Below are 72089 nucleotides of genomic sequence, written 5' to 3'. Positions count from 1 at the left end.
GGTGTAAAGTTCTTTAAAAAGCAACTGTCTCCATATTTGCATACACATTTAGATAAAAAAAGAATCATGAAAACCATTTGGAATTCATCATTCAAAAAGGCGTCATTTGGAGAAACCACAGAAAGCCCTTTCCTCACAATAATGTGGTGGCGTTTTAATAGACACATCAATTGTTTTTGCACTTGGGAAATAGGTGCAAGACTATATCATCAATTTTATTTCTTTGTTTCTTTGTTTGTTTGTTTAGTCAAGTGTATATATGATCACAGACAAAATATAAACATAATTGTGAATGCATAAAATGTATAAACATGGTAATGAGTGCAGGAGATAGTTATGAATATTTCAGGACATTATGACAGGGATGGTAGGCAAGCTAAGTACACTTATGCATGCCCCTTAGAGACCTCTTAGGAATAGGGAGAGCTCAACAAAAGACAGTCTAAGGCAGTAATGGAGAACCTTTTTTGGTTGTGTGCCAAAAGGGTGTGCATCTGTGCATTGTGCCCACTCCCATTCCCTCCCCATAATGCACGTGTACCCCCCAATGCTGTTCGGGTTCAGCGGGTTCGGGCAAACTTGGCAGTGGATTTGGGTAAGTTCGTGGAACCCGAACACTTCTGGTCCTACCCTCCCGTCTTCTGCCAAAGCAGCCCGCGGCTCCCTCGCCAAGTCTTCCTGTCTTTGCAACCAGCAGGAGAGCAAGTGAGCGAGCGGCTCTTCCACACCCACCCACTGCCGCGGAGGACCGGGCAAAAGCGGCAGTGAGGAGCTTTGCTGCTTTAAAGCCCCCCTCGCTCACTGGCTCAGAAGATGACAGCCGGGCAGCGGCGCGGAGGCTGGGGGAGTGGGGTTGGGGGATTCCCCTCTGCCTGCCGCCTCCCCCTCCCCTTTGACATCAGAAGGCAGCTTTGAAGGCTAATCCCAAATCCAGGAGCTCCCCGCAGATTTCAGACACTTACATTTTTGTCCAGCTTCCTCTTTTGTCCAGCCTTCCTGTCTTTGCAGCCAGCAGCAGAGCAAGTGAGTGAGTGGGTCTTCCACCCCCACCCCCCACTGCTGCAGAGGACAGGGCAAAAGTGGCAGTGGGGAGCTTTGCTGCTTTAAGGCCCCCCTGGCTCACTTGCTCTGCAAAGACAGGAAGGCTGGACAAAACACCGAGATGGACAAAAATGTAAGTGTCTGAAATCTGCAGGGAGTTCCTGGATTTGGGATTAGTGCTCAAAGCCACCACCGGCAGCCCCAGATAACCTCAGCGGTTGTGGCTACAGTAAAAGAAGACAAAATCAAACTGATCATGGGGAATGAATGGGGCGCCAGATACCACACTGTGGGCACCTTCCCCCGGAGACAAAGAGAGCTCTCCACAATCCTCACCTGGAGAAGCACGGATCCAAATCCCTGTGTGATTCGGCGCAATGCCCTACGGTTGCAAGAAGGCTCCTTCCTCAGCCCTCCGAGACTGGCATTTTCCCTCCGGGCATTGACGTAGAAAGGGTGTGCGGCAGATAAACAGGTCCCCAGGATTGCATGTGTGCATGTCTATGAGGAAAGAGATGGGGCTGGCAGTTGGGGTGGGTGGTGTTGGTGTTCCCCTGTTTGCTGTAGGAGCAGTGCTGGGCTGAGGGAACCCCACCAACCATTTGGATTCTGTGGACTTGAGGAGGGGAAGGGGGGGAAGCCTCACTTCCCTGCCCCGCCTCCTTCAATCGCGGCATGCGTGGAGCAAGCGAGATAGAGCACGCACCACTTTTGATTAGCTCTCTGAGTGGCAAGCGCTTCACACCCGGCTGGCGCGTGGGTCACCACAGTGCTTAAAGCAAAGAAATACATACAAGTCAGAGGAGAGAGAGAACGAGAGACAGAGAGAGACCAATCCGCCACCGAAGCCTAATATGAGCCCCCGGCCTGGTGAGCCGAGTAGGTGCGCACTCTCTCTCTCTCTCTCTCTCTCTCTCTGGAAGATGAAGCTGGACAAAAATGTAAGGGTCTGAAATTTGTGGGGACTCCTGGATTTGGGATTAGCCCTCAAAGCTGCCTTCCGACGTCAAAGGGGAGGAGGGCGGTGGCAGGCAGAGGGAAATCCCCCCACCCCCACTGCCCCAGCCTCTGGATTTCCCCCCTGCCCCTTGACATCCCAGAGACTCATTCCCAGCCAGGGCCAAAACAGGGGAGTTGAGGAGGAAATAAAGCCACGGGCCAGGAAGCAGTCTCTGTAACACCAAAGGGGAGTGGAGCGGTGACGGGCAGAGGGGAATTCCCCGCCCCACTCTCCCAGCCTCCACACCAAAATCCCACTATGGGACTCCAGGGGCGGGGCTTTGACCTCACGGAGATGTCACTTCCTGGCCAGCCAAAATGGGAGGAAGGAGTCTCCGTGATGTCAAAGCCCCGCCCCCGGAATCCCACTCTGCTCCCGGGCAGGGGTGGTTTGCAGTGTGTGACCGAATGCCGAATGCAACCCCAAACTTTGCCCGAAGATTTCAAAAAAATCACTGCAAAGTTCGCACGGATCTGAACTTTGCAAGTTTGCTTCACCCAACACTAGTTATGAATGAACTAAGAGGGAAGTAATGAGTCAAGAAAGAGGAACTGTTTCAAACATATCAAGCTTGTTTGAAAATGAAAAAAGGAAGAAACCCTGTGCCGCAGGGTTTATAGACAATGTTATAGAAAGTCTCTTGGGGAAGGAAAGTCTTCGGAGACTGTCAGAAGCAACAGAGGAAACCATCAAGCTAACAGATGAAACCACACTTTCCTTTTTTGTAAAATGGAGAATGTCAATTTGTTAGACACTGCTGCCATCTTCTGCAAATTAGGTAGAAGAGAACCATAAGGCTAATGGTCTGAAGAGACTTTTATTAGATGGGAAAGAAAATAAGGCTTGGGACAATGTTTCTGATCTCTAGGGGTTGCCCAGAATTTGTAGACTAAATAAAATGAATTCAATAGCCCCCCACACTCATTGTCACAATTATAATGTGTAGTACAGTCCTGATAAGTGGGATCTCTATGAAGAAGAAGATTTGACTGATTAAATTACTCCCATTCCTACAATCTCATGTCCATACTGTCCTGGTTGGAAAACCAACACATATTTGATCATCCCAAGGAAAAGGGGAACAGTAACAGAGTTGGAAGGAACCTTTGGCGGTCATCCAAAGAGCCCTGGGTGGAACAGTGGTTAGAGTGCTGCACTGAAGGCTACTTCATCTAATTGCTACCTGTAGCTCACAGCAGTTCATATCTCATTACCGGATCAAAGTTGACTCAGCCTTCCATCCTTCTGAGATGGGTAAAATGAGAAGCAGATTGTTAGGGGAAATATACTGATTCTGTAAACTGCTTAGAGGAGGCTATAAAAGCACTATGAAGCAGTATATAAGTCCAAATTCTATTGCTATCCAATCCAACCTTCTGCTCTTGCATTGGAGCTATAGGTCTATGGAGATTCTCAGTCATCCAAACCTATGATTGTCCCAAAAGTGTTTTTCGTGAGGCAACTAGACATTTCTTGTTTCTTTTTTTCTTTTGAAGATGCTTAGCTTCTTCTTGGATGAGAAGTCAAATGTTTTCAATGTAAAAAAAAAAGAAATAGAATGGAATGGAATGGAACGGAATGGAATGGAATGGAGTAGAGTAGAGTAGAGTAGAGTAGAGTAGAGTAGAATAGAATAGAATAGAATAGAATACAATAGAATACAATAGAATACAATAGAACAGAATAGAATAGAATTTTATTGGCCAAGTGTGATTGGATACACAAGGGATTTCTCTTGGTGAAATGCTCTCAGGGTACATAAAAGAAAAGTTAATTGGAGAAGGCAAACTCTATGGGACCTAATGGAACCTTATACATAAATAAAGAGGGCAGGCAGTGAGCAAAGAGAGAGGAACTGTTTCAAAAATATCAGGCTTGGTTTCTAAATGAAAAAGGAAGAAAGGGAAACAGTTTTATTTCAGAGCTATAAAAAGAATTATGAGAAAGCCTCTTGGGGAAGGAGGGTCTCCAGAGACCTCTTGAATGATAATTGGGAAGCATCTGAAGAAACCACCAGGCTAACGGATGAAACCACACATTCCTTTTTTTGTAAAATAGAGAATGTCAGTTTGTTAGATAACTGCTACCATCTTGTGCAAAGCAGATAGAAGAGAACCATCAGACTAATGGTCTGAAGAGACTTTCATCGGATAGGAAAGTAAATAGAGCTTTTGGGGCAAAGTTTCTAAACTCCAGGGGTTGCCCAGAATTTCCGGACCTACCAATAGTCCTACACAACAGCTTCATCTAAAGAAGCTTCTTAAGCTCAGACTGAATGGTGGAGAATTTAAGCATTTGTTTCTGTCGTAGAGAGCTGGTCATTTGCATCCATTTAGAGGGTTGTTGAAGGACTTGGAGGTTTATCTGCATTCTCGGTATCACCTGAGTAGTCATCTCAATCCCTTAGGGCAAAAACATAAAGTTTATTCAAGCAAAGACCGAGAAGCAACTATGTTTTTCGCACTATCTCACTGTGGATTTTGGGCACAGTAATATGTGGCTGAGTCTGCAGCTGTCAGAAACTTCATTGTCAAATAATACTCATTGCGGGAGGCCCAGATTCCACAAGTTGGATGGTGGTGTGAACATCTAAATGAATGATAAAGCAGGAATTACTACAGCTTTTCTTTTATCTCATTCTTCAGGTCTATCTGGAAGATACTCACACACAGGAGTGGCTACTAAGCATAGAAGAATGACAAGATCCATTGGGCAGAGAGAAATGCATCCTTTCTTTCCAGCAATGATACCTTTGGTTCTGGTATGATCCTTGTTGTGATTGTGATTATTTAAAAGAGAAACAGCTCTGTGATCTCATTTTCACATGAGTTATATGTGGAAACTAAAACCAGTTTATAATAATGTACACTACACCCTCATTCCTACCCTCAAAAGTGGAACTTTGATTGTGTTTTCATATCCTCAAAGTAATATAGATGATGAAATGATGAATGGTGCTTTGGGAATGAGTAGAGCGGCTTAAATCTAGAATAGAGTAGAGTAGAGTTTTCTATGACAATTTTAACACATTATGTTGATGGGCTTAGAATTAATCATCTAAATATCATTTATGTAATGGAGGTTCAAAGAATAGAACAGAATAGAATAGAGTTTCCGAAGTCTAATTAATAATAATAATAATAATAATAATAATAATAATAATAATAATAATAGCAGTTTGGTAGCCTAGGTTTGTCTTCTGTAGCATTTTATTGGCAACTGCATTACAACCGTTGCTAGAATTGTATATGAGCAGAATTAGAAAACTGACTCAATCCCGACTAAATGTGCAGAAATGAGTACGTTATCAATAGAATTCCAGGACAAAGATGAATTGGATTTTTATTTCCTTTAAAAGCTGTAAAGAAAAAGAATTATTCATGTTCTTTTCAATCTTGTTTTAGATGTATCTTATGTGTACATTGTATGTTGTAAGTCTATTGTTTGTTTTGTATAAATATGTTTGTTTTTTAAAGGGAAATTAACTCCAACAGTTAGACCTAGCCCAGAAATGGGACATGGTGATTTTATATGTTCAATAAACAATTGATCAGTGGAACAGTTCACCTCCAGAAGTTCTGAATGCTCCAACATTGGAAGATGTTGGATAACCATTTGTCTGAAGTAGTGTAGGGTCTCATTCCCAAGCAGGGGGTTGGATGACAAGACCTCCAGGTCCCTTCCAACTCTGTTATTATTATATATGTAACTCTATTTTTTCCTGATTTGTTTTAGATAAAATGTAATGAATCATTGTTAAATTTAGGAGTAAGTAATATGGATGCCCATTTAACAGTTTGAAAGAATCCAAATGCGAGTAGATAAATAGGTATCAGAATAGAACATTGACTGCGGCCTCACATCTAAAACACCAACTATTTGTCCTGATTTAATTTAGATTAAATTTAGGACTATTGAATCTGGACTAGAAGAAGGCAATATAATTAATCTTCTTTTTCTCTTTGCTACCACCTTGTAGCTCTGAAAACAAATTAACAATAATGTATTACATTTTATCTAAATTAAATCAGGAAAAAATAGAGTTGCGTATATAATAATAACAGAGTTGGAAGGGACCTTGGAGGTCTTCTAGTCCAACCCCCTGCTTGGGCATGAGACCCTACACTACTTCACTACTCGAAGCCTTTTGTTGTGCACTTTTTCTTGATTTTCCTGATTCAGTTTAGATAACATTGACCACCACATCACCAAATTTGGGGCTAAGAAATGTGAGCGATTAAATGAGAGGGAGAAGTTCAGAAAGGAATGGATTGAGGCAATATCAGCCTCAGTGGTATTTTTATGTCAAGAAATTTGCAGAGCTGTTTTTTCTTGGCTTCAGATTAACTTCCTCTCATTGTGCCTCCTGCACAGTAATAGACTGCTGTGTCCTCCGGTTTGAGGCGGTTCATTTGCAGATACATCCGATTGTTCACATTGTTCCTGGAGAGGATGAAACGCTCCCTCACTTTGTCTGAGTAGTATATTTCCTTCTCATTATAATGTATCCATGAAACCCATTCCAATCCTTCTCCTGGGGCCTGTCTCACCCAGTGCATCCAGAATTGTCCAAAGTTGAATCCAGACGCTTGGCAGGAGAGATGGAGGGATTCCCCAGGTCTTATCATTTGTCCTCCGGATTCAACCAAGCTAGACTCTGATTGGACATCTAGGAAGAAAGGCTGTTTAGTTAGACAAAACCACAAAGACAATAAAGAAAAGAATGATCCATCTCCTTGGAGTTGAAAATAATACCTCTGAGGGCTACCAGCAACCACACGAAGATTAGATAGGCTCCCATTTTTGCTCCCTCAAGAAGTCAGAGGATTCCTGTAAACATTCTGATCTGGACTCAAGATTTGTATCTTTGGATGTAGCAGGAAGGTCTGGTCCCCTTAAACAGGAAACTGTCACTGAATTTACATAGCCCTCGGGATATATATTTTAAAAAAATAACCTCACATTACGTTAGATGTTGTAGAGTTCCTTCAATTTCCAATTCAGATAGAGATTGTTGGCAGCAATTATGGGAGAGAAATTATAAAATGGCAATGTCAACTGCATTCAAGGAAAATATGTATAAGATGTTTTATAGATGGCATATATCACCACAAATGCTAGCAAAGGTGTTTCATAATTTGTCGATGAACTTCTGGAAATATAGCGAGTTACCTGGTCATTCTATCACATGTGGTGGACTTGTCCGGAAGCATGGAAATTTTGAACATTTCTGCACGCAATGAAATCAAAATTGAAATTAAAAAATAGTACTTACTGGTTTATTTTGTTCATAAATGCCTGCCCGCCCCCTGTTTTGTGAATTTGTTTTCAATTTGTAGATAGTTTAGCCTGCAAAATGTGTACAATTTTACTAAATTTGATGTGGGGTTACTAGTTTGAACATTCCTGATCATAAGAAAAATATAAATGAACTGAAACAAATGATGCTTATTGGTTTTTTAAAATCAGAAATAAGGCCTCCCCTCCCAGCTGCTTGCAACCATTTTCACTTAAAAAAAAATTTAGGCTCCAAATCCGAAATATTTTTAATATCTTAGGCATTCATTTACTCAATTTAACATTGCCGATCATCATAAAAATATTTTGGGGTGGGGGGTGGGGCTAACTTTTTTCTGGGCAAAAAAATCCTCACGTTGAGTCTGTTTCTGGTCGTATACAACCCGGACCCAAAAGATTTTTTAGGTACTTAAATTTGGTCTTTTTGAAAACCTTTTTCACTGGGAAACTAGTTTGAACATTTCGGAACATAATGATATGAAAATTGAACTGAAAAAATGATGCTTATATTTTTATTTTGATCAAAATGTCCCTCCCTCCCATTTTTTGAGCATTTCGTGTCAGTTTATATTTTTTAGGCTACAAATCTCTAAAGAATTTCCCCCCAAAAGTTTTGATATACTAAATTCCTGATCATAAGAAAAATATAAATGAACTGAAAAAAATGATGCTTATTTGTTTATTTTGCTCACAAAAGGGCCATCCCCGTCAGCCTTCACTTTTTACTTTTTATATAGATTTGGCTAGAAATATTGGGAATACCATTTTGAAAAGCAAACACATGATAGCCAGACAACTAATTTTATGAAAGAAATCCATTTTACTAAAAACAAGTATGTAATTTTGAAATTAACAGCATAATTTTTATATAAATTGAAATAATTGAACACAGCAGGGGGGACTTTGATGTGCAAAATAAACAAATGAGCATAAATGTTTTCAGTTCAATTTTCATTTCATTATGTTCAGAAATGTTCAAACTGGTAATTCAATGCCAAAGGTATTGAAAATATTTGGAATTAGGGGCCTAGAAAAATTTATAAAGTGACATGCTTGAAAAAACGGGGTGGTGGTGGCCCTTTTATGAGCAAAATTAACAAATAAGCATCATTTTTCAGTTCAAGTTTCATATCATTATGTTCAGAAATGTTCAAACTAGTAATTCCACACCAAATTTAGTAAAGTTGTATGTTCTTTGCAGGCAAAACATTCACAAAAAAGGGGGGACAGGCTTTTATGAGCAAAATAAGCATTATTTTTTATTTCAATTTTCATTTCATTGTGTGCAGAAATGTTCAACCTAGTTTCCAAGGGAAATAAGTTTTCAAATTGGCCAAATATAAGCACTTACAATAAAGAATTTTTGGTGCGAGTCTCACAGACTTGTAAACAGTACAAATGTATAGTGTTTTTGAACAGGACAGCAGGATTAAATTATTTGGCTGTTTTTGTTTTTACGCCAGAGAGATCTTTTTTTTTTTTTGTAGTTTCCTTATTGAGACAGGTAAGCTATTTTTCCTTTTACCTTCAGTTGATGTTAGTGGTACATGTAGTTGATAAGTCTTTTAATTTGGAGTAAGAATGTGTTGTTGAGATCATCAATAGTGTTGCAGTTCAAAAACAAAGTTTGCCAGCTAAGAATTGAGAGATTGGAATCTATGAGTTCATAGTTGACTTTCCTGAAATTGTACTTAGGTGTCTCATTATTCAGATGGGTATTAGGTTGGTATAGATTGAGATTGAAGTTAATCATACTATGATCACTGTTGGAAAAGGGTTCCTTTACATGCAGTCCATAGATAGTGGTTTTGCTATTACAGAATATGAGGTCAAGACAGCTGTTGAGTCTACTATTGTTTGATACTAATTGGTCAAGCCCCAGGCTGGTGACGGCATTGAATAAGATAGCATGGATTGGTTCCATGCTGCATTCGTTTCAGGTCCAGTTGATGTATGGTAGGTTGAGGTCACCAAGGAAGATAGTGGGGCAGGGGCAGGAGGTTGCCCACATGAGTAGTGAGGCTAATTTGGTTGCATGCGTAATATCGTAGTCATGAGCTCGGTAGCATAGTAGGAAGTAGAGTGTGGTATTGAATGTGGTATTAATTTGAATACCTTGTGGTCTTGAAAAAAAGTCTGTTTGCCTTATGTTCAAGGAAGAAGGACTATAATTAACTCTTTTTTTGTGGTTGTGGGATGACCTCGACGAATTTTCAAGCCAACAACCAAGGGAATAATTAGCTTCCAAACTGAAATCTCACCACAAAATCCTGGTGTGGTTTGCCTTCCCCTCCCCCAGGATCAATCCAATTCTATGGGACAATAGTGACCCCTGGTGTAAATGATAAACAGAAGCAAAGTTGATTCTCTAGGAACATGCTCTATTGAAAGTGTCTCCGAAAGCATGTTTGAGCTCCTGACGATGAAAACAGCTGCAATGAGAAAGAAAAACTGTTCACTGATTTCCTCATTGGAAATAACTTTGAGAAGGTTACTTGTCAGGAGAAAGGGCAAAGAGAGGGCAAAGTTCTCATTTTCGTCCTTCTAATAGAGCAAGGGTGTCAAACTCACATCAACATGGTGACATCATGTGACATATCTGGATTTTTTCCCCCTTCACTAAACTTGATGGGGGCATGGACAGCATAGGATGCATCTGGTCCATGGGCCACAAGTTTGACGGTTCTGTAATAGAATAATAATAATACTAATAATAATAATAATAATAACAATAATAATAATAATAATAGCAGTTTGGTAGCCTAGGTTTGTTTTCTGTAGAATGAGTGACAGCAGGATTATAGCAATGGTGAATAGCAATGGGGACAAAGAGTCCCCCTGGAAGATGCCCCTTCTGATGTTGATCAGTCCATAGCTTTCATTCCCAACAAAAAGCTCAGTCTTCCAATATTTCATCGCCTTTTCTATGAATTTCCTGATGTTTTCATTGACTCCAAGGACTTCCAGGCATTTTATGATCCAGCTATATGGCAATGCGTGAAAGGCTTTCTTGTAGTCAATCCAGGTCATATATGGGTTTGTTTTCCTGTTCTTACAGTTCTACAAAATCATTTTATCAATTAGGAGCTGGTCTTTCGTACCTCTGCTTCGTCTTTTATTGCCTTTTTGCTCCATTGGCATGACAACATCTCTGTGGCGGCCCCAGCCCTCTGGAATCAACTCCCCACGGAGATTTGAACTTCTCCCACCCTCCTCGCCTTTTACAAGAGCTTGAAGACCTATCTATGTTGCTAGGCATGGGGTAACTAATGTATCTACTTTTCTGACCATTAAAGTTATGAGTGGGTATGATTGTGTATGATTGTTTTTAAGATAATGGGTTTTAGTTACAGTTTTATTTCTTAGATTTGTTCTAAAACAATTTGGTTTTATTGTTGTTGTGAGCCACACTGAGTTTTTGGAGAAGGGTGGCATGCAAGACTAATAAATTATTATTATTAATTATTATCTGAAAGTTTATGTCATTCCCAACCACACTTATGAATGAAAAAAAAAGGGCAGGCAGTGAACCAAGAGTTAAAAATCATTTCAAAACATATCAAACTTGGCCTGCAACTGGAAGACGAAGAAAGAGGGTTTTTTATCAGATAGGGAGGGAGGGGGGAAGGGAGAGAGAGGGGGAGAGCAATTTTTAGAGAGACAGAGAGACAGAGAGACAAAGAGAGTGAGAGAAAGAGCGAGCGAGAAAGAGAGGGGTATTCCAGAGACAAAGACAGGGAGGGAAAGAGGGTGAGGCACACAGAGAGAGTGGGATGTATTCTAGAAAATCCCTTGTGGAAGGGTGGTCTCCAGGGACCTATTGAATGATAATTTGGAACCAGCAGAGAAAACCTTCTGTCTAACAGCTGAATCCACCCTTTTATTTGTGTTAAGTGGAGAATGTAATTGTGTTGGATGCTGCTGTCCCTTGTGCTAAAGCAGACAGAAGAGAATCATCAGACACAGGGTCAGAAAAGACCTTCATTACATAGGTGTGAGAATGTGAATTGGGAGAATGTCTCTAGTCTCAAGGAGTTCTCCAGAGTGTGAGGATGAATAAAACGAACTCAATAGAATGGAATGAGCTAAATAGCTCACTTCAAGATATACAGTTAATACACTTAACGTAATAAATACACAAACATACACAAAGAAACACACACTTTTTTATTAAGAACCAGGAGTTAATCAAATTCTTGGATGTAATGTGCAGTTCAGCCATAATCAAATTGCTCTTTATGAAACAGAATTATGTCCATAAACTGATCACATTCTTCCATTGCTGCACCATATTCCTTTATGATCCTCATTTGAAAACCAAAATACACAGAGACATACCAAGGAGGAATACGAAGAGAAAAAGTAACTCCTAGGACTTACAGTCAATGCAACTTACAAAAGACTGCATCTCTTACTTTTTGTCCATGACAATGATGTTGCAGCCAGACCTTGAAAATACTGTGCAAATACAGCAAAGAAAACAAGAAAAAAAGGAAGAAACAAATAACAAGCTATGCATCTTCTGAATATGAGTAACTACTCTACATTCTAGTGGTATTTCTTGTTGACTTGGAAGAGCAACTTGTTCCTCTCTGCAGAGAAGAGAGCAGCCTGGAGAAAGAATTAAGTCATCTCAATCCATCCATGTGAATGAATAAAGTTTCATCAGACAAACCCCAGAGGTTTTTCACACTTCCTCCTTTGCTTTCTCTCACTGTGATCTTCGTGCACAGTAATATGTGGCTGAGTCTGCAGCTGTCAGGGACCTCATGTTCAAATAAAATTCACTGCGGGAGACATCGGCTGTCAAGGTGGTTCGGCTTTGGAGGGATGAGGCATAGATTATCCTCCAGTTATTATTAGTCCAGTCTATTCGGGCCACCCATTCCAATCCTTTTCCTGGAGCCTGGCGGATCCAATGATAGAATGGACCCTCGATGGATTCCCCCGTCACTTTGCATGTTAATTTGAAGGATCCTTCAGGTCTCACTGTTCCTGGTCCAGATTCCTGAAGAGTGATGGAGGAGTGGACATCTAAACGAATGACAAAGGAGGAATTAGAACACAACCTTCCTTTTGTTTTATATCATTATTTAGATCTATCTGGAAGATACTCACACACAGGAGTGGATACTAAGCAAAGTAGAAGGAGGGCAAGATCTATTGGGGAGTAAGGAAAGCTCATTTTCTTTAGAGCAATGATAGCTTTAGCTCTGTGATGCCCTTTGCTGTGTTTGTGATTATTTAAAGGAGAAACAGCTCAGTGGCTTCATTTGCATATGAGTTTCATGTGGAGCTTAAAACCAGTTTATAAGAAAGTTAGGTTACTTTAGTCGATTCATCCTATGCCCAAATTTTAGTTGGACTGTGGTATTCACATGTGCAATCCCAATGATTTGTCCTGGTTTAATTTAAATAAATTTATCATAGAAACTACTAATTTAAGGGCTAAGAAATATGGGTGGTGAAATGAGACAGGAACGAATACGTTAAGTAAACATCCACCTGTGATGAGCATGAATTTGGAGCATGGAGCTGCTTACATGAAAATAGAAAGGGAAGCTCATTCCTATAGACTGGGTGGATGTAGATTGCAGTGCTGAAGGATGACATCAGGGGTGGGTTCCTTACCTTTTTCTAACTATGCTCTATGCATTCCCAGCACAATTTTCCTTCCATGCATGTGCAGAGGAGCAATTTTCCTTCTGTGCATGCTCAGAATGACTCAATTCACCAAATATTAGGAAAAAAGTGGGGACTGTCAGGTGTTGTGCCAGGTGGGTAGCAACATTGAAATGCTTCTTATCTAGGGGGCTTGGTAAGTGTTCGGTTGCTGGAGCTTCCCATTGCTTCAGGATGGCCTCTTTCAACAGACTGGGACCAGGACCACCTGTGTCTGAGGGGCAGCGGCCTCCAACAGGGCATTCAAGGGTGCACTGACATTGGTAGGATAAGCTAGTGGTGAGGGCAGATTGGCCATGGCAGTGGCCTTATGGAGTAGGGACCTGAATAACCACGGTTGAGACATTCTAAACAGCCCCATGAACTCCCCAGCCTATTTACCTCAATATGATGGTTGATATCCAGTTTTGCATTTGCGGTTCTTCCATTGCATTTATTACATTTCTTCCTTTGTTCCAATTCCTTTCTGATTCCTTTCCCTTTCCCATCACTTCCTGATTCTTCCTGCCCACCCCATCCTCAGCACGATGTAAGAATATAGTCTTGGTTTGGGCCGGGAGTGGGCTACTGCCCGGATTGGGGGGGGGGGGCATATTGAAGTAATAAAAATGGAGCTCCATCCCAATTTGCGCTGTAACATGTTGAAAGAAAATGCAGGCTGTCCTGCATAAGCCACATCCATAGTGTGGAATTAAAATTTTTGGTATCCCTTCACTGGTTTGGTCCATGCAAATATCTAGAAACATAGAAACATAGAAGATTGACGGCAGAAAAAGACCTCATAGTCCATCTAATCTGCCCTTATACTATTTCATGTATTTTATCTTACGATGAATATGTTTATTACAGCTATGTTTAAATTCAGTTACTATGGATTTACCAACCACGTCTGCTGGAAGTTTGTTCCAAGGATCTACTACTCTTTCATTAAAATAATATTTTCTCATGTTGTTTTTTATCTTTCCCCCAACTAACCTCAGATTGTGTCCCATTGTTCTTGTATTCACTTTCCCATTAAAACACTTCACTCCTGAACCTTATTTAACCCTTTAACATATTTAAATGTTTCAATCATGTCCCCTATTTCCCTTCTGTCCTCCAGACTATACAGATTGAGTCCATTAAGTCTTTCCTGATAAGTTTTATGCTTAAGACCTTCCACCATTTTTGTAGCCCATCTTTGGACCCGTTCAATTTTGTCAATGTCTTTTTGTAGGTGAGATCTCCAGAACTGAACACTGTATTCCAAATGTGGTCTCACCAGAGGTCTATATAGTGGGATCACAATCTCCCCCTTCCTGCTTGTTATACCTCTAGCTATGCAGCCAAGCATTCTACTTGCTTTTCCTACCACCTGACTGCACTGTTCACCCATTTTGAGATTGTCAGAAATCACTACCCCAAATCCTTCTCTTCTGAAGTTTTTGCTAACACAGAACGGCCAATACAATACTCAGATTAAGGATTCCTTTTCCCCAAGTGTATTATTTTACATTTGGAAACATTAAACTGCAGTTTCCATTGCTGTAACCATTTATCTAGTAAAGCTAAATCATTTGCCATAATACAGACGCTTCCAGGAATATCAACCCTATTGCACACTTTAGAATCATCGGCAAATAGGCAAACCTTGCCTATCCAGGGAATAAGTCCAATCCTCACTAACTTATCTATCAGCTCTTTATGTGGAACCATATCTAAGGCTTTGCTGAAGTCCAGATAGACAATATTCATGGTACCACCTTCATCCAACATCTTTGCGGCATAGTCAAAGAAATCAGTTAGATTAGTCTGACATGACTTGCCTTCAGTAAAGCCATGCTGGTTTGGGTCCAATAAATAATTGGTTTTTATCCTCTTTTTGAGTAGAGTCTCCATCATTTTAACTACAACTAATGTCAAGCTAACTGGCCTGTAGTTACCAGCTTCTTTCTACTGTCCTTCTTGTGGATAGACACAACACTGGCCATTCTCCAATCCTCAGGAACTTCTCCTGTTAACAGGTATTGGTTAAACAAAGCAGTCAGGGGGGAGCAAGAACTCTGGGGTGGATGCCATCTGGACCCATTGCCTTATTTATCTTTAATCGTTCAAGTTCATCTAAGACATCGGCCTCTAAGATCAATGGAGCTGAATCCCTACACCTGGAAGTAATGCTATATCCATCTATAGTATTATATCGTAAGATGTATTTTGAGTAAACTGAACAGAAGTAGCTATTGAAATGGTCAGCAACCTCCTTATTCCCATCAATTTATATATTATTCCCAGTACTAAGCTTCATGATGCTGGAGTTTTTCTTCTTCCTATCACTAATATATCTGAGAAAGGTTTTATCCCCCTTCTTCACAGATTTGGCAATTTCTTCCTTTGTTGAGGCTTTAGCAGCATATATTATCTTTTTCGCCTCCTTCTGTCTCATTTTATATATCTCTCTGTCAGCTATACTTCTAGACTCTTTATACTTCCTTAACGATAGCCCTTACATCATTGCTAAACCATAGCGGTTTCTTTTTCCTTTTACCTTTAGTTATTTACCTTACATACAGTCCAGTGGCTTTTAAGATGGCCTTTTTTATTACAGTCCACTGGGTGCTGGCCCCTGCCATTTTATCCCTCCCCTTTAATTCATTATTTAAATATTCCCCCATTGCATTAAAATTTGTTTTTCTGAAATCCAATACTTTGGTTGCAGTATAGGATTGCTCACAATCAGTTTTTACATCAAACAAAAAACATAGGTGGTCACTGCAACCTAAATTATCTCCCACCTTAATCTCTGAAATCCAATTCCCATTCATAAAAACTAAATCTAGAATATTCTCCCCTCTAGTCAGTGTCTTAAACAGCTGTGCCAGAGCTGCTCCTGTAAAGGCCTCTACTATATTCTTACTTTTGCATGTAAGGGCACTGGGAATATTCCAGTCAACATCAGGCATGTTGAAATCACCCATAACCACAATATCTCCATTTACTGCCATTTGGGTACTTTCATCCACCATGTTGTTTTCATATTCCTCAGATTGCCCTGGAGGCCTATAGATCATCCCACTTTTAAGTAAGAGGACAGGAGATTTTCGTTGGGGCGATGGTTGCGATGGCCGGGAGGGGCGAGAACACCGCCTCCCAGCTGGGCATGCCTATGTGGAGCACAGGCACGGCCACACGCTGCTTTTCAGCATTTTTAGTTCCTGTCGGGTCGGGAGGAAGAACGCCGCCGGCCCGATGTCCCTTACGGCTGGAGGGGAGGGGCCCCGCCTCCCAACTGATTGGCAAGGTGCCAAAGCACGGGAGCCCCTCTCAAGCCGTAGTTGGCTCGAAGGGCTGCCGGGAGCGAGGGGAGGGGTTCATAGGCCTATTTCAGGGCCTGCACCCCTCGCCCCTTCGGTCCCTGCTCTCCTCCTCGAATGGTCACCCACCTGCCCTCCGCTCTACCCAGGGTGTCTGGCAGAGGTCGCTCTTTGGGGCCGAGAAGGAATTTTTGGCAGTCTGGAAGCTTTATTTCAGATTGTTTTTTCGCCTTCTCCATCCTGGTCAGGTGGGAGGTTTTAAAGGGTTAGGGGTTGTATCAATTGTAAATAGGTTGATTAGAATTTATTTTATTTTGGTCACTAATTGCAGAAACAGGGCGGAAAGGGTGGCAGTAGCAACTGTGTGTTCTCCCTTAGGTATCTTTTAAAAGGTGATGGGCTCCTTCATCTCACAACTCATGCTTCCTCCACGGATGGAGCGGTGGGAAGCAGGAGCGCTTGGGGCTAATCTACTTCACTTCCGGTTCCGGGTCATGGAGGTGAGCCCTCCCACACGCTGTGCATGGCTGTCCCGTTTGGGTGAAGGCGGGGCACTCTTCACCCTTACCAAGCAAGGAGTTCACCCATTGGTTGCCCTGGTATGTTCTGTTCAGGTATTCTGCTCCATTTAGCTCCCTCTGCAGGTCTATTACTGTAATCAATAAAATGACCCATTTTCATCCAGCTCTTGTGTTCGAGTTTTCATTCCATGTCCAGCGCAATGACAAAACCCTCTTTATTTTGAATGCAAACCCATGCAAATGTTTCTGTCATTCCCAACCACAGTAATGAATGAAAAAAAGAGGGCTGGCTGTGAACCAAGAGAGGAAAACCATTTCAAAATATATCAAGTTTGGCCTTCAACTGGAAGAGGAAGAAAGAGGGTGTCTTTATCTCTTTCTGTGTGTGTGTATGAGAGAGAGAAAGAGAGAGGGGGGTATTCTAGAGACAGAGACAGGGAGGGAGAGAGGGGGAGGCACACTCAGAGAGTGGGGTGTATTCTAGAAAATCTCTTGTGGAAGGAAGGTCTCCAGGGACCTGTTGAAACGGAAGCAGCAAAGGAAACTTTCTATCTAACAGCTGAAACCGCACTTTTATTTGTGTTAAATGAAGAATGCCATTGTGTTGGGTGCTGCTGCCCCCTTGTGCTAAAGCAGATAGAAGGGAATCATCAGGCGCAGTGTCAGAAAAGACCTTTGATAGGTTTGAAAATGTGGATTAGGAGAATGTCTCTGGTCTCAAGGAGTTCTTCAGAGTGTGCAGAATGAATAAAATGAGCTCAATAGAATAGAATGAACCAAAGAGCCCAACTCACCGTATGCAGTTAATAAATTTAAATTAATACATACACAAACCAAACATACACAGACAAACATGCACCTTTTCATTATTAAGAAGCAGGAGATAATCATATTATCGGATACAATGTGTAGTTCAGCCACTATCAAATTGCTATTTATGAAATAGAGTCCTGTACGTTGACTGCATCACATTCTTCCATTTCTGCCATCATATTCCTTTATGGTCCTCATTTGAAAACCAAAACACACACGGATATACCAAGGAGGAATACTAAGAGGAAAAGGTCATAAGACTTCTTGGACTTACAGTCAATGCAACTTACAAAGGATTGCATCTTTTACTCTTTGCCCATGACAATGATGTTGCAGCCAGACCTTGAAAATACTGTCCAAATTCAACAAAGAAAACCAAAGAAAAGAAAATGAAGAAACAAATAACAAACTATGCATCTTCTGAATATGAGTAACTACTCTACATTCTAGTGGTATTTCTTGTTGACTTGGAAGAGCCACTTGTTCCTCTCTGCAGAGAAGATCAGCCTGGAGAAAAAATTAAGTCATCCCAATACATCCATGTGAATGAATAAAGTTTCATCAGATAAAAACCCAGAGGTTTTTCACACTTCCTCCTTTGCTTTCTCTCACTGTGATCCATATGCACAGTAATATGTGGCTGAGTCTGCAGCTGTCAGGGACCTCATGGCCAAATAAAATTCACTGCGGGAGACATCGGCTGTCAAGGTTGTTCGGCTTTGGAGGGATGAGGCATAGATGATCCTCCAGTTATTATTATCCCAGTCTATTCGGGCCACCCATTCCAATCCTTTTCCTGGAGCCTGGCGGATCCAATGATAGTATGGACCCTGGATGGAAGAACCAGTCACTTTGCATGTTAATTTGAAGGATCCTCCAGGCCTCACCAATCCTGGCCCAGTTTCCTGAAGAGTGATGGAGGAGTGGACATCTAAACGAATGACAAAGGAGGAATTAGAACACAACCTTCCTTTTGTTTTATCTCATTATTTAGATCTATCTGGAAGATACTCACACACAGGAGCGGCTACTAAGCAAAGTAGAAGGAGGGCAAGATCCATTGGGGAGCAAGGAAAGCTCATTTTCTTTAGAGCAATGATAGCTTTGGCTCTGTGGTGCCTTTTTGTGTGCTTCTTGATTATTTAAAGGAGAAACAGCTCAGTGGCTTCATTTGCATATGAGTTTCATGTGGAACTTAAAGCCAGTTTATAAGAAAGTTCGGTTACCTCAGTCGATTCATCCTATGCCAGAATTTTAGTTGGACTGTGGTATTCACATGCGCAATCCCAATGATTTGCTCTGGTTTAAGCTGTTCTGTTCGGGTCGTATGTGACCCGAAGCCAAGTTTGAGTCCCTGTAAAAAATTTTCCCTGCATATCTGAAACTTGAAATTTCATGTAGTTTCATCATTTCAGGGGTTCTCTCTATGAGAATTTTTTTTGGGGGGTGGGGGGCTTAGTTTTTGCTGGGCAAAAAAAGTTACAAATCTTATGTTCCTGGGTCACCCTGACCCGGACCGAAAACTCTTCATTTGCAGTGCTTATGTTTGGTCTTTTTGAAAGCTTTTTTTCACTTGGAAAGTAGTCTGAACATTTCTGCACACAATGATATGAAAATTGAAATGAAAAAAGTAAATCTTATTGGTTTATTTTGCGGATATAATGCAAGCCCCCCCTGTTTTTGTGAATTTTTTTTCAATTTATGGATAGTTTTGCTTGCAAAATGCATTCTATTTTACTAAAGTTGGTGTGGGATTGGTAGCTTGAACATTTCTGAATATAAGAAAAATATAAAGGAACTGAAAAAAATGATTCTTATTGGTTTTTTAACATCAGAAATAAGGCCTCCCCCCCCCCTTGGCTGCTTGCAACCATTTTCACTTTTTATTTTTGTATGCTCCAAATCCGAAATATTCTTTAAAATCTTAGGCATTCATTTACTCAATTTAACAATGCTGATCATCAAAAAATATTTTTGGGGTGGTGGCTAATTGTTTTCTGGGCAAAAAAAAATCATAACTTTGAATCTGTTTCTGTTCGTATGTGACCGGACCAAAAATATTTTTTTTAGGTACTTGAATTTGATCTTTTTGAAAACTTTTTCAACTGGAAAACTAGTTTGAACATTTATGAACATAATGATATGAAAATTGAACTGGAAGAATTGAGACTTATATTTTTATTTTGATCAAAAAGCCCCTCCCCCCATCCTTTTTTAATTTCGTGTCAATTTCTATTTTTTAAGGCTACAAATCCCTAAGGAATTTTCCCCCAAAAGGTTTGATATACTAAATTGAACATTTCTGAATATAAGAAAAATATAAATGAACTGAAAAAAATGGTTCTTATTGGTTTATTTTTGCCACAAAAGGGCCACCCCCCCTCGGCCTTGCTGTGTGCCATTATTGTCACTGTTTATACATATTTGTCTAGAAATATTTGGAATATCCTTTTGAAAATCAACCACATTGTAGCCAGAGAACTAATTTTATGAAACAAATCCATTTTACTAAAAAAAAGTATGTAAGTTTGAAATTAACAGCATAATTTTTATATAAATTGAAATAATTGAGGCATACTTTATGTGCAAAATAAACCAATATGCATCAATTTTTCCAGTTCAATTTTCATATCATTATGTTCAGAAATGTTCAAGCTACCAATCCCACACCAACTTTAGTAAAATAGAATGTATTTTGCTAGCAAAACTATCCATAAAGTGAAGACTATTTTAAAAAAACGGGGGGGGGGGCGTGCATTTCATCAACAAAATCTAAGGCTTTGCTGAAGTCCAGATAGACAATATTCATGGTACCACCTTCATCCAACATCTTTGCGGCATAGTCAAAGAAATCAGTTAGATTAGTCTGACATGACTTGCCTTCAGTAAAGCCATGCTGGTTTGGGTCCAATAAATAATTGGTTTTTATCCTCTTTTTGAGTAGAGTCTCCATCATTTTAACTACAACTAATATCAAGCTAACTGGCCTGTATTTACCAGCTTCTTTCTACTGTCCTTCTTGTGGATAGACACAACACTGGCCATTCTCCAATCCTCAGGAACTTCTCCTGTTAACAGGTATTGGTTAAACAAAGCAGTCAGGGGGGAGCAAGAACTCTGGGGTGGATGCCATCTGCCTTATTTATCTGAGTAAACTGAACAGAAGTAGGTATTGAAATGGTCAGCAACCTCCTTATTCCCATCAATTTATGTGTTATTCCCGGTACTAAGCTTTGTGATGCTGCAGTTTTTCTTCTTCCTATCACTAATATATCTGAAAAAGGGTTTATCCCCCTTCTTCACAGATTTGGCAATTTCTTCCTCTTTTGAGGCTTTAGCAGCATATATTATCTGTTTCGCCTCCTTCTGTCTCATTTTATACACCTCTCTGTCAGCTATACTTCCAGACTCTTTATACTTCCTTATCAATAGCCCTTACATCATTGCTAAACCATAGCGGTTTCTTTTTCCTTTTACCTTTAGTTATTTACCTTAAATATAGTTGAGTGGCGTTTAGGATGCCCTTTTTTATTACATTCCACTGGTGCTGGCCCCTGCCATTTTATCCCTCCCCTTTAATTCATTATTTAAATATTCCCCCATTGCATTAAAATTTGTTTTTCTGAAATTCAAAACTTTGGTTGCAGTATAGGATTGCTCACAATCAGTTTTTACATAAAACAAAAAACATAGGTGGTCACTGCAACCTAAATTATCTCCCACCTTAACCTCTGAAATCCAATTCCCATTCATGAAAACTAAATCTAGAATATTCTCCCCTCTAGTCAGTGTCTTAAACAGCTGTGCCAGAGCTGATCCTGTAAAGGCCTCTACTATATTCTTACATTTGCATGTAAGAGCACTGGTATATTCCAGTCAACATCAGGCATGTTGAAATCACCCATAACCACAATATCTCCCTTTACTGCCATTTGGGTAATTTCATCCACCATGTTGTTTTCATATTCCTCAGATTGCCCTGGAGGCCTATAGATCACCCCAATTTTAGGTAAGAGGATGGGATATTTTCACCGGGGCGATGGTTGCACTGGCTGGGAGGGGCGAGAACACCGCCTCCCGGCTGAGCTTGCCTGCATGGAGCACAGGCACGGCCACACACTCCCTTTCAGCTTTTTTTGTTCCTGTCGGGTTGGGAGGAAGAATGCCACCGGCCCCTTGTCCCTTATGGCTGGAGGGGCGGGGCGCCCCGTCCCAGCTGATTGGCAAGGCGCCAAAGCACGGGAGCCCCTCTCAAGCCGTAGTTGGCTCGAAGGGCCGCTGGGACCGAGGGGAAGGGTTCGTAGGTCTATTTCAGGGCCTGCACCCCTCGCCCCTTCGGTCCCTGCTCTCCTCCCCGAATGGTCACCCACCTGCCCTCCGCTCTACCCAGGGTGTCTGGCAGAGTTCACCCTTTGGGGCTTGGAGGAATTTTTGGCAGTCTGGAAGCTTCATTTCAGATTGTTTTTTCGCCTTCTCCATCCTGGTCAGGTGTGAGGTTTTAGGGGGTTAAGGGGTGTATCGGTTGTAAATAGGTTGATTAGAATTTATTTTATTTTGGTCACTAATTGCAGAAACAGGGCAGAAAGGGTGGCAGTAGCAACTGTGTGTTCTCCCTTAGGCATCTTTTAAATGGTGATGGGCTCCTTCATCTCACAACTCATGCTTCCTCCACGGATGGAGCGGTGGGAAACAGGAGCGCTTGGGGCTCATCTGCTTCACTTCTGGTACCGGGTCATGGAGGCCAGCCCTCCCACACGCTGTGTGTAGCTGTCCCATTTGGGTGAAAGTGGAGCACGCTTCACCCTTACCAAGCAAGGAGTTCGCCCATTGGTTGCCCTGGTATGTTCTGTTCAGGTATTCTGCCCCATGTAGCTCCCTCTGCAGGTCTATTACTGTAATCAATAAAGTGACCCATTTTCATCCAGCTCTTGTGTTCTAGTTTTCATTCCATGTCCAGCGCAATTGCAGAATCCTCTTTATTTTGCATGCAAACCCATGCAAATGTTTCTGCCATTCCCAACCACAGTAATGAATGAAAAAAAGAGGGCTGGCTGTGAACCAAGAGAGGAAAAAGATTTCAAAACATATCAAGTTTGGCCTTCAACTGGAAGAGGAAGAAAGAGGGTGTCTTTATCTCTCTCTCTGTGTGTGTATGAGAGAGAGAAAGAGAGAGGGGAGTATTCTAGAGACAGAGACAGGGAGAGAGAGGGGGAGGCACATACAGAGAGTGGGGTGTATCTAGAAAATCTCTTGTGGAAGGAAGGTCTCCAGGGACCTGTTGAAACGGAAGCAGCAAAGGAAACTTTCTGTCTAACAGCTGAAACCACACTTTTATTTGTGTTAAGTGAAGAATGCCATTGTGTTGGGTGCTGCTGCCCCCTCGTGCTAAAGCAGATAGAAGGGAATCATCAGGCGCAGTGTCAGAAAAGACCTTCATTAAATAGGTTTGAAAATGTGGATTAGGAGAATGTCTCTGGTCTCAAGGCGTTCTTCAGAATGTGCAGAATGAATAAAATGAGCTCAATAGAATAGAATGAACCAAAGAGCCCAACTCACCATATACAGTTAATAAATTTAAATTAATACATACAGAAACCAAACATACACAGACAAACATGCACCTTTTCATTATTAAGAAGCAGGAGATAATCACATTATCGGATACAATGTGTAGTTCAGCCACTATCAAATTGCTATTTATAAAATAGAGTCATGTACGTTGACTGATCACATTCTTCCATTTCTGCCATCATATTCCTTTATGGTCCTCATTTGAAAACCAAAACACACACGGATATACCAAGGAGGAATACTAAGAGGAAAAGGTCATAAGACTTCTTGGACTTACAGTCAATGCAACTTACAAAGGTTTGCATCTTTTACTCTTTGCCCATGACAATGATGTTGCAGCCAGACCTTGAAAATACTGTGCAAATACAGCAAAGAAAACAAAACAAAAGAAAGAAAGAAATAACAAGCTATGCATCTTCTGAATATGAGTAACTACTCTACATTCTAGTGGTATTTCTTGTTGACTTGGAAGAGCCAATTGTTCCTCTCTGCAGAGAAGAGAGCAGCCTGGAGAAAGAATTAAGTCATCTCAATCCATCCATGTGAATGAATAAAGTTTCATCAGATAAAAGCCGAGAGGTTTTTCACACTTCCTCCTTTGCTTTCTCTCACTGTGATCCACGTGCACAGTAATATGAGGCTGAGTCCGCAGATGTCAGGGACCTCATGTTCAAATAAAATTCACTGCGGGAGACATCGGCTGTCAAGGTTGTTCGGCTTTGGAGGGATGAGGCATAGATTATCCTCTAGTTATTATTATCCCAGTCTATTCGGGCCATCCATTCCAATCCTTTTCCTGGAGCCTGGCGGATCCAATGATAGTATGGACCCTGGATGGAAGAACCAGTCACTTTGCATGTTAATTTGAAGGATCCTCCAGGCCTCACCAATCCTGGCCCAGTTTCCTGAAGAGTGATGGAGGAGTGGACATCTAAACGAATGACAAAGGAGGAATTAGAACACAACCTTCCTTTTGTTTTATCTCATTATTTAGATCTTTCTGGAAGATACTCACACAGAGGAGTGGATACTAAGCAAAGTAGAAGGAGGGCAAGATCCATTTGGGAGTAAGGAAAGCTCGTTTTCTTTAGAGCAATGACAGCTTTGGCTCTGTGATGCCCTTTTGTGTGTTTGTGATTATTTAAAGCAGAAACAGCTCAGTGGCTTCATTTGCATATGAGTTTCATGTGGAACTTAAAACCAGTTTATAAGAAGGTTAGGTTAAGTTAGTCGATTCATCCTATCCCAGTATTTTATTTGGACTGCGGTATTCACATGTGCCACCTCAACGATTTGTTCTGGTTTAATTTATATAAATTTATGATAGAAACTACTATGTTAAGGGCTAAGAAATAAGAGTGGTGAAATGAGACAGGGTCAGGAACGATCACGTTTAGTAAACATCAACCTATAATGAGCATGAATTTGAAGCATGGTGTGCAGTACTGCAGGCCACTAAGGTTGACTGCTAGATCTTCAGGTCAGCAGTCCAAATCGCATCACCAACTCAAGGTTGACTCAGACTTCCATCCTTCCGAGGTGGGTAAAGTGAGGGCCTGGATTGTGGGGGAAATATGCTGGCTCTGTTCAAAAGTGCTATTGCTAACATGTTATAAGTTGCCCTGAGTCTAAGGAGAAGGGCAGCATTAAAAACAAAAATAAATGAATGAATGAATGAATGAACAAACAATAAATAAATAAATAACCTATACAGGGTCAGGAGTGAATACATTAAGTAAACATAAACCTGTAATGAGCATGAATTTGAAGCATAGAGCTGCTTACATTAAAATGGAAGGGGAAGCTCATTCCTATAGATTGGGCAGCTGAAGTTTGCAGTGCTGAAGAATGACATCAGAGGTGGTTTCCTTACCTTTTCCTAACTATACTAGGTGCATCCCTAACACAATTTTGCTTTCACACATGCGCAGAGGGGCAATTTTCCTGCTGTGCATTCTTAAAGAGCCCCAAATCACCAAAGTTTAGAAAAAAAAGTCATGCATTGACCAGCAAAGACAGACCAGAGGCATCGTGCCAAAATTGAGCTGAGATAGCCCAGTTGGTAGAGTGCAGTACTGCAGGTCAATAAAGCTGACTGCTAGATCTGCAGGTCTGGTTCAAATTAGAAGATTAAGAAGGAGAAGGTGATGGTGCAGCAAGATGACAGAAATAAATTGAAGATAAAAGAGATTAGAATTTTTTCCCCCTTACACGCAGGGAGTGCCAATATGAAACATCTCAAAATTGTCCATTCCATAATGTTAATATTGTCTAGCCGAGATGAGCAGAAAACCTGATCTCGAGCTCAAAGGAACCCAGTGGTCACGTTAATCCTTCATTAATCTACATGGAATAGCATATTCCCCTTTAAAGAATCCATGCCATAAATTGCATAGTACTCAAAGTGCCCGTCATGTAAGTATATAATAATATATAAAAGTCAGAGGTATCAAACTCACATTATCATGGTGGCATCACAAGATGTTTCGTGACTTTTTCCCCCTTTGCAAAACTGGGAATGGCCAGTATAGGATGCATCCAACCCATGGGCCATGAATCTGACAGTCGGGCTCTAAGCAATGTTCCCTCTAATAAATTGTTTATTTGTTTGTTGGTTTGTTTGTTTGTTTGTTTGTTTGTAGAATTGATAGGCCACTTCCAAAGCAGCGCACCAGACAGCACCAGTAGGAACTCAGCTCTGGATGACATGAAGAGAAAATCCAAATTAATTCAGTTGTATATTGTTCCAAGTTTTTGGTTGGCTTCACATATACTTCCTCTCACTGTGTCTCTCACACAATAGTAGACTGTTGTGTCCTCTGGTTTGAGGTTGTTCATTTGGAGATACAGCTGGCTTTTGGCATCATCTCTGGAGATGGTGAAGCGTCCCTTGACATTGTCTGGATAATAAGTGGAAGGAGATGACCCTACAGTTATGCGGGCCACAAACTCCAGGCCTTCCTTTGGACCCTGTTTCACCCAGCTCATCCAGTAGCTGCTGAATGTGAATCCAGAGGCTTGGCAGGAGAGACGGAGGGACTCTCCAGGTCTTCTCACATCCCCTCCAGATTCTACCAACTGAACCTGAGATTGGACACCTAGAAAAAAAGGTGGTTTAATAAGATTTTCTGCAGGTAAAAACCACAAGAAACTGAGGAATGAGCCCTCTCTTTGATGCAGAAGATAATACCTCGGAGGACAACGAACATGGACATGGACATGAAGTTCAGCCAGAATTCCATTATTGCTCTAAATAAAAAGTTTGGAGGGTTCTAACTGGTAGGAAAACATTTATTCAAAGCTCAACCTCTGAGATGTTGAGGGCTTCAAGAGAACAGGAAGATATGATTCCTTTGAAGAGGAAGCTGTCACTGAATTTACATATCCTCCAGGATAAAAGAGACGAACTCTGTTTTGACCTTCTAAAGTGTCTCCATTCTACTTTGTAGACACAACTGAAAATGTTTCAACATCAGTTACAGTATATTTATTTTAATCCTTAAGAAATATGTAAATCCAAGGTGGATTTGTTGGAAAGAATGTCATATTTGCCAATGACTCTAAAGTGCGCAATAGGGTTGATATTCCTGGAGGCATCTTTAATATGGAAATCCATTTTGCTTTACTGTGACAGGATTCCTGAGATCTGGCTAGCCTGCAAAAATCCTAGGATGAGGACTGAATCGAAAGAGGGGGTATTGAGGCACAGGACCAAATCTATAGATTTCAGACTCAGTCCTGATTGGTTGTAAGGTGGTGTCTTCCAATCTTTGGAGACTAGTTCCACTGACTAGGGAGAACTAAACATTCTAAACAACCCATGAGATGCCCACTCCTCAACCTACCACCTGAATATGATGGTTGATTGCCAATTTTGCATTTGCTGTTTTTCCATTGCATTTATTACTATTTTTTCATTTGTTCCAATTCCCTTCTGATTCCTTTCCCATCCTCCTGTCTAAACCCTCCTCAGCACGATGTAAGAATGGGTCAATAATCCTGCTTGATTTGGTCCATGCAAATATCTGAACGTTTCTGTTATTCCCAACCACAGTTATTAATGGAAAAATAGGGCAGGCAGTGAACCAAGAGAGAAAAACCGTTTCAAAACATATCAAGCTTGGCCTACAAGTGGAAGAGGAAGAAAGATGATGTTTTTATCTGAGAGAGAGACAGAGAGAGAAAGAAAGAGGGAGAGAGAGAGAGGGAGAGAGACACAAAGAGAGGGAGAGAAAGAAAGAGAGAGAAAGAGAGATAGGTATTATAGAGACAGAGACGGAAGGAAAGAGGAAAAGGCACAGAGAGAGAATGGAGTGTATTCTGAAAAACCTCTTGTGGAAGGATGGTCTCCAGGGACCCATTAAATGATAATTTGGAAGCAGCAGAGGAAACCTTCTGTCTAACAGCTGAAACCACCCTTTTATTTGTGTTAACTGGATAATGTCATTGTGTTGGATGCTGCTGCCCCCTTGTGCTAAAGCAGATAGAAGGGAATTATCAGGCACAGGCTCAAAAAAGACTTCCATTATATAGGTGTGAAAATCTGGATTGGGAGAATGTCTCTGGTCTCAAGGGGTTCTCCAGAATGTGCAGAATGAATAAAATGGGATCAATAGAATAGAATGAGCTAAATAGCCCACCTCAAGATATACAGTTAATAAATTTGAAGCAATAAATACACAAACATACACACACACAAACACATTTTTTTTATTAAGAACCAAGAGATAATCATATTCTCGGATACGATGTGTAGTCCAGCCATTATTAAATTACTATTCATGAAATAGAATTTTGTATATTGACTGGTCCCATTCTTCCATTTCTGCCATCACATTCCTATATGGACGCTCCGAGTCTTCAGAGAGAAGCGGCATACAAATCTAAATAATAATAATAATAATAATAATAATAATAATAATAATAACAACAACAACAACAACAACAACAACAACAACAACAATAATGGTCTTCATTTGAAAACCAAAACACATATAGGCATACAAAGGAGGAATACAAAGAGAAAAGGTCATAAGACTCATGGGACTTACAGTCAATGCAACATACAAAGGACTGCATCTCTTACTATTTGTCCGTGATCTTGATGTTGCAGCCAGACCTTGAAAATATTATGCAAATAGAACCAAGGAAACAAAAGAAGAAAGAAGAAACAAATAACAAGCTACGCATCTTCTGAATATGAGTAACTACTGTGTACAGTCTAGTGGTACTTCTTGTTGACTTGGAAGAGCCACTTGTTCCTCTCTGCAGAGAAGAGAGCAGCCTGGAGAAAGAATTAAGTTGTCTCAATCCATCCATGTGAATGAATAAAGTTTCATCAGACAAAAGCCCAGAGGTTTTTCACACTTCCTCCTTTGCTTTCTCTCACTGTGATCTTCGTGCACAGTAATATGTGGCTGAGTCTGCAGCTGTCAAGGACCTCATGTTCAAATAAAATTCACTGCGGGAGGCATCGGCTGTCAAGGTTGTTCGGCTTTGGAGGGATGAGGCATAGTATATCCTCCAGTTATTATTAGTCCAGTCTATTTGGGCCACCCATTCCAATCCTTTTCCTGGAGCCTGGCGGATCCATTGATAGAATGGACCCTGGATGGATTCCCCCGTTACTTTGCATGTTAATTTGAAGGATCCCTCGGGTCTCACTGTTCCTGGTCCAGATTCCTGAAGAACGATGGAGGAGTGGACATCTAAACGAATGACAAAGGAGGAATTAGAACACAACCTTACTTTTGTTTTATCTCATTATTTAGATCTATCTGGAAGATACTCACACACAGGAGTGGATACTAAGCAAAGCAGAAGGAGGGCAATATCCATTGGGGAGTAAAGAAAGCTCATTTTCTTTAAAGCAATGATAGCTTTGGCTCTGTGATGTCCTTTTGTGTGTTTGTGATTATTTAAAGGAGAAACAGCTCAGTGGCTTCATTTGCATATGAGTTTCATGTGGAGCTTAAAACCAGTTTATAAAACAGATGGTTTAAATCCATCAATAATATTAAGTCCACAAGTAAAACATTGTCTCTGTTTCACATCTGCAACATCAATTAGTTGTCCTGATTTGATTTCAATTATATTTTGTACTATTGTACCTGAAATGCATAAATCAAATGACCAAAATTATCTTCTTTTTCTCTTTTCTTCTTTCTTGTGGATTTACATATTTTAGCAAAGCCAAATATAGCTCCCCAACAATTTAAATAGTTTATATACACTACCTCCCTATGAACTTGACATCTTGCCTTGCCTTGCCTTTTTATATTTGGTGGCTATTGTAAAGGAGATGTAGCAATGGGTCCATATTCTAAAGACCTATGATACACAAAGAGCAACTTTAATTTATTATCTCAAGTATCTACCAAGTTTGAAGTATATCCTCCGTTTCTTCATGTAGAAACTTCCATGCAAACCATAGTGCAGAAGAAATGCCTCAAATAATTGTTGGCTGCACCTTGGTCATTTTTTGCTTCTTGGGCGAGGCAGCAAAATAGGACTCCTGTCCTCATGGAAGAATCCACAGTTGGAAGGGACCTTGGAGGTCTTCTAGTCCAGCCCCCTGCTTAGGCAGAAAAACATAACTTTATACAAATGGTTATCCAACGTCTTATTAAAAACTTCCAGTTTAACTACTTCTGGAGGCAAGCTGTTCCACTGATTAATTTTTCTACTTGTCGGGAATTTTCTCCTTTGTTTTAAGTTGCTTCTGTCCTTGATTAGTTTCCACCATTTGCTTCTTATCCCACCCTCAGGTGCTTTGGAGAATAGTTTGACTCCATCTTTTTTCTGGCAGCCCTTGTGATATCGGAACATGTCATCCCTACTTCTTCTTTTCAAGTGACTAGACATACTCAGTTCCAGCAACCATTCATCATATTCTTTAGCCTCTCCTAATAATCTTTGCTGCTCTTTCCTGCTTTCTTCCTAGAGTCTCAACATCTTTTTTATGACCAAAACTGAATGCAATATTCCAAGTGTGGCCTTAAAATTTCATGTGATCTTGATTCAATCCCTTTTTATGCAGCCTAGAATTGTGTTGGTTTGTTAAAAACAGATAATGCCAAAGCAATCTTGTAATAGAGGCCACAGTTAACTCAGAAGTTTATTACAGAACTCATGCCAGGCCTGGCAGGTACAGACTTAAGCAATAATATACACACACAGGCTTATATATAACAAGCTGCCTGAGGCAGCACCCAATCCCGCAGAGAGAAACTTCCCGCTTACATTGTAACTACGGGCTGGCGGCCAATCAGCACCCTGGATAGGGACGCCTATCGCCCGGCTCTAATCTGCGGCTGTAACTGAGCAGATACAACACTCCTATCCCTTTCGTTAGCACATACGTAATCTTTCAAATATTCCGGTCTCTTACAAAGACGTCCCGATCTCCGTGGCTCTATTTCTTGTTCCTCCCTGGTCTCAGGGCTCGCCTCTCTGCTTCCCTCGCTTACAAGCGGCGAGGCTTCTTCCGAGCTGTCAGTTTCCCCATTGCTTCCACCCCGGTTTAGGGTTTCCTCCCTAACGATTCCGGGGTGGCCTTGACCTCTTTCCTCGCCAGTATCCATTCCCTTGTCTAACCGAATTTGGTCCAAATGTCTCCTCCACACTCGGCCATCCCTTAACATGACCTCAAATGACCTGGGACCCAGCTCCCTGCTTATTTCTCCTTCAGCCCAATTCTGCTCTCCAGAATATGAGCGCGCAAACACCCGGTCACCTACTTTCACCTTCCTGGCCGGGGTTTCTGGCCAGGGCACCGACTGTGAATACCACGGATGAAGCCTGTCTAAAACTATTCGAAGTTTGCGACCCATTAATAGTTCTGCAGGGGTCTTGCCGGTGGCCACACAGGGTGTCGTGTGCTGTGCTAATAACAAATCTGCCAACCTTTTCTGCCATGAACCCCCAGACATCTTCTTTAAAGACTCCTTGACTGACCTAACGGCTCGTTCCGCCTGGCCATTACTGGCCGGGTGCCAAGGCGAGGTCAGCGCGTGGCGAATGCCCACTGATGCCAAGAACGACTCGAACAGTACAGATGTGAATTGCGGGCCGTTGTCCGAAACCAGGAGGTCTGGGAACCCCTGTGTGGCAAATACTGTCATCAGTGCCTCTATAATCGTTTGTGACTGTGTGGATTTAAGGTGCACCACCTCCACCCACTTAGAGTGTGCGTCCACTATTACCAGGAAAGACTGCCCCATGAAGGGGCCGGCCAAATCAATATGTATCCGAGCCCAGGGGCCCGCAGGCGGCTCCCAAGCTAATGGCTCCCCCCGGGGAGGGAAAGGCCGGTGCTCTTGGCATGTCCTACAATCTGCCACTCTTTGTTCTACCCCCTTATCCAGCCCCGGCCAACACACGTAATCCCTCGCCAGGCTTTTCATGCGCACAATGCCTGGATGGCCATCATGCAAGAGAGCTAATACCTGGCTGCGCTGCCTACTCGGAATTACCACCCTGCACCCTCTCAGCAGAATTCCTCTTTCCACGGAGAACTCGGTTCGACACCTGAAGAAGGGCACATACTCCTCGGCAGGGGCTGAAACAGGCCACCCCCTTAACACCCATTGCCTCACTTGGGACAAGATGAAATCCCGCCCAGTTTCCCAGGCTACCTCGGCTGCAGATAAAATATGACCTCCTTCAGACAGCGCAAAGACAGAACAAGCAGGTGCGGGGTCCACTAATACTTCGGCCAGGGGGCATCTGCTAAGGGCATCTGCATGAGATATATGGCGCCCAGGTTTGTATGATAAAGTGTAACTATAGTTAGCAAGGAAAACTATCCATCGTGACATCCTGGGGGAGATAACTACTGGGCTTTGACGGGACCCAGACAATAACCCCAATAACGGCTGGTGGTCTGTCACCAGTTCGAAGTGACGGCCATACAGGTACTCGTGGAATCTTCGGACTCCAGCAATCAGGGCCAGCGCCTCCTTGTCGATGTGGCCGTAATTACGTTCCGCTTTAGCCAGCGTGCGGGAGAAGAAAGCCAGGGGAGCTTCTGTACCATTTGGCAGTCTGTGGCTTAAGACTGCGCCCACCCCATATTGAGAAGCGTCGCAGGTGAGTACCAGGGGCAGTCCAGGTGAGTATTGAGCCAGGATGTTATTAGAAGTGAGTAACTCCTTAACCCCTAAGAACGCGGCTTCCTCCCTCTTTCCCCAATGCCAAGGGGACTGTTTGTCCAGAAGTCTGTGCAGAGGCTCAGCCACCGAAGCTTTATGCGGGATGAAGACCGCATAAAAATTTAGTAAACCCAGGAACGCCTGGAGCTCCCCCTTGGATTGTGGCCTGGGGGCATCCCTGATGGCACGAATCTTTTCAGGAGTGGGGTGTATTCCCTGCCCATCCACCGTGAAACCTAGGAACTCGACCCTGGGCACCCCAAACACGCATTTCTTAGCTTTCAGTTTAAGCCCAGCTTCCTTAAATTTAGCCAAAACCCTCCTTACTCGTGCCATTAATTCGTCTGTGGAACCCCCCGACACCAGAACATCGTCGAAATACGGCACAGTTCCTTCCAGTCCATATAACAGGCGCTCCATCAAACCTTGGAAGATGCCTGGGGCGATGGAAACCCCGAATTGCAGTCTGTGGCACTTAAATACCCCCCTATGGGTGATGATCGCCTGGGCCTCGGCTGTCAGGGGGTCTACGGGGAGCTGCTGGTAAGCTTGGGATAAGTCGAGCTTGGCAAACACCCGACCCTCCCCCAGAGTATGTAGCAGCTGTTGCACCACTGGCAAGGGGTATGAATGGTGGGCCAATGCACGATTCACAGAGCACTTATAATCCCCACACAATCTGATTCCTCCATCCCCCTTGAAAGCAATCACCACAGGGGTCTCCCAGGCAGCCTGATCAACCGGCTCTAAAACCCCCTGGGCAATTAATCTGTCTAACTCTGCATCTACCTTAGGACGGAGGGGAATAGGGACACGGCGGGCCTTTAAACGAACTGCTGGAACCTTAGGATCTAAATTGAACGAGATGGGGGTGCCAGTATACCGACCCAAATTGCTGTCAAAAACGGCAGGGAACTCCCGTGCCAGCTGTTCAAATCCTGACTCCCCCACAATAGCATTGACCCCCTCCACTGAGAGTCCCAGAGAAGAGAACCAGTCCAGTCCGAGCAGGCTGGCAAAGGGTCCATCCACCACTACGAGAGGCAGTCTACCAGCAAAAGTCTTGAAGCGGACTGCAAAACGGCCTTCTCCAATGATAGGAATTGCAGCTCCTTGGTAATCCCTCAGGCTCAAAGCGCAGGGCAGCAGGCGACTCTTCCTCCATGCAGGGAAACAGCGCTTGAGGGTGGCCCACGAAATTAAAGAATGAGCAGATCCGGTGTCTACTTGCATGTTACAGCGAGAACCCCCCAATTGAACCACCACAGAAATTTTCTCAGCCGAGCCGGCGGTCTTCCTGACATAAGACGAGACCGGACGAGAGCAGCTGTACACCGCGTTGCAGTCATCTCTTCTAGGGGGGGGGAATCGTCTCTGACCCCGAGAATTGAAGCCAGAAAACTCACGCTGCTCCCGGAACGGGGCAGCCGGGGATCTACGAGACCGGCAAACTCTGGCGATGTGACCTTTGGCACCACACCGCCAACATGCCACATCTCGGGACGGGCAATTTGAACGATAATGACCCCCCCCACAGCCACGGCACGGCGACAAAGGAGGACGAGGACGTCCCGTCGGTGCTTCCCTAGCCCGAGTAGAAGCCAATCTGCAGACCTCTTCATCTTCTTCGCCCCCTAAATCGCCCACCTCCTCCGGGGCCAGCTTGGGTTTATCCGAGACAGTGGCTGCCTTTTGCGTGGCATTAACTGAGCTGTCCATAGAAGCCAAAGATTGTGTAGATAACTCGAAAGCACGAGCCTCCGCCACCGCAGCTTGAAAGGTTAAATCCCGGATTGCCAGGAGACGCCGCTTGAGGCGACCGTCTCTGACTCCGAAAACAAGTCTATCTAAAAGGTAGTCATTAAGGTCCCCAAACTCACAATATAATGCTGCTCTACGGAGAGCAGCCAGAAAGTCATTAATAGACTCCCCTTCGGCTTGATTTCGCTGATAAAAAGTGTAGCGACGAGCACACCTCGAAGGGGCAGGGGCATAATGATCTTGTAATGTTTTCAAGAAATCCTCCCAAGTCACATCATGGATGGAAACAGGGGCAAACAGGGCACGAGCTGTTTCAAACATATCGGGTCCACAAAACCCCAAAAAATAGGACCTCTTTCTATCCCCAGAAATGTCCTGGTATCCATTTGAGATCAGGAAACAATCAAAACGGGCGACATAGGAGTCCCACGTCTCCCCTTGAGGATCAAAGGGGGGGAATGTTAAATGCACAGACATCCTGACTTACTGTCTCCACTGTCAATCTTCAGCATAGGCTCGCTACCTCGTCGCCAATGTAATAGAGGCCACAGTTAACTCAGAAGTTTATTACAGAACTCATGCCAGGCCTGGCAGGTACAGACTTAAGCAATAATATACACACACAGGCTTATATATAACAAGCTGCCTGAGGCAGCACCCAATCCCGCAGAGAGAAACTTCCCGCTTACATTGTAACTACGGGCTGGCGGCCAATCAGCACCCTGGATAGGGACGCCTATCGCCCGGCTCTAATCTGCGGCTGTAACTGAGCAGATACAACAAATCTCATTTCATTCTTCAACACTGTGACTAAATTAGTAGATCAGCAAAATACTGTGGACATAATATATCTAGACTTCAGGAAGGCATTCAACCATGCCCAGAGCTCTTCAATATCTTCATAAATGGTTTAGATGGGGGAATAGAAGGGGAAGTTACCAAATTTGTAGATGATACTAAGCTGGCAGGAATAGTTAACACCCTAGAACAGGGGTCCCAAAACTTTTTGCACAGGGGGCCAGTTCAATGTCCCTCAGACTGTTGGAGGGCCGGACTAAAAAAAAACCTATGAAAAAGTAAAATACCAATAGAAAAATAATGCATTAATTAATATATTTCCATAAATTATATTTTTCTATAATTTCATTCAATATTTCAAAGCTCAATTAATTTTCAGGCACTTAGCATTTACTATTATTAACTTTCATCAATCTTCTACATTTCCAAGTATATTTTAAATTCATAATGCAAACTCATAAAATCATACAGTACATATCATAAACCCGTTTATCATATGTATTTTCCATTAATTTTTACTTATGAAATTCTATAGTTCTAAAATTCTAATCCAATTTTATGAATTAATACATCCGAATATTAAACAATACCTAAATATATCTTTTACCAATATTCCATAGTCAATCCATATTTAATAATCAATCATCCCTCCTCAAATTTCTACCACTGTTCTCATTTCTGGGTCTCTCTCCTGTCTCGCCCCCTTTTCTTTCTCATTTGTTTCTCATTTCTCCCTCTTCCCCCCTTTTTCTCTCGTTCCTTCCCTCTCTCACTTCTCTCTTTTTCCATCCCTGTCCCCTCCCCACTTGTATGTGTGTGTATGTGTGTGAACTCTCGAACCATTTCCAAAAGCAGGTGAGGGCTGGATTTTTTTCTCTCTGTTATTATTTGGGTGCTTTTTACCATATGCTTAAATCAAGAGTCACTTCTCTCTCTCTCTCTTTCTCTTCCTTCCTTCCCTCCCTTCCCTCCCTTTCTCTCTCCCTCTTTCTCCACCCCATCTCTTTCTCTCTCTCTTCCTCTCTCCCTTCCTTTCTCAACACAGCAGAGCTGTTCACTTTCCCTCTCAGCAGGAAGAGGCAAAGGCGCATCTCTCTTGCCTCCAGCTCGCAAGGGGGGCTGCTGTGGCTGTGGCTGACCACCAGGCAGCTCCCTCTGCAGGCGGCACTGCCCTGGCAGCTTGTTAGCTTCCAATGGGAACTGAGCATGCGTGTCCACCTTTTGCCCATCTCCACTTCTCTCGCTCCCCAGCTGAAAAGACACAAAGGGGAGAGGGGAGGAAAGGCTTCCCCAGCATCTGTCCCCTCCCCCACCCTTTACACCAAAAGACCCCTTCCCCCAGTCAAGAGGCTGCAGTGGGGTCTGGCAGGGAGCAAGGGGCCAGGAGGAGCATCCCCAGGAAGGGGGTCCCACCAGAGGGCAGGCAACTGTGGAAGGGAGGGGGGGGTCTTTCACGGAGGGGTGGGAACTTCCTAACTCCTCCAAGCCACAATTGCAGCCAGCATGGAAATTACTTTCCCTTTGGGGCTTCTTTCCCACTTGGTGCCAGAACGTTTGGATACTCTTCGGGAACCCCAGTCTCCCCTCCCCCCAACTCAGGATTTCCCTCCAGGAAAGAAGCTGCTGGCAGCATTGCTGGGGGTTCCCTAAAGGGTGCTGGCGGGGATGGGCATTTTGGGGGCCCTCCTGGGAGGGAGAGAGATATACAAGCCTCCCCCTCCTGGTTTTTTGTGTGTGTGTCTATCTGGGAATCCCATGTTCTTAAGATGAAGGTGTGGGTGGGATATTGTTGGTGTGGTGTTGTGTTTGAATGTTGCATGCGGGTGAAGGAGAGCATTGCCAGGGGAGGAGGAGGAGGAAGGGCATCCCTGAGTGTGCCAACACCACGACTGACCCTCTTCCCTCTTTTTATTTTCTCTTTCTCTCTTTGCTTTTGTCACAGCCTTGGTCTTTTCCATCTTATTCCTCCCTCCTTCCACCCTCATCCCTCCAAGGGTCGGATAAATGGCCTAAGCGGGCTGCGTGCATCCCATGGGCTATAATTTGGGGACCATCGCCCTAGAAGATAGGCTGAAGATCCAGATAGATCTTGATAGACTTGAGCACTTGGTCTTATCTAACAAAATGAAATTGAATGTAGAGAAAAGTCAAGTCATACATTTTTGCAAGGAAAACCAAAAGGACACATATAAAGTGGGTTAAACCAGATTTAACAGCAATGACTGGGAGGGGGATCATGGAGTCCTAGTGGACAACCAGGTAAACATGAGTTAGCAGTGTGCAACAGCAGCCAACAAAGCCATTTCAATCCTAAATTGCATTAACAGAGGAATACAATCTAGATCAAATGAGATACTAATTCCATTCTATAAAGCCTTAGTTAGACTGCACCTGGAGTATTGTATCCAGTTTTGGTCACCACCCTATAAAAGAGATATTAAGACTAGAAAAAGTGTAGAGGAAAGCAACCAGGATGATTAGGCGAATGGAGCCTAAAACATGAAGAGCGGTTGCAGGAACTCGATTGCATCATCATTAACTCAACTTCTTAAGTGTTTTTCTTAGGAAAACAAAAAAAGAGTTACTCCCTTTTTCTGCCACATAGAGACCTAGTTTGCATTAGTAGTAATTATCCTGCTTGCAATTATCTGAGGTCATTCGTTCTCCATATTGACTTTACCCGAAGGACTGCTAGGCAACATTAAAAAAAAAACCCTCAAATGTATAAATGATGCTGCAAGGAACTATAAAACCTTTGTTTTGCATAATCCCAAGCTAGGAAAAGACAAAAAAGAAGGCAGAATTCTGTCCACTGTAGATTTCTCCAATTTATTTAGGTAAAGATTGCCTTATCTCTGCATTGCTTGAAGTCTAAGGAGTGATTTCAGAACTTGGTTGACCTTAGTCCTTTTGCTTTGCTACGGTTGTGCAGCCAGTTATTAGATGATGTAGTTTTCTGATGTTTGCAAATTCTCAACCTACAGATGGCCTGGAAACTGCCTTCATCTAGAGTGAGATGGAATCAGATGTTTGTGTCAATAATAGTAGTACTCCTTCCGTCTTATGGGAGAGCTAAAGCAGACATCAAGAGGTGTTCTAGCAAAGAGTCGTTTTTTGTGCCGCATGAGTGGTATCAACCTGGCAAGCTCCTGATTGGTGGGATAGTTTCTCATATCTTAAATGTATATTTCCAATATACTTTTGAAGAAGCTCCTTCTAAGAAACTGAAAGATGAGCTTCCACTGTGAGTATGTCTCTTTTGTTTCCTTTCCCCCCCCCCTCGGCTATCAGGGCTACACTCCAGTCATTCATTCAATGGCATAACAAAGCAGAGGACCATCCTGTCTTCTTTCTATCATCTGTAGTTCTTTTATACCTTAGAGCTAGTAGCATTTATTTGCTCTTGAAATTCCACATTAAACAAGACACATAAGGAAAATAATTAAGGTAGAATGAATATCCTACGAAAATAGACTAACAATCCTGGGCCTAGAAAGCCTAGAACTACGGCGCCTAAAAGACGATTTGAGTATTGCCCACAAGATCATATGCTGCAACGTCCTACCGGTCAATGACTGCTTCAGCTTCAACCGCAACAACACAAGAGCATGCAGCAGATTCAAACTTAATACGAACCGCTCCAAACATGACTGTAAAAAAAATGATTTCAACAATCGAAGCATGGAACTCATTACCGGACTCAATTGTGTCAACCCCTAACCCCCAACATTTCTCCCTCAGACTCTCCACGATTGACCTCTCCAGGTTCCTAAGAGGCCAGTAAGGGGCGTACATAAGTGCACTGGTGTGCCTTTCGTCCCCTGTCCAATTGTCTTTCCTTTCTTTCACCTATCATATATATTCTCTTCCTTTCATATATCCCCTCCTCTAGGTTCACTTTTACCCTTATATATATTACCACATGTCTATTTTTCTTCCTATGTATTTGTGTATTGGACAAATGAATAAAATAAATAAATAAATAAATAAATAAATAAATAAATAAATAAATAAATAAATAAATAAATAAATAAATAAATAAATAAATAAATAAATAAATAAATAAATAAATAAATAAATAAATAAATAAATAAATAAATAAATAAAGGTAAAGTGGACTGCCTTAATGCATGGGAGAGATTGCAAGGGGCCAATGGTTTTTTATGTTTAAATCAGAATCAAAATAAAGAGCTATGAAAGGAGACAAGGGATAGATCAGCACAGCTGGACAAAAGAGGAAGGCTATGGAGGGAAATTGTCCAGTTTTGTTTTGTTGTTAAACTTGCTCTGCTGAAAGGATTAATATTTTCTTACTTTGGATCAAATGTTATTCTTTCCTCAGTTTAAAATGGGAGGAAAATGACAAGATACGCTTCCTGCAGCACTGTCCATTACAAACTATGGTTACAAGAGAATATAGTAGCTGCCAAAAAAGCCAACACAGTTCTAGGCTGCATTGACAGAGGGCTAGAATCAATATCACATGAAGTGTTAATAACACTTTTTAGATCCTTGGTAAGGCCACACTTGGAATACTGCATTCAGTTTTGGTCACCACGATGTAAAAAAGTTGTCGAGACTCTAAAAAGAGTGCAGAGAAGAGCAACAAAGAGGACTAGGCGACTGGAGGGCTAAAACATATAAAGAATGGTTTCATTATTTTTTTTCTGGTTGCAAGAACTGGTATATCTAGTTAATGAAAAGAAGAACTACCGAAGACATGATAGCGCTGTTCCAATATCTCAGGGGTCGCCACAAAGAAGAGAGAGTCAAACTATTTTCCAGCTGAAGGTAGAACAAGAAACAGTGGATGGAAACTAATCAAGGAGAGAAGCCTCTTAGAACTAAGGAGAAATTTCCTGACAGAACGATTAATCAGTGGAACAGCTTGCCTCCAGAACTTGTGAATGCTTCAACACTGGAAGTTTTTAAGAAAATGTTGGATAACCATTTGTCTGAAGTGATGTAAGGTTTCCTGCTTAAGCAGGGCGTTAGACTAGAAGACTTCCAAGGTTCCTTCCAACTCTGTTAGTATTCTATTATTTTAGTACCACTTAATAGCTAAGGCAGTTCGAAACTTATACCAAGCATTAAAATTTAATCATCACCCTCATAAATCATATCAACCAGAAAAAATGATGTCTTTATTTCACACACACAGTGTTACTTTTGGGCACAGAGTGGGCAGCAACAATATAAGATGAATTGTATGACACCCATGAGAAGGGGGAATTTTCTTAGTCAATACATTATCAAGTTTTTTCAATCCTATTTACTTTTTTGAGGTACACTGCATGAAGGAGAGGAAATATTGAACAAATTGATGGAAGAAGTCAAATAGTTATAAAACCGCATGTGTACGATGAAATATTGTGTGAGTTACATGATGTTTCGTCAATCTTAATTACAAAGAAGACAACAAGAACAATACCGAGCAAAATTCTAAATAAAAGATACCTTTGTTTTATACTGCAAGGATCATTCATGTTACTGGAGTTTTTAAAGAATGCTCTCCTGCTTGAGCAGGGAGGGTTTTTTTTTTAAAAAAAAATCATTTAATTATTTATATATTTATTCATTTATTTATTTATTTTTGTCAAGTATGCATAAGATAATATAATCTATTATAAACTTGATTGTGAATACATGAAATGGATAAATATAAATGGGGATAGTAGGACAGGGATAGTAGACATGTTGCTACATTTATTCATACCCCTTACACATCTCTTAGAAATGGGGTGAGGTCAACGATAGACAGTCTAAGGCTAAAGTTTTTGGGGGTTGGGGAAGAAACTAAGAATCAGGTAGCGTATTCCAGGTATTGACAACTCTGTTGCTGAAGTCAAATTTTCTGCAATCAAATTTGGAGTGGTTTACGTTAAGTTTTATATCTATTGTGTGCATGTGTATTGTTGTGGTTGAAGCTGAAGTAGTCATTGACGGGTAGGATATTGTAGCAGATAATTTTATGTACTATGCTTAGGTCAGACCAAAGGCAGAATAGTTCTAAATTATCTAAGCCCAAATTTTCAAGCATGATGGCATGGTATTTTTTGCGAGCAGAGGAGTGGAGGACTTTGCTCGTGAAATATCTCTGGACTTGTTCAATTGTATTAATGTCTAATATGCAGTGCTGGTTCCAAACAGATGAGCTGTATTCAAGAATTGGTCTAGCAAATGTTTTGTATGCTCTAGTTAGCAGTACAATATTACCAGAGAAGAAGTTACACAAGATTAGGCTAACAACTCTTAATGCCTTTTTGGCAATGTTGTTACAGTGGAGTCTGGCACTTAGATCATTAGAGATAATACTTCAATGTCCTTGAGTTGGATTAAAAGATCTCCAAGGCCCCTTCCAAGTATTTTATCCTGTTAGTTAGCTACAAACCAACCTATTTTTTCAGCTTATAATTCTGGACTAGGAGTGTCTCTAATCACTTTTGTGATTATTATTTCTTTCTAAACCTTTAGAATTTTCTTCTATTCAGCTCCCTGATTTTATTAATGAAGGAGACAATAAGGGTTGGAGGGAAGATTTCCAATTAATTGAGCCCTGTTTAAATCCATACAGTAGGATGTCATGCACTGTAGATTACATTCACCAAAGATGTGTTTATATATATTTTTGTAGTATGTTGCCAAAGTTCTACCAACACCTCTTGGCTCTGGCCTTTGCTGTGAATAAAATCAACCAGGATCCAATGATCTTGTCAAATCTCACCCTTGGGTTCCACATCTATGACAGCCATTTTGATTCAAGGATGACCTATCGGATCACTTTGGACTTGCTTTTCAAGTCACAGACATTTTTCCCCAATTACAAATGTGATCCTTACCGAAGACATATAGCACTCATTGGGGGAATCAGCCCTGACATCTCCTCCTATGTGGCAGACATCTTAAGCCTGTACAAGATTCCACAGGTAAGATCTGTGCACATCAACAGAGCAGCTGCCCTATACTTTTGGTATAGTAACTGGTTTTAATTATTTATTTTATTTTATTTATTTTATTTACTATTACAGTTGAAAGGGACCTTGCAGGTCATCTAGTTCAACTCCCTGCTCAAGCAGGAGACCATATACCGCCACAGTCAGATGGAAATCCAATCTTTTTTTGAATGTGTCTAGTGTTGGGGAGTTCACAACATCTCCTAGTTTTGTTTTTTCTGAAAGTGAGTCTTGCATTCTCAAAGGAATGGAAGTGGAGGAGTGGAAGTGAATACAGAAATGTGGAAAGTTTCCAGAGACTGGAAGAGATGCAAGCATATGGTAGAAACTATACGGTAGAAACTATACTGTCAATAACAAAATAATGTGCTAAATAACAGCTAGGTAGGCAGGTAGGTTGGTAACTATGTATATAGGTATATGATAGATAGACAGACAGACAGACAGACAGACAGACAGACAGACAGACAGATAGATAATAATGATGATGATAATGATGATGATGATGATAGTCAGATAGATTATAGATGATAGACGATAGACGATAGACGATAGACAATAGACGATAGACGATAGACGATAGACGATAGACAATAGACAATAGACAATAGATGGCTGGCTGGCTGGTTGGATGGATAGATGGATAGAGGGACAGACAGACAGACAAATAGACAGATGGATAGATGGATAGATGATAGATAGATAGACAGTCAGACAGACAGACAAATAGATAGACAGATAGACAGATGAACGGACGGACGGATGGACGGACAGACAGACAGACAGACAGACAGACAGATAGATGCATGCACAGAAGCAAAAACCTCACCAGAACATGGGCACACCTGTGTCTCCGTGTGCGATTTTGCTACCTGCACCGGCGCAGAAGCATAATTCTGCTTGAACTCACAATACCTCCAAAGCCATGGAGGCAAACCCAATTAGGCTTTCTGGCTAGCAGCGCACCCCTGGGTAAGGAAGGCATTTTGTGTATACTCTCAGTTCAAGAATTTTATATGGAGGGATCCAGGAAGGAATAGTTATTTGCCATTGTTTCCATCCTAACTTATATCCAGAGGTGAGGTGAGCCCCCCACTCTTCTGGCCTTCAGAAGGAATGTTAAGACCTGGCTCTCCAATTGGCATGGGGGTCAAAGAGTGATATGCAATTCTGGAGTCGTTTGCTATCACATTCTCTCTATTTTGTTATCTTTTTTTCTTCTTCACTTTTAATACCATAACCCTACTTTTTAATTGTTTTTAACTTTGTTCTGATTTATGCTCTTCTACCATGATATCATTTTTATTATGATAAGCTGCCCCGAGTCAGAGGTGAGATGGGCAGTATAGAAATATAATAAGTAAATAAATAATATGTATCTAAATATCTCTGAGCATGTCTTTTCAGCTCACATATGGATCATTTCCTATGCAAAGAAGCAATGCAGTAGAAGGGTCTTCATTTTACCATACAGTTTCCAATGAAGGTCATCAATATTCAGGCATTATCTATTTACTTAAACATTTTGGGTGGATCTGGGTTGGACTTTTGGCTGGAGATGATGAAAGCGGAGAACGTTTCTTGAAAAAGCTGGAGTCGTTATTCCTCCAGAATAAGATTTGTTCAGCCTTTGTTCAAAGAATGCCAGTTGACAGTCGATTCCCCGAACTCGATGAATTGAACACCATTTCTGCAAATACTAATGAGTTCTACTCAGATCCAAAAGTTAATTCCCTTGTTGTCTATGGTGAAACGCTAACGATAATGTGGCTAAGCACTGCATTATTTTTTGCGGGTGTTAACTATACTGAAAAAGTGTGGATTATGACAGGCCAGATTGACTTTGCTTCAACCGTCATTTCAAGGGACTGGAAATACGAGATATTCCAAGGTACCCTTATTTTTGCAATCCACTCCAATGAGCATGAAGAGTTTCAGTCCTACCTTCAGAATATCAAACCAACCAAGGCACACCTTGATGACTTTTTCAAGGAATTCTGGGCACAAGCCTTTGGTTGCTCTGTTCCAGATCCTAAGGGCCTTGAAGAGTCTCGCAAATTTTGTAGTGGGACAGAATCCTTGAGGGACCTTCCAGGGATTTTGTTTGAGATGGTCATGACTGGCCATAGCTATAGCATTTACAATGCAGTCTTTGCTGTGGCCCATGCATTACACATCCTGGATTTATCTAGATCAAAACAGAAAGCAGTCAGGATTGCAAGACATCTTGAAGAGATAAATCCTTGGCAGGTAATGTCTCCAGAATGAGGAAAAGAAAAGGAAGATGAAAAGAAACGCTACATAGCATTGAAAAAACTATGCACATGAAACTAAAATACATACAAGTTAGTTTTTCATTGATACTGTATGACATTCTTGTTTAAAATATTTTTCATTGGGGAGAAGAGTCCTCTTATTGTTCGCTGAAATTCCTAAAAAAGAAATAATCAGACAAAGAAGGCTTTGGAGAAGGGAACAGGGTTTATTTGGGCACAGTAATCTCTCTACTGTCCCAAGTGATTTGCAATGCATGGTGCCATCCCAAAGATGCATATTTACAGAAACAAAATGCAGGTTAGTTATACACAGACCCCTCCCAGGTATGTCAGCTAATCTGATATACTGGGTTACAAACTAAGTTCATCTCCTGATATGTGCATTTCTCCTATCCCCTATCCCTATATAAAAGCTATGTACAGGTTTCCTGTCTCTTAAGATGAAACACAAACAATAGTAGTTTAATCTATTCGTGGTATCTTTTCTAGTATATTACATAGTAGGTTAGTAGTTTAATCTACTTGTGGTATCTTTTCCAAGTTTCTACAATACTTAAATATTTACTTTTCTGCTTTTTGTTACAAAGGTGACTTTTAATCAGTCTCAAAAGGAAAGTTCACACAATGGCTACACATTTTATATACAAAACTTTAATTTTTAAAATCTTCAGCTCTCATTATATTGTCCATTTCTAGGGAGCTCAGTGACTCATTAGCTTAGGATGCTGAGATGACAATCAGCAAGCTTGGGTTCAAGACCCAGTTGCTTCTGCAGGATGACCTGAGTGTCAGAGTTCCAAATAGCATCAAAAATTAAATCAGAGTCTGACGCAAAGGATTCTTCAAAGTTCCATTTTATTAGCAGAGCCATGTTGGCACATCTGGGAGAAACCTGAATCTAAAGTTCCATACCCAGTTGAAAGTTCAAGTCCTTGTCTCCACACCCCCAATTCTACCACATTGACCAATCTTCATCTGCCAACTCAGCAGCAACTCTTTTCTCCTTCCACACAGGTGCAGAAGTGCGAAGATAAAGAATGACCCTGATCATCTAGAACAAATTTGTTATGACTACATGCAGGCATTCAGACAGAAATGTCTACATACATAGTTCTTAAAAGTTTGACACTTTTAAATACATAGTTCTTAAAAATTTGATGCAGCTCCTTACATAACAAGAGTTCATTCTGTTATTCTGTTATTGCCCTGGTTCAGGAGGCCAGCAAGATGAAAAAGGAATCCAAAAGCTGTTCGGGGGGGGGGGGGGAGTGTTAATAGAAATATGTGTTAAATCCAAAGAGGTCAGAGAGCATTACAAAGACACATAATCAACTGGCTCAGGTTAAAATGGGAGAAAGTGGAGGCAGTAGCAATAAGAATAGAGTTGGAAGGGACTTTGGAGATCTAGTCTGCTCAAGCAGGAGACCCTGTTGTTAGTAGCAAAGAACCATCACAACGGCATGGACAATGTTCCTTCAGGCCTTCCTGTCCTCTACCATCCTCTGGAATCCATTTAAGCTGACACTTAACTGCTTCAGTGACTCCATTTAGTCACTTCATTCTCTGCTTCTTCTTTTGCCCTCAGTCATTCCCAGCATTAGGCTCTTCTCCACTGAGTCCTTCCTTCTCATTAGGTGGCCAATGTATTTGACCTTCATCTTCAGGATCTGGCCTTCTAAAGAGCAGTCAGGGTTGATCTCCTCTAGGATGACCGGTTTGATTGCCTTGCGGTCCAAGAGACTCGCATGATTCTTCTCCAGCAACATAGTTCAATTCTTTGGTGCTCAGCCTTTCTTATGGTCCAAATTTCACAACCTTATGTTGCAACTGGGAAAACCATCACCTTGACTATACACACTTTTGTTGGCAGGGTAATATCTCTGCTTTTTAGTATGCTGCCTACATTTGTCATAGCTTTCCTCCCCAGGAAACCCTATACCAGTGATGGCGAACCTTTATTTCCTTGGGTCCCGAAAGAGCTTGTGCGTGCCCTATTGTGCATGCGTGAGTGCCCACAGCCATAGTTCAATGCCTGGAGAGGGCAAAAACACCTTCACCCATCTCCCAAGGGCCCTCTGGAGTTCAGAACTTCTGGTGGGTCCAGTAGGCTCGTGTTTAAAAACATAGAAACATAGAAGATTGATGGCAGAAAAATACCTAATGGTCCATGTAGTCTTCCCTCCCCAGGCTCCAAAGCCTTCCCTAGAGCTGGAGGATGGTAAATAATGCCCTTCCCCATCCCTCTGGAGGCTCTCTGGAAGCCAAAAACACCCTCTGTGTGAGCCAAGAATCAGCTGGCCAGCACACACATGCACGCTGGAGCTGAGCTAGGGCAATGGCTTGCATGCCAGCAGGTATGGTTCCACATGCCACCTGTGGCACCCGTGCCACAGGTTCACCATCTCTGCCCTATACCATTTCAAATAGATGACTGTACAGTCTTTTCTTTAAAATTTCCAGTGATGAAGCACCTACAACCTCTGAAGGCAATATGTTCTACTGGTTAATTGTTCAGTTAGGAACTTTCTCCTGAATTCCAAGTTGCTTCTCTCCTTTATTAGTTTCAATCTATTGTTTCTTGTCTTGACTTCTGGTGCTTGAATAAATTGACCCCCTCTTCTTTCCTCTACACTAGCCATATCCAATTTCCGCAAACATTCTTCATATGTTTTTGTCTCTGGGCCTTTAATCATCTTAGTTGTTCTTCTTTGCACTTTTTCCTACTTTTTAAGATTTTGTTTTCTTAACTTCTACCGTATAAACTTTATTAAATCTCAGTAAAATATAACTAGTTATTTCCATAGCTGTGTACCATGAAGATTGTTAAAATAGTTATATAAAAAATAGGAAGAAGAATTACAGCTCTTAAATAACAAGAATGATGACAAATGGCAGGGACAATATTTGTATGTATTTATTCTTAGTTTGAGTCATGAAAAGATCCATTCATTTTATCTGTTTCTCGCTTTGTTCTTCTTTATCTTCTTAGCTCCACCACTTCCTTCAGACCCTTTCATTGAACAGCACGGATGGAGAAACAGTGTCCTTTAATGAGAACAAGGAGATGGGATCCGGATTCGATATAATAAACCTGCATATTTTTTCTAACAACTCTTTTCATAAAGTAAAGGTTGGAAGGATAGGGATCAAGGATTCTCAAGGAAAGACATTCATCATTGAGGATGACAAGATTAAATGGCATGGAAGCATTAATAAAGTGAGTATTTGTAAATTGCCTGAAAAGCCCAGTTTTAATTGTTGGAATTCTCTCCCTTTCTATTACAACAAACAAACAAACAAACTCAATGATCCTAATGCCCCATACAGAATAGTAAAATATTTATGGGACACTCCTAGATGCTACTATTAGGAGAAATGGAATACTTACAATGGAAAAGAAAATATTTTCAGAGAGATGTCCTCTCTCTGTCTCTGTCTCTTTCTATATATATGTGTGTGTGCGTGTTTGTATGTATCACATGTTTTTTGCTGAATTTTTAAAATTAATTATATATGCATGTATGCATGCATGTATGTATGTATGTATGTATCAGATGTTTTATATATATTGATTTTTTTGTTTTTAATATTTACATGTTAATGCTTACAGGTGAATCAACATCATGTATATACATTCATTTCTATATTTCCTATAATTAGACATTTGTACATGTAAAATACTATTCTATCTCTTGTTATGAATTTTTGTTCCTTTTCTGTATCCATGTGTACCACTTTGTCCAGATTGAGTAATAGTCCAAGTCTTTTTGGTCATTTAACTCCATAGTTAATCTGCCCATTTCTGCACATTCGTATATTTTTTTAATTGCTTCTTTTTCGTCGGGTATCTGAGAGTTCTTCCATTTTTGTGCAAACACAATTCTTGCAGCCTTTACAATGTGCAATATTAAGTATCCTACATTTTTAACATATGATCCCCTAGTAATACCTAATGCAGGGGTGGGCAATTAATTTCGCCATGGGTCCACATGAGAAATTGGGATGGTTTTAGAGGACCGGATTAATATAATTAACTCAGTTCCATCCAATACTGTATATTATTGGGTAGAACTGAGTTAATTATATTATAATTTTATATTCTATTCTATTCTATTATATATATATATATAAATATTATAGAATTATATTATTAAATATTTTCAAAATTCAGCTTAAACATGTGACACATACAGATAGAATTGTCGGCTATCAATAAAATTAACTGCCTTGGAAATGGCTCTGGGTTGGGCCGAGAGGCAAAAAAGGAGCTGTGATGTTCCTTCAATATACCAGGGTGATTCGACACAAAATGTAACCCTTCCCTGGTACAGAGCTGAAGGGATTGGATACTGTAGCCTAGAGGATAATTCTCTGCCTTACAAGGCAAAGGTTGCAGGTTCAAGTCCCAGTGGGTATGGCTAGCTGATGAGGCCAAAATAAGGCCGAAATAGATCTATCCTAGTCTCCCTTAATGTTCAAAATTCAGCTTAAACATGTGACACATACAGATAGAATTGTCGGCTATCAATAAAATTAACTGCCTTGGAAATGGCTCTGGGTTGGGCCGAGAGGCAAAAAAGGAGCTGTGATGTTCCTTCAATATACCAGGGTGATTCGACACAAAATGTAACCCTTCCCTGGTACAGAGCTGAAGGGATTGGATACTGTAGCCTAGAGGATAATTCTCTGCCTTACAAGGCAAAGGTTGCAGGTTCAAGTCCCAGTGGGTATGGCTAGCTGATGAGGCCAAAATAAGGCCGAAATAGATCTATCCTAGTCTCCCTTAATTTTCAAATTCAGCTTAAACATGTGACAGACATATATATATATATATATATATATATATATATATATATATATATATATATATACATACATATATATATAATTATATATTATAATTATATTATAATTATAAATTAATTGCCCAACCCTTCCTTCCTTCCTTCCTTCTTTCCTTGTTCCCTCCATTTCTCCTTCCTTCCTTCTCCATTTCTCCTTCCTTCCTTCTCCAGATGGAGAGAAGCCTCTGTGTCTCTGATTTTCTCTGCCTTTTATTTCTGCTTTTGGGCAGTTCTTTATTCTCTTTCAAAATGTTCCTTTCAGGTGCCTCTCTTCAATTGACCTACATTGTCAGTTGAGAAAACAGTGGAGGCTTTGCCTGAAAGTAGCTTTGGATTCCTTTTCTTCCTCCTCCTCCCTTCTCCCTCCCTCCATTTCTCCTTCCTCCCTCCCTCCATTTCTCCTTCCTTCCTTCTTTCTTCCCTCCATTTCTCCTTCTTTCTTTCCTTCCTTCCTTCCTCCATTTCTCTTTCCTTCCTTTCTTCCTCCATTTTTCCTTCCTTCCTTCCTTCATTTCTCCTTCCTTCCTTCCAACCTCCGTGGGCCGGTCACAGACAGTGGGCGGGCCGCATCCGGCCCCTGGGGCGCACTTTGCCCAGGTCTGACCAAATAGAAAGAATTCTCGCGTGAATTCAACTGCTGTGTCTGTTACTTGTGGTAACCAATTTCTTAATTTCTTCCAGTATTTTTTCGCCTCTGGACATAGCCACCACCTGCTTTTCTTTACACTTCCAACATGCCAAATTACTATTTTGATAAACCTTAGCCAATTTTTTGGTGGTAAATGCCATCAATATAGCATTTTATGTTGGTTTTCTTTATAAGTTATAGATTTTGTCAATTTGATATTTCTCTTCCAAATTTGTTCCCGCTCTGCCAAATATATATTGTGGCCAAAAATTTTCACCCAAGCAGTCATCGAATCCTTAAATATTTCCTCTGGTTTTTCATACTCTCTTAAGTATTTGTAAATGTTTGATATTACTTTTTCTTCAAAGTAATATGCAGATTTGCTGTTTAAAATTCAATTAAGAGGTACAGATAGACTCCAGATTCACAGAGATATAGAGATTCTTGGAAGGAGAAGGAAGAAAAAGGAAAAAAAAAGAATGAGGAGGAGTAAAAAGGGAAGCAGAAGAGGGAGAAGATTGTTAATAGTTAATTCTACATCAACAGTTTACTTTAAAATGTTTACTTTAAGTGTTGTACTTTATATGATAAGTTCAACATTGTCCAGGGGGCCTTAATTTCAGTGGCCCACCTACCTACTGTTCTATCCTGGCCTACGCAACTTGAAAACAAAGGAGGAATCAACTCATTGATATTTCAAATCAGTCTTTTTATACATAAAGTCTCATCTGTACAAGCTGAAGTCATGAGTGTGATATAATTCTTGGCAGTTTGATTGATTTGATTGATTTATTGGATTTGTATGCTGCCCCTCTCCAGAGACTCGGGGCGGCTAACAACAATAATAAAACAGTATACAAAATAATCCAATACTAAAAACGATTAAAAACCCATTAATATAAAAACCAGTCATACATACAGACATACCATGTATAAAATTGTAAAGGCCTAGGGGGAAAGAGCATCTCAATTCCCCCATGCCTGGTGGCAGAGGTGGGTTTTAAGTAGCTTACAAAAGGCAAGGAGGGTGGGGGCAATTCTAATCTCTGGGGGGAGTTGGTTCCAGAGGGCCGGGGCCACCACAGAGAAGGCTCTTCCCCTGGGTCCTGCCAAGCGGCATTGTTTAGTTGACGGGACCCGGAGAAGACCCACTCTGTGGGACCTAACTGGTTGCTGGGATTCATGCAGTTTCTTGGTGTGTGTAATTAAGATATAACAGTTCTGTGGCTGGGCTGCTGCCAAAGATCAAAGCTGCTTGCATTCCTTCATGAGAAAAGAATTCTCCAGTTTCACAGGCTTACTAATTACAGTTTCCCAGCATTTCAGCAGACAAGGACCTTTTTCTAGAAAGGTTTTAAGCAGGGAAATGACAGATGGCTAGCATAACCAGTATGAGACCTCAAATCCTCATCCGACTCCATTGCAGAATGTTGTAACTCCACTCTTAAATACCTTTAGGAAGTGGTCATAATTCCCTAGAGTTAACAAACTACAGACTACTTCCTTTTTCCATACAAACAGGGGTGGGCAGCAGGCAGGAGGGGGTGGATTGCAGTTCCACTGGCGGAAATGAAGATGTGTGCGCAGCTCCAGCTGATCGGCGGCTGTCACTTCCTGTATTACTGGTCTCAGCTTGGCTCTCCTTTTTTTCCTGTTGCTGCTGCTGTGTCTGCACTCCTTGCTTTTTTCCTTTTTCCTCCTTCCTGGCCTTGGATGAACTTCCCTCTCACCTGCCTGGCTCCCCTCCAGCTCACGCGGCTACGTCCCACCTGAGGTGCAAGCAGAAGGCGTGGGTGGAAGCAGCGCTGGCACCACTTATGCTTCTGCAAGCACCCATTTGCCTAGCTACCCAGCCTGAGGTGGGGGGGTAAGCCAGGAAGGAGAGCGCAGGAAACATGAAGCAAATTGTCACCCCAGCGAGCAACACTGGTAAGGTTGTAAGTCGAGGTCTTAATAGTTCACTTGAACGATGATGATTGTTCAAGCCACTCCCACCTGGTCACATGGCTGGCAAGCCGCCCCTACCCTTTGGAGAGGGGCGGCATACAAATCTTATGAATAAATAAAATAAATAAATAAATACCCTGTCACATGGCAATTAAGCCACACTCACAAAATAATCCACACCCACAAAATAAGCCATACCCACAGTGTGGCAGTAAAAATTTTGGCTGCCCATTACTGCATACAAGTATTCCGGTTTCTTTCTTAATCTTCTAAAGCGGGCATCTAGCAAAGGTTCCAGATCTCCCTCCTCCTCCCCAAATCAGACTCTACTGTCATTGGGATATCTGCCACCTATGGTGGTCCTTTAGGTTCAAACAGGTCTATTTCTCCCTCCTTCTTACTCTCTGCATCAGCTGGAAACACTACTGGCCAGGGTACCAAGATGCGCCTGGCTCATTCTCCTCAGAATCTATCATTACCAGAGGTGGATGAGGAGTACTCACAACACCTACCTACTTACTTATCTGCCTACTTACTTTCTAAACATGTGTAAATTGATTATTCATTTGTTATGTCATACCAGATCATCTCTACCTAACTTTTAATTAAACATTATTTTAAAGGTCCATCCCCTTTCCTTGTGTAATTCTTATTGCCAGCCTGGTTATCAAAAGAAGAAAAAAGGAGAGCAATTTTGTTGCTATGATTGTGTTCAGTGCCCAGAAGGGAAGATTTCCAGTGAAAGAGGTAAATGGTACAGTACAGCAAATCTTAGGGAGGTGGTGGCTAAGTGGCCAAGACACTCAGCTTGTTGATCAGAAGGTCATCAATTCAATGGTCTTAATCCCTATAACTCCATAAAGGAGTGAGCTCCTGTTACTTGTCTCAGCTTCTGCCAACCTAGCAGTTTGTACAGCACTGGAGACTAATATTTCTGTAGACATTGTGTTTTAAGCAAATCTAGGACACATTATATACTAGCACAAATTATCCAAAGAATAAATAAACATACACTGGGCATGGCTAGTCCAGCAAAGAGAAGGAACAGGGGAGACACAATAGCAGTGTTACAATACCTGAGAGGCTGCCACAAAGAAGAGGGGATCGGGATGTTTTCCAAAGTACCCAAGGGCCAGAGAAGGAATAACTGATGGAGGTTGAGCAAATAACCTGAAAATAAGGAGGAACTTTCTGAAGGTGAGAGCAATCAACTAGTGGAACAGCTTGCTCGCGGAGGTTGTGAGTTCTCCAATACCTCCCTTATGAAACCAGGAGCACCTCCTTTATGAAACCAGGTTGCAAAGCCTTGGTCTCTTCAGCCTTGAAAGATGGAGTTTAAGGGGTGACTTGATCGAAGTGTATAAAATCATGCATGGGATAGAAAAGGTGGATAGAGAAAAATTCTTTTCTCTATCACACAATACTAGGATGAGGGGGCACTCCTTAAAGTTCATAGGTAAGAAAGCGAGGACAAATAAAGGGAAATATTTCTTCACCCAGAGGGTTGTTGGTTTATGGAATTCACTTCCATAAGAGGTTGTGACAGCTGTCAGCCTTGATAGCTTCAAGGCAGGATTAGACAGATTCATTGATGCCAAGTGTATCGATGGTTATTGAAACGGATGTCCATATGCCGCCTCTATGTTGGTTGAGGCAGGCAGGATTCCCTTGAGTACCATTTGTTGGGGATCAAGGGAAAGGGAGGGTTTTGCCTTCTCTTTCTACTCTTTCTACTCAAGATCCCTATGTACAATTGGTGGGCCACTGTGTGACACAGAATGCTAGACTTGATGGGCTTTGGCTTGATTCAGCATGGCTCTTCTTATGTTCTTATCTTCTTATGTAACGCCTGGGACTTTCAAGGGGAGATTGGACTGTCATTTATCCAAAGTGGTATAGGTCTCCTACTTGGGCATGAAGTTGGACTAGGTGACCTACAAGGTCCCTTCCAACTCAGGCAGAAAGAAAGAAAGAAAGAAAGAAAGAAAGAAAGAAAGAAAGAAAGAAAGATGTTTCTGTGATAGTAGTTGGTAGGACAATTGAACAAGAATGGGTATTTCCTCACAAAGTTCCTTTCATCTTGTGGAATCATGAGTGATGGGCCTCTTTTTTAAAAGATTGACATGAGAACATAAAAATTAACACTGCCTTTATCTGTTGTCTTGCATCCAGATACAGAAGACTGTTTCAAATGTCCACCTGATCAGTATCCAAACCAAGAACGAGATGAATGTTTTCCCAAAATGATAGTTTTTCTGTCTTATGAAGAACCTTTGGGCATCTCCTTAGCCGCAAGTGCCATCTTCTTCTTTTCAGCCACCATTTTGGTATTAAAAATCTTCCACCTTCACAAAGACAGCCCCATTGTCAAAGCCAACAATCGGGACCTCACCTATGCACTCCTTCTCTCTCTTTTGCTTTGTTTCCTCTCACCTTTCTTATTTATTGGTAAGCCCGGAGTAGTGACTTGCTTCCTTCGGCAACCGGCCTTTGGTATCATCTTCTCACTGGCTGTTTCCTGTGTATTAGCTAAAACGATCACTGTGGTGGTAGCTTTCATGGCCACCAAGCCAGGATCCAGTATGAGGAAGTGGATGGGAAAAAGGCTTACATATTTAATTGTCCTTTCCAGCTCTTCCATCCCAGTTGGCTTGTGTGCTATATGGCTAATGATCTCTCCCCCATTCCCCAATTTGGATATGGACACACTGGCTACTGAGATAGTAGCAGAGTGTAAGGAAGGTTCTGTTGCTATGTTTTATCTTGTCTTGGGCTACATGGGACTTTTGTCCATTATCAGTTTCAGTGTTGCTTTTCTAGCTAGAAAGTTGCCAGATAGTTTTAACGAAGCCAAATTCATCACTTTCAGCATGCTGGTATTCACCAGTGTTTGGTTATCCTTTGTTCCAACCTACCTGAGCACCAAAGGAAAATATATGGTAGCTGTGGAGATCTTCTCTATCTTGGCCTCAAGTGCTGGGCTTTTGGGATGCATATTTTTCCCCAAATGTTTCATAATTGTGCTGAGGCCTGAATTGAACAACAAGGAGCAACTCATAAGAAGAAAGCAGATGCAAAAATAATGCACAATGGATACTTACTTAAGGACAGATACAATGGATTTTATGCATCTGCTGTTCAAATAATTACATTCAGTTTCAAATTATTTTTTTCAATTTACTTGTTCATGCCAACCTTCAACAAATTACTGGTGAGAACACATGTAAATGAGAGATAAAAAAATAAATTTGTGATTTTCATGTAGCTTGGATGCTGTTGATATATAGTATTTCTGACACTATTTCCCATATGCCTTTACTATTTTCTATTAAATAATGTTATTTTGTATCATTCTTTTCATACCAGTTCTCCTAAAGTTCTTTGATTGTAAGCTTAAACATGGAATTGATAAACAAACAGGAAATTTCTCAGACTCTGAAAGATTACTTTAGTAAACAATCTTAGGAATTGATATGTAAAGAAAAATGATACCTATTGAATGAAAATGTAAAATGATAGACATGATACAGATAAATAGTGCTTTTGATGACTGCATCCCATAAAATGTTGTTGGAGTAAGTGTTGGGCAAACTTAATTTAATTTAATTTATTAGATTTGTATGCCACCACTCTCCAGAGACTTGGAGACTTGGAATGACTGACAACAATCACAACAATATACAAATCCAATATTTAAAAAGAAAACAAAAATATTTTAAAAACCCATCATTAAAAACAATATAATACAATCATACCATTCATAAAAGCTATATGTGCTCAGGGGTATCTCAGTTACCCCATGCCTAGTGACAAAGGTGGGTCTTGAGTAACTTGCGAAAGGCAAGGAGGGTGGGGGCCATTATAATCTCCGGAGCTGGGCCGGGGCTGCCACAGAGAAGACATTGCTTAGTCGATGGGACCTGGAGAAGGCCAACTCTGTGGGACCTTATCGGTCACTTGGATTCATGTGGCAGAAGGCGGTTCTGAAAGTATTCTGGTCCGATGTCATGTAGGGATTTATAGGTCATTACCAACACTTTGCATTGTGACCATAAACAGTGCAGGCCACAGAGTGTTGTTGACGAAACATGGGCAAATCTAGGAAGTCCAACGATAGCTCTCGCGGCCGCATTCTGCACGATCTGAAGTTTCTGAACACGTTTCAACGGTAGCCCCATGTAGAAAGCCTTGCAGTAGTTGAACCTCGAGGTGATGAGGGCATGAGCAACTGTGAGCAATGACTCCCTGTCCAAATAGGGTTGCAACTGGTGCACCAGGTAAACTTGTGCAAACGCCCTCCCTGCCACAGCCGAAAGATGATGTTCCAATGTTAGCTGTGGATCGAGGAGGGCACCCAAGTTGTGAGCCTGTTGACACCCATCCAGACTCTAACAGCCTCCAGGCACTAACACATCACTTCCACTGCTTCACCGACTAGACATGGGGTGGAAATGTACAGCTGGGTATCATCAGCATACTGATGATACCTCACCCTTGGATGATCTCTGGATGATCTCTCCCAGCGGTTTCATGTAGATATTGAGGGGAGAGAGGACCAACCTAGAGGTCGACCTCTGACCCCCCACTAACATCGACTGACTGACCAGAGAGGTAGGAGGAGAACTACTGTAAAACAGAGCCTCCCGCTCCCAACCCCTCCAGCCGGTGCAGAAAGATACCATAGTCAATGGTATTGAAAGCCACTGAGAGGTCAATAAGCATCAGGACAGAGGATAAACCCCTGTCACGGGCCCAGCAGAGATCATCCATTAAACCCTTTAAGATAATTATTACTCCTCCTCCCCTGCTCCTCCTCTTCCTCAATCATCATCACCATTATGAATGATGATACCACATTGAGGGAAGGGAGAATCCTTATCCTTAGGAAGATAGACTCACGATTCAGAAGGATTTAACAGACTTGAGCACTGGATCCTCATGCTCCAACAAGAAGCAGTTCATTGGTGAGAAAAGTAAGGTCCTGCACTGAGGCCAAAAAACCAAATGTACAGATATAGGATAGGATGTATCTGACTCAACAGTAGTGCCCATGAGAGGATTATGGTTGTCCTGGTGGATTATTGCTTAAGTATGAGCCAGGAGTGAGTTGCAGTTGCCTAAAAAAGCCAATATAGTATAAACAGAGGGACAGCATCAAAACCACTGAAAGTGATTTTACAGCTCCATACACAATACAGTGTTCCCTTGATTTTCGCGGGTTCGAACTTCGCGAATAGCCTATACCACGGTTTTTTAAAAAATATTAATTAAAAAATACTTCACGGTTTTTTTCCTATACCACGTTTTTCCCCACCTAATGACATCATATGTCATCAGCAAACTAATAATTTTTGCAAATAAATGACCAAAAAAAATTGTTAATAAATAATTATGTTTATAAATATCAGGATCACTAAGTTTCTTATTCAATGCTGAGTACCGGTAATAATAGTGAGTAAATGGTTGTTAAGGGAATGGGAAATGGTAATTTAGGGGTTTAAAAATCATCATCAACTCAGAGTTTTTCAAACCTGCCCAGAAGCCGAGAGGGAAAGAGTGAGAGGGAAGGAGAGAGAGAGGAAGAGAGAGAAACAGATAGAAAAAAGAGAGGAAGGAAAGAATGGGAGTAAGGAAGAGAGAAAGAAAATCAAAATCTAGTTTGAAACTAGCTCAACTATTTAAGTGGCATTTTGATATTGATAGAGTTGCCCTATTATGAGCTCACTGTTATAGACCCACAGTACAGTATTTTATTTTGAAATTCTCTGAGGCAAAACTGGGTGGGTTTTTTATTTGTTTGTTTGTTTGTTTATTTATTTAATATTTCTGTGCTGCCCAGTCCCGAAGGGACTCCCGCTCAGACACTGTACTTTTCCGCCCCCCCAAAAAAAAAATTAGAGGGAACACTGCTGGCCACACCCCTTCCAGGAGTCTCCACATGCTCCATTTTGGTGCCCAGATAAGTGCAGGGAAGTCTACAAGGGGTGCAGAGAATGTAGCATGTCCCCCCACAGCCCATTTTTGCTCCCAGGAGGCTGCAGGGAGGTCTACTAGGCCCAAAATAGGGCACCTACTAGACCTCCTGTCACCCATTTTTGCTCCCAGGAGGCTGCAGGGAAGCCTACTATGCCCAAATTGTGGCTTAGGTTTGTGTGGTGCAGTCCCGTCCCCCCATGGTCTGTTTTTGCTCCAAGGAGGTTGCAGGGAGATCTACTAGGCCCAAAATGGGGCATGCGATGCTCCCCTGCAGCCCATTTTTGCCAAGTGCTGCCTGTCACATTCCCTGGCCATGCCCACCGTGGCCAAACCCATCCAGCCAGTCAATAGAGCTGAAAACTGATCATTAAATTATTTGAATCCCACCACTGATTGGAAGACTGTGATCAAGTCTCCCCAGGGATAGGTTACTCCTGGTTCGGACCAGTTCTCTCGAACAGGTAGTAACCTGCTGGTGATGTTGATGTTCTGCCACTAGAGAGAGGGCCTATTTCCCACCTTCCGAGTTTATACTGACCATTATTCCTTCTGAAGCACAGCTGGTCAGCTCCATGGCTTTGTTTCATGCTGATTTTAAGCTACTGAGCATGCACAGAAGCAAAATTGCATGTGGAGACATAAGCAGATTGAGTTCCCCGGCACAAAATGTGCACTTCCATCATGATGCGAAGCGGTGGGGAAGGTAAGTAGAACCCACCCCTGGGTCTCCCCTAAGCCTTCTCTTCATAAACACTTAGTTCCTTCAGTCATTGATTCTGCAGCTTATCATCTAAATCTATTAACAACTTTTTGTTATTCTTTGTCCTTTTCTAGACTCTCAGCATCTTTTTTAAAAAATATATCACGATGACCAAAACTGGATTCAGTATTCCAAATGAGGCCCTATTACAGTGTTCCCTCGATTTCCACGGGGGATGCGTTCCGAGACCGCCCGCGAAAGTCGAATTTCCACGAAGTAGAGATGTGGAAGTAAATACACCATTTTTGGCTATGGACAGTATCACAAGCCATCCCTTAGGACTTTAACAGCTGTAACATGCACAATTGTGCCCAGGATGGGTAGATGTACTTCAGGAAGGACAATTTGAGAAAGGATGATTCACTGTGTGTTGTTTACACAGGAATACAAGGCAGTGTCTTCTGGTTTTAGATCAGAGACTTGGACAAAAACCTGATTTTTGGAGGTATCTCTTGTGAAGGTTAACCGGTTTTGCAAATTGCTGTTATAATACACAGTTCCATCTCTTGCAACACGTCCAATCCATTCCAGTCCCTCTCCTGGATGTTGACGGATCCAATCCATGTAGGCCTCTGCTACAGAAAATCCAGACACTGTGCAAGTCAGTTTTATGGACTCCCCAGGCCTCTTAACGTCACCACCAGATTCAATAATGGTCGGACTAGATGAACTGCCTGTGACACAACAATGAAAATTAGAAGATTAAGAAGGAGAAGATGATGGTGCAGCAAGATGACAGAAAAGGATTTTTGGAATAAATTGAAGATAAAAGAGATTAGAATTTTTTCCCCTTACACTTAAGGAGTGCCAATATGAAACATGCCAAAATTGTCCATTCCATAATGTTAATATTGTCTAGCTGAGATGAGCATAAAATCTGATCTCGAGCTCAAAGGAACCCAGTGGTCATGTTAATCCTTCATTAATCTACATGGAATAGCATATTCCCCTTTAAAGAATCCATGTCATAATTTGCATAGTACTCACAGTGCCCATCATGAAAGTATATAATAATATATAAAAGTCAGAAGTATCAAACTCACATTATCATGGTGGCATCACAAGATGTTTCGTGACTTTTTCCCCCTTTGCAAAACTGGGAATGGCCAGTATAGGATGCATCCAACCCATGGGCCATGAATCTGACAGTCGGGCTCTGAGCAATGTTCCTCTCTCACTCTTTCTCTCTTGTTTTCTTTCTCTCTCTCCCTATTGCTTTCTTTCTCTCACACTCTTTCTTTCTATCTCTCTTGCTTTCTTTCTCTCTTATTCTCTCTCTTGCTATCTCTCTCTCCCCCCTTTCTCTCTCTCTTTCTCACTTTCTCTCTCCCTCTCTCTCTTTCTCTCTCTCACTCTTTCTCTCTTCTTTTCTTTCTCGCTCTCTATTGCTTTCTTTCTCTCTCCCTCTTTCTTTCTATCTCTCTTGCTTTCTTTCTCTCTCGTTCTCTCTTGCTATCTCTCTCCCCCCTTTCTCTCTCTCTCTCTTTCTCACTTACTTTCTCCCTCTCTTTTTCCATCTTGCTCTGTCTGTTGCTCTCTCTGTGTGTGTGTGTGTGTGTCAGTGAGGGCGCTTTCTCCGAGCGCTTTGGGAATGCCTGCCCTGCCTCTATTGCAGCCCCCTTGCGGAAAGCTCAGGACGAAAGCACTCCCAGCAAAGGGGCTGCGAGAGGGGCAGGGCGGGCATTCCCGAAGCGTGCAGAGAAAACCCTCTCGCAGCCCCCTGGCTGAGAGCGCAGATGATGATGAGGAGAAGCCACAGCCGCCACCACCGCCACCGCCACGGGAGAAGTGAAAACAAAGGTGGGGGTTCTGTTTTCATTGGCAGAGGGCTACATGGAGCTGTCATGACTGGAAACATCCATTGCAATTCTCAATGAAATTGAGCTTTTACACCCTTGCTTTATCCTATCCTTGAAAATGAGGAAGGAGAAATAATGTATCAAATATCTAAATACATTGAATGAATAAACAATCAATCAATGTCTTTTAGTTCTGAGGACACGCTTTCTAGACAGCTGCTCCAGATGGTAAACCGATGTTTCCTTCGCTATTTTTGTTCAATTTTTTTTGCAAGGTGGACGGTTTCTCCTATTTTTGGATTGTGAACATTTTTTTCCTGAATAATAGCATGGTGGAACATGAGCTCCACCACCAGGAATAACCTTCCAAGGCTTAGTGAAGGAAAGAGGTTTTATACCAGTGTTGTGTCCAAACAGCAGCCTGTGCAGCCAGAGCCTTTGGAACCTCCAGCATCTCATGGCAGTGTGGAGAAAGGAGGAGCTATTCCTTTCCTGAATGCAAGAGCATGCAGGTCTGCCAAGAGGCAGGAAGGTTTACTCTGGAGAAGGTCTCCTTGGGAGTAAGGAGACCTTCTGTCTTCTGGTTTTAGAGCATTGAGTTGGAGTAATAACTGATTTTTGGAGGTATCTTTTGTGATGGTTAATTGGCTTTGGAGAATACTATTATACTATATACTTCCACTCTTTGCAACACATCCAACCCATTCCAGTCCTTCTCCTGGACATAGACGGATACAATCCATGTGTGCCTCTGCTACAGAAAATCCAGATACTGTACAAGTCAACTATATGGACTCCCTAGGCCTCTTAATGTCACCACCCGATTCAGTAACGATACAACTAGTTGAACTGCCTGTGACACAACAATGCAAATTAGAAGATTAGAAAGAGAACATCAAGGTAACAGAGTGAAAAGTTGGAATATTAAAGGGAGAAAGAAGAGATCCGTATTTCTTTCCTTTTACATGTAAGGAATGACAATTTCAAACATGCCGAGACAGTCCATTCCATAACATTAATATTGACTAACTGAAATGAGCAGAAACTCTGTTCTCCAGATAAAAGGAACCTAATGGTCATTATAATCCTTCCCCTTTAAAGAAGACATGATATAAAATAATTTGCATAGTACTCAAAGTGCCCATTACTTAAGTACATAGCACTCTAATGCCCGGTACTTCCATTGTGTATTGAAACCTGCTCCTAAGAATCAAGTTTTCATATCTCATCTCTCAGCTGTGTTAATTAATATCTAAAATTAGTGAAAGTTGGATATGGACCATTTCTCTTAGGGATTCTTCACTAGTCACAAGAATATCCAATGAAATATGGCATTTGCTAGATAATACTGTAATCTTGATTAAGAGCTGGGGTAGTTGGGTTTATCGTATTTGTTAATTATATCATCAAATAGTTCTGAGTGATTTACTTATTTTAAAAAATCCATTTTTTATCCAAGTTAAAAATATAAATAAACCCATACAAATTTGCAAAGCAAACTGAAAAGAATGGCAACTAGGACTAAGTTCACCAATAGCATAGAACTCACAGTTTTAACTATCTCTTGGTCATCAAGACTGAGATAATTTTCAGGGAAATCCATGCTAGCTAAGGAATTCTGGGAGTTGAAGTCTGGATATATTAAATTTTTGAAGGTTGACAAACAGTGGTATAGGTAAGTGTGCATGATATAGAGTGCTGGTGAGACCACATTTGGAATACTGGAATACTGTGTTCAGTTCTGGAGACCTCACCTACAAAAAGATATTGACAAAATTGAACGGGTCCAAAGATGGGCTACAAGAATGGTGGAAGGTCTTAAGCATAAAACCTATCAGGAAAGACTTAATGAACTCAATCTGTATAGTCTGGAAGACAGAAGGAAAAGGGGGGACATGATTGAAACATTTAAATATGTTAAAGGGTTAAATAAGGTTCAGGAGGGAAGTGTTAGGAAAGTGAACACAAGAACAAGGGGGCACAATCTGAAGTTAGTTGGGGGAAAGATCAAAAGCAACGTGAGGAAATATTATTTCACTGAAAGAGTAGTAGATCCTTGGAACAAACTTCCAGCAGACATGGTTGGTAAATACACAGTAACCGAATTTAAACATGCCTGGGATAAACATATATCCATCCTAAGATAAAACACAGGAAATAGTATAAGGGCAGACTAGATGGACCATGAGGTCTTTTTCTGCCGCCAGTCTTCTATGTTTCTATGATTTGTGAGACAGAGGCTTATGTGAACAGATGGTGACATGTATGAAAAGGAACTTCATCATGGACACATAGTTCCCCATTTCTATTTTCTTTAGTAAACTTGCTTTCTATTAATAACTATTTGTGGGAATTGCTGCATTGCAAGGAAACAAGAATGCTCCAGATATAGAAGGGTTTTTTTTTCCCTTGCTGTCATTATTTTCCATCACTGTGTGGGTTATTGTACTTGTACAATAATATACAGCTGTGTCCTCCACTTTCAAATCATTCATTTGTAAGTAGAAATTAGAACTATCTTTGGAGGCTATAAATCTTCCTTGTATTGTGGGAGAATAAGCACTGTACTTCGGGATACGATAATGTACCAGCCACTTCAGTGGGTGCCCAGCCGGCTTCATTGACCATTGCATATAATGATTGTAAATATCAAACCCAGTTATGGAGCATTTGAGTTGGAAAGATTCTCCTTGGTTCTTAATTACCGGACTTGACTGTGTGAGAGTAATCTGAGAAAGGGCACCTGAAGGAAGAAGAAATGATCATCAAATGACGGAAATGATTTTTTTAAAAGAAAAATAAAAGCATTATAATTAAAGATCAAGAGTGTTTTTCTGATCTCTACAGATAATTTTGACAGTGAACTTTGCTACAAAAACAAACAGAAGACACCAGCAATAGAAATACCTTTCAAAATTGTGTAAATGAAAATTAGAGGTAGCCAGTTCATGATCCCTTTTCTTCACTCTTATTATCCTTTTGAAGACCTCTTTTTAAAAAAAAAGAAAGAAAGAAGAGACAGGAGGTCAAGAGTGAATGAAGCTGCAGCAGAGGGAGAAATGAATATATGATGAAATGGTTTGCATATGTTTTCCCTTTTAAAAGATTTAACCTTGCTGTTCTGCTCATAATTACTGTACCCACTTACTGTTTATGGGTCAAATAGACCTGAACAGACCAGGGGTAAAATGTTGATTTTAGCTACTGTAACTGTTTTTTTGAATACCTACTGCATTGGTAAATATATATGTGAACATGCTTGATCATAAGCAAATGAAAAATGAAATTAAAAATTAATTTTTATTTTTTCAGAAAAAGGTAATTATGCATGTGTATTGTTTCCGGTCTATTTGACCTGAAGAGTTTTACAGGTCAGAAACTTGTGATTAATTGACTTTTACAGGTCTGAAACTTGTAATTGATTTACTTTTCCTCATTTGAGGGGTTCCTACTATGTGTGGAGTTTTGGTGGGGAGTGGGGGGGTTATTTTTATTTTTTGTTTACCTGTTGCTACATACTGATTGTTACACTTGTACTGTTTAGGTCAGTATTGACTTTTACAGGTCTGAAACTTGTAATTGATTTACTTTTCCTCATTTGAGGGGTTCTTACTATGAGTGTGGGGTTTTGGGGGGGTTGGTTTTTTTTGTTTTTGTTTTTGTTTTGGTTTATCTGATGCTACATGCTGATTGAATGCAGTACTCCAGGTGTTGGCTGACTAGGGCATTATATAGTGGTATTAGTACTTCCCTACTGCGTTATTAGTCTACTGATTTGGTTATGATGTTGAAAAATGATATGAAATTGGTTTGGCATGATTTGTTCCTGACAAACCCATGTTGGCTGTTGGTTATTATCTTGTTTGTTTCTAGGTAGTGGCAAAAAACCAATTAGATAATAACCAAAGCCATATATAGCAACTGAATGTGAGACATTCAGATAGTTTTATTGAACAAGTTCATCATCTGTTTTCCAGATTCCTACTTTGTGGAGGTCAACTTTGGAAGAGTCTTTCCTATTCCAGATAACTTTTTAAAAAATTTATAACATATCTCAAAGCTCCTTCAACTTGGAATTCACATATGCATTCTCACCAGTAGTGGGTTTCAATTACTCACACTATTGGGATCATTCACGGGATACTTCTCCACATGTACAGAGAAGTCTGGGCAGGTGGACAGAACCTCCCATCTCTGCCCCTACCAGTTTGTCCGATCTGAGGTGAACCGATATAAACCCACCATTTTCCTACATAAGAAACTTTATCAATCTTTTTTAGGAATCCCTTTATTCTGTCCTCGAAAGTGCTGAATGGGGAGACGAGCATCTCAAATATCTAAATCAGTTGCATGAATAAGCAATCCATCCATCAATGTCTGTTAGCTTTGAGGTCACTCTTTTGTGAAAGCTGCTCCATGTGGTAAATCAATATTTCCTTTTTCTATTTGTGTCATCTCTTGCGGTTTCTCCTATTTTTGTATTCTGAATATTTTTCTGAAAAATAGCATGATGATAGTGCACGAGCTCCACCTCCAGGGACATTCCATCAAGGTTAAGAGAAGGAAAGAGTTTTTAGCATGAATTAAGTTAGACTTTCACCACTGTGTATCTCTAGCAGAGTAATAGATTTCTGTGTCTTCTTGCTTCAGATTATTCAATTGTAAATAGAATTGTGGATTGCTTTTTGAAGGCAGAGGTTCTCCCTTGAATGATTGGAGAATAATGGTTATTTGTTGCTGAATATAGTGTTCCCTCGCTTTCCGCGGGGGATGCATTCTGAGACCACTCGCGAAAGTCGAATTTCCGCGAAGTAGAGATGCAGAAGTAAATACACTATTTTTGGCTATGAACAGTATCGCAAACTTTCCCATAACACTTTAAACCCCTAAATTGCAATTTTCTATTCCCTTAGCAACCATTTAGATTATTACTAACCATGTTTATTTATTAAAGTTTATTAAAAAAAATATTTATTAAAAGCAGACGAAAGTTTGGCGATGACATATGATGTCATCAGGTGGGAAAAACCGTGGTATAGGGGAAAAACCCGCAAAGTATTTTTTAATTAATATTTTTGAAAAACTGTGGTATAGACTTTTCGCGAAGTTCGAACCCTCGAAAATCGAGGGAACACTGTAATAGTAAACCACTTGTTCCAGACCTGCCTGATCAGAAACTGCCTGATTCAAAGCCTGCCATAGTTCCATGATGGTGAACCTACGGCATGTGTGCCACAGCTAACATGTAGAATCCTCTTTGAGGGCACATGAGCCATTGCCAAGCTTAACTCCACTGTGCATGTGTGCGCACACCTTCCACTTTATATAGGCAGCTTCTTACCCAGCTTCTTAATGGCAGTAACCCTGTTGCCTCATTCCCATTGCATCTGCTTCCAGTTGCCTTTGCTTACAATCTCTCATCAGCTTACAGCTACATACCCTGACATTCTCTATAGATGGGCATTGGTTCTCTTAAAAGTAGGGGGAAAGTCAATAATAATTGCTTCTAACTCAACCAAGGAGTTTGGATGTGTTTTGAGTGACTTTTCTTGGCTTCAGTTGGCAGTTATTATTAGTAACTAGTAAATATGTTGGGTTTTGCAATACAGAGGCTAACAATGTAAGTTTAAGACTGTACCTTTAAGAGACATTTGCTGGTTGTCTATAAGAGGGAGCCAGGGATGTTCCTTTTGGGGGAGTTTATAGTAGAGAGATTTATATTTGCTGTGTGTATATTTTGCTGTGTGGGATAACCTGGTTTATAAACCATTATTAGGATTATATGGGGCTACCTTTGAAAAGTGTTCGGAAACTTCAGGTCGTGCAGAATGCAGCTGCAAGAGCAATTATGGGCTTCTCTAAGTATGCCCATATTACTCCAACACTCCGCAGTCTGCATTGGTTGCCGATCAATTTCCGGTCACAATTCAAAGTGTTGGTTATGACCTTTAAAGCCATTCATGGCACCGGACCAGAATATCTTCGGGACCGCCTTCTGCCGCACGAATCCCAGGGACCGGTTAGGTCCCACAGAGTTGGCCTTCTTTGGGTCCCGTCGACTAAACAATGTCGTCTGGCGGGACCCAGGGGAAGAGCCTTCTCTGTGGTGGCTCCGACCCTCTGGAACCAGCTCCCCCCTGAGATTAGGATTGCCCCCACCCTCCTTGCCTTTCATAAACTCCTTAAAACCCACCTCTGTCGTCAGGCATGGGGGAACTGAAACATCTCCCCCTTGCCCATGTTGTTTTGGTGTTTGATTGATTGTGTGCTTGTTTTTATATATATATTTATATATTGGGGTTGTTTTATGAATTTCTTTACTTAAAATTGTAATTGGATTGGTGAGTATTGAATGTGTCACTATGTACTGTTTTTACCATTGTTGTGAGCCGCCCCGAGTCTGCGGAGAGGGGCGGCATATAAATCCAATAAATCTAATCTAATCTAATCTATATGTGTATGATATATGGACTGTATAACTACTATTGTATATTTGCCTATCTGTATATAATAATATTGTTCTATTTTGTACTGTCTTATTCATTGACTGACTAACCCACACTGCTACATTTACTCTCTTAAAGTTTGTTGAAGGTTTATTATATTACCTAGATATTCTAAGAGTTACTTTTTAAGAAAACTTTGGCAAGTCTGGGATTTGTAGTTCAGGAAATAATAACACACTAAAGAGTTCCTCCAGCTGCCTGTGGGTCACACACAAGAGAATAACAGTGCTTAATTTCGAAAAGCAGTGGGTTTTGACCTGCTTGTAAGAAGATTCTTCTCACTGTGTCTTATGCAATAATATACAGCTGCGTCTCCAGCCTTTAAAGCAAGGAGCTGCAAGTACACTTGGCTTCTAGAATTGTCTTTTGTGATGGTAGCCCGACCTAGAAAGGTTGTGCTATATATAGTGACTCCACCATGCCAGATATCTCCAACCCATTCCAGTTCTTTTTCAGAGACCTGACGAATCCAACTTATTCCAGAGCTTGCGAGAGAAAATCCACGAACTACACATGTAAGCCTCATCTGTTGTCCAGGTTTTATAATTTCAGCAGTAGACTGAGTAATTGTAATTTCTGAGGTAGTGCCTGCATCAATAAAAAAATAAAAATAAAAGTGTGTATGTGTATATATGGAGGGGAAATGCACAAAAATGCACACATCTACCTAAAAACAAACTCTAATTGATCTTACATGCAGGGAACACAAAGAGGAAACATATCAACAGCTTTGGAACCATGCTTTCAAGAAGGGTAATGCAAAAGGTGAAAAGCAATTCAATACTGTCAGGTATTTCTAACACTGTCCTCGTTCACCAAAACGTTTATTTAATGCATGATATATCAGGAAGTCATTTACATGAAACAAAGTATGCTATCCATTTATCAGCTAGTCTGTGGTAGCCCACTCTTGGGTTACAAGTATAGCTACATCAGAACCAGAGGATTACTGCTCCTTCTGGGACCTATATTTCTTATGCAAAATATATTATGTCATTTTATTCCAAATAGATATTGCTAATTTTTAATTTTAGTGTTCACCAGAGTAGAGTAGAGTAGAGAAGAGAAGAGAAGAACAGGACAGATTAGAATATAATTTTATTATATGCACCAAGCGTGATTGGACACACTTGGTGCATATGCTCTTAGTATATGTTGTGGTTAGCTCTGGCCCAGCTCCTGCCCCAAGGACTGTGGATGTGGGGGAGACATCCACATGCTGCAGGCCTGTTTTGCCCCCCCCCCCGGTGGAATCTGCTGATGAAGGCTCCTCTGACCAAGAAGACATGAGTGACAGGGAGCAGGAGAGTGTGGCAGACAGCTCAAAAGGAGATCAATTATCTAGCTCCTCCTTGGATTCAGAACAAGAGTTAATGATACAGCCACGCATGCAGAGAGCAATGCATAGGCAACAACAACTGAGAGATTATTATCAAAGAAAATGAGGCCACCTGTGGTTGGGTGGGGCCGTGGTAATTAGTGAGGCTGCTATAAAGAGCAGGCTGTGGATTTGGCCATTGTGGAGGATTGTCTGATCATTGTGTTCCGTGACTGCTTTACTGACTTTGACTTTTTGTGTGCTGATTTTTCCCCGCTTTGAAACTAAACCATAGCAAAGTGTGTTTCATTTTGTGAAAGAAGAAGGACTGTGAATTGCCTCACACTGCAAGCTAAGTATCACAGAACTGATAAGGGACTTGTACAAATTACCAGTTTGTTTGGAGACAAGTGCTCTTTGCTATCCCAAAAGAGGGCTTGGTTTAAGTGAATTTTCATTATAAAGAACATTGTTTTAAATTTTCAAACGTGTGTGTGTGTGAAATTGTATCTGTGCATTTTTGGGAGGATTCTACCAGAGAGCTCGACAGAACAGTATACATAAAAGAAAAGATATGTTCATCAAGAATCATAAGATGCAACACTTAATCATAGTCCAGGTAGAAATAAGCAATCCAATCATATTGGGAACCAATCAATATAAGTTGCAAGGATAGGTTGTAAGCAACAAAGTTATAGTCATACAGTCATTTGTGGGAGGAGATGGATGATAGAAACAATGAGAAGAGTAGTGCAGACTTAGTAAATAGTTTGACAGTGTTCAGGGAGTTATTTGTTTAGCAGAGCGATGGTGTTTGGGGGCAAAACTGTTCTTGTGTCTAGTTGTTCTGGTGTGCAGTGTGCAGTGCTCTATAACATCATTTTGAGGGTATGGGTTGATACAGTTTGTGTCCAGGATGTGAGTGCTCTGTAAATATTTTCACTGCCCTTTTTTTGACTGGTGCAGTAAATAGGTTCTCAATGGAAGGCAGGTTGGCAGTATTTTTTTTTTCTGATCTGGTCTGGTCTGGTCATCCAACAAGGTTGAGTGAATTCAGCTGAGAGAGAAAATTCTTCTTTCAGATACTATCCAAATGCAAATGCATTTCCTTCTCACTATGTTCATCTTCTTGCTAAACCAGCTGTGACAAATCACAAATGATTTTGCACATGTAGGTTTCAGAATGAGCTCAGATTCATTTTTCGCTTCAGCTTTCATGTCTAGATAAACTAGGTTTCTGGAACTATCTTTGGAGATTATAAATCAACCTTTTAAAAAGTTGGCATAATATGTGGTGCCTTTATTTATCTCTGAGATCCACTCCAGCCTTTATCCATCTACCTGATGGAACCATTCCATCCATTAGCTAACAATATTGAACCCAGAACATGTGCAAGTAAGTGGAAGAGAATCTCCAGGTCTTTTCACTTCAATTTGCATGTCCTTCTTGGTATAAAAAGAGAACATTGCCCCAAAACAACCTAAAATAAAAATTGCTTTAAACATCCTCAACAAACTATTTAGGTTAGTCTTGTGTAGAAACAACCAAAACTTACCCAAATTTGGATGATGTAACTGTACAGTTTTCTTGAGAATTTTGCTTAGTAGAGGGACTTGATGAAATAAATTATGTGGCTTAATGTCAGTGACTTAGAACAAGAGCAAAGTTGACATACATAGTGTTGTGGTTGGCTCTGGCTCAGCTCCTGCCCCAGGGAATGGGGAGGTGGGTGCAGGGGGAAATTCAACATGTCACAGGCCTGTGCTATTGCTGACAGAATCAGCTCAGAGTTTAGTTTCCTCGGACGAAGAAGAAGGTGGGAGTGACTCGACAGAGGAGGGTTTGGCACACAGCCCAAGCAGTCAATCTCCCTTATCTTCCTTTGATTCAGATGATGACATTTTGGATCCACGCAAGTGCAGAATTATGAGTAGAAGAGACCAAGTAAGAACATATTACAGGAAATAATGGAGGCCACTTGTGTTTGGGTCGGGCTCCAGTAATTAGGGCTGCTGCTATAAATAGCAGTATGTGGGTTTGGCTGTTGTGGAAGAATATCTGATCGGAGTTCATCAGGAATCTTGTGTTGCTGGACTTTGTTGCTTTTTCATGCCTTTGAAACCAAAGCAGAGCAATGTGTGTGTGTCTCATTTCGTTGGAAGAAGAAGGGGTGTGAAGTTTCTTCACAGCTGCTAGCTAACTACTTAATAACTGCTTAAAGGAAATTGAACAGACTACCCGGTTGTTTGGGGAAGAGTGCTCTTTGCAATACAAAAAGAGTGCTTTGTTTATTTTGAATTTTGTGATAAAGAACATTGTTTTGAATTTTCAAACGTGTGTGTCTGAAACTTTTACCCCTGAATTTAATTTTCGGGAGGCTCCTATCAGAGAGCCTGGCAGAACACATAGAAACCAGTAGAAAAAAACGACCTTGGTTTTTTGTTAATTTAAGCATGGCATGAAGAGCTAGTTGCTCTATGAAAACTCTTCAGCCATCTCAATTTGTGAGCTGTCTTCAGATGTTATGTGTCAGGAGAATTGGGCTGAGAGAGAAAATAATTATTTCAGCGCCTGTCCATATGCAAATCTATTTCCTTCTCACTCTGTCTGCCTCACTGCTAAATAATAATAAACAGCTGTGAGAGTTCCCAAATGAATTGTTCATGATATATTTAAAGCTATAATGTTACACTTCCGTTTTTATTGGAGTGAATCCAACTGAAACATTCCCTTTGCCACATAAACTAGAGGTTTTAGATCAAGCTCAGATTCATTTTTCTCCACTGTGTTCCCTTGTACAGTAATATATGGCTGTGTCTTCAGCTTTCAGTCCATTCATGTCTAGATAAACCAAGTTCCTGGAACTCTCTTTGGAGATTGTGAATCGACCTTTAAAAGAGTTCGCATAATATGTGTTGCCTTTATTTATCTGTGCGATCCACTCCAGCCCTTTTCCATCTGCCTGGCGCACCCAATGCATCCAGTAGCTATCAATATTGAACCCAGAGCTTGTACACGTGAGACGAATAGAATCTCCTGGTCTTTTCACTCCTCCTCCTGATTCAGTTATTGAAACATCTGCCAGAACATCTGAAAAGAAAGACACAAGAAGGTATATGAAAATCTGCTGGATAAATCTGAGTCCAAGTGCAATATAATGGAACCAAAAGACAAATACTGTACCTTTAAAAATGAGGAGGGTCAAGATAATATTCATCCATATAATCATTTTAATACAATGTTTTGTAGGAGATATATATGTTAGGTGAACTGTTGATTCTCAAGAGTTCTTGTAATCTCTGGCTGTTTGAGTAAGAAGGAGGGAGGCCTTTAAAGGTTGTGCTGACTTTCAATTTGCATGCTCTCCTTTGTATAAAAAGAGGTCACTGTCTACAAAGATGTTCAAATCAAGATTGCTTAAACATCCTCAACCAAATATTTAGGCATAAAATGTAGACTGCATCTTGTGTAAAAACTAGCCAAAACCTCCCCAAATTTGGATGGTGCAACTGTACATTGTGTTCCTTATCCGTTTTACTTTTTTAAAAAATTCATTATATTAATTTGCCACCCAACTCCCTGCAAGACAGTGACCTTTGTGTCTCATGTGTAGATGATCACCAATCTGGGACAGAGGGAGGGGTCAAATGCATCATAGCTCATGAGTAGCTGCACACCCACAATATATCTTTGTCCAGTCCACCTTGAATGCCTCCAATTTCCTACCCATTTCCCTGCTCAGATTTTTTAGAGAGCTTAACTTTGAATAAAACTTTATACTCATTTGAACCACTTGAATCTTCTGATTTTCTAGGCAGTTGCTTCTTGCTCTTGTTCTGCAAGATTTCAAAAGTAAACAAAATGATGATTCATTATTTTGTTTCCTATTTATGATGAAGTCAGTCCAGACTGAGTTTATGAGTCAGTCAACTTAGAAATTAATAGTAATTTTAGTTTAAAATATATTTTAAACATGGTTCATTTTGCCACTTCAGGTTCTTCTTGGGTAATTCTTTTTTTTTCTTCTGTTTCCTGTGTTCAGAAACTTCAGATCATGCAGAATGAGGCTGTGAGAGCTATCACGGGCTTTCCTAGATATGCCTTCTCTGTGGCGGCCCCGGCCCTCTGGAATCAACTCCCCCCGGAGATCAGGA

The 72089-nt window shown here is 41.2% G+C and overlaps 1 protein-coding gene and 2 gene segments (V, D, J or C); 1 reads left to right on the top strand and 2 right to left on the bottom strand.

The window, feature by feature from the left end:
* Positions 1 to 25946: 25946 nt before the first annotated feature.
* On the bottom strand, positions 25947 to 26458 carry LOC139154288 (immunoglobulin heavy variable 3-23-like). The segment is given in 2 exon segments: positions 25947 to 26314; positions 26407 to 26458. Coding segments are annotated over 2 exon segments (420 nt in total).
* Positions 26459 to 43308: 16850 nt separating this feature from the next.
* Positions 43309 to 54658, top strand: LOC139153633 (vomeronasal type-2 receptor 26-like). The gene is made up of 4 exons (XM_070727829.1): positions 43309 to 44130; positions 47146 to 47373; positions 52199 to 52322; positions 53748 to 54658. Exons 1-4 carry the CDS (start codon positions 43309 to 43311, stop codon positions 54656 to 54658), a joined length of 2085 nt encoding a protein of 694 aa, XP_070583930.1.
* Positions 54659 to 58671: 4013 nt separating this feature from the next.
* Positions 58672 to 61713, bottom strand: LOC139154287 (Ig heavy chain V region 5A-like). The segment is given in 3 exon segments: positions 58672 to 58985; positions 60780 to 60864; positions 61660 to 61713. Coding segments are annotated over 3 exon segments (453 nt in total).
* Positions 61714 to 72089: the final 10376 nt, after the last annotated feature.

Source organism: Erythrolamprus reginae, chromosome Z, assembly GCF_031021105.1.
Source record: "Erythrolamprus reginae isolate rEryReg1 chromosome Z, rEryReg1.hap1, whole genome shotgun sequence".
Taxonomy (NCBI): Eukaryota; Metazoa; Chordata; class Lepidosauria; order Squamata; family Dipsadidae; genus Erythrolamprus; species Erythrolamprus reginae.
The sequence above is the reverse complement of the archived record's forward strand: the minus strand, read 5'-3'. Positions and strand labels throughout refer to the sequence as shown.

What these genes read in the sequence shown, in the direction of transcription:
- LOC139153633 (XM_070727829.1), top strand. Translation starts at nt 43,309, where the DNA reads ATGCAAAGAAGCAATGCAGTAGAAGGGTCTTCATTTTACCATACAGTT. An exon ending in AAGAGATAAATCCTTGGCAG is followed by an intron (nt 44,131 to 47,145) that starts GTAATGTCTCCA and finishes TTATCTTCTTAG; the next exon opens with CTCCACCACTTCCTTCAGAC. An exon ending in GGCATGGAAGCATTAATAAA is followed by an intron (nt 47,374 to 52,198) that starts GTGAGTATTTGT and finishes ATTATTTTAAAG; the next exon opens with GTCCATCCCCTTTCCTTGTG.